Here is a 60,857-nt window from a genome sequence, read left to right as displayed (position 1 = left end):
CCTCTCCGTCCGTGGGTTCGAGCTCCGCGTCAGGCTCTGTGCTGACAGCTCGGGGCCTGGAGCCCGCTTCGGATTCTGTGTCTCCCTCTCTCTCTGCCCCCCCCCCACTTGTGCTCTGTCTCTGTCTCTCTCTCAAAAATAAACATTTAACAAAAAAAGTGATCTCTAAAGGGTGAAAAACTGGAATCAAAACCGTATTTAAGGCGCCGGGGAGGTGGGGGACTCAGACAATTGAGCATCTGCCTCTTGATTTCGGCTCAGGTCATAACCCCAGGGTCATGGGATCAAGGCCCTGGTCAGGCTCCACACGGAGTGAAGAGCCTGTTGGGGTTCTCGCTCTCTCCCTCTCGTCCTCTGCCCCCTCCCCCACTCACATGCCCTCTCTCTCAAAATAAAGATTTTAAATTTAAAAACAAGTAAGAAAACAAAGCTGCATTTACTTCGGTACCCCCTTCCCAGACCCAGTCTGCGAGGAGGCGCGTGAGCCGGCCCAGCAGCCTGGAACCCGGGCAGAGACGCGCCAGCACAGGGCAGGCAGCAGCTCCACCGAGGCCTGGATCTTCGTGTCTGTCCAACTATGAAGACGACACGCATCAGCCACAACAAGCCAAGACGACCGTCCCCGGGGCTCCCACCACGGTTGTGACGGCGACCGGTCCCGGGCCAGTGCCTGTGCCCCAAACCGCCGGCACACGGGGCGGGCACCGGGCACGGGGGCCCCGGGCACAGCGGACGAGGTCTGGAGTCCGTGAGCCCCAGAGACAGGAGCGTGAGGCTGCGGGTGCCCGGGTCCCTTCCCAGTGAGCTGGACTCCAGGCTGAGCGCGGCAGGCAGGGGTCGGGGCAGAGTGAGTGCGGAGGGCACTGGAGAACGAGCTGCAGGGCGACGGGGCCCCAGGTCCTCGGCCGAGGCCGAGTTCCGGCCAACGGGGACACGCGTGACGGAGCGTCAGCGCCCGTCAGGGGAGGAGATCCCAGGGCCGGCACCGTCTCAGCAGCAAGTTCAGGGCACGCGTGTGGAGGGAGCGTCCCGGCGACAGAGGGGTGGGCGAGAAGCACCCCCAGACGGCACAGGTGCAGGAAGACCGGAAGCAGGTGTTGAGGACGGCCAGATAACGAACGGAGAGGAGAAGCATTAATACAAAGGCGAGCAATCTCGGCAGAGAAACAGAAGCTAAATCAACATAAATTCCACTTCTCAGGTCCGGAACACCCGAAATGAAGAACTCACGGGGTGGGCCTGACCAGTACACAGGTGAACACAAACGAGCCAACTGAGGAAGAGGAAACCAGGCCGGTGACAAGTAAGCAGCCTGGGGACCCAGACGATCCCGAACGTCCCATCCCTCGTGTGGCTGGTGTGCCCGAAGGAGAAGGGAATACGAACGGGACAGAGAAATACTGAGATCGTGAACAAAACCTCCCCAGTTTGATGGAGAACTTAATGAAGGCACCAGGAGAGAGGGGGGGCACGGGGAGGACCCTGAGGAGGTGCTGACAACTGGCGGGCACAGCGCGGGTCCCGCAGCAAGGCTGACTGGTGGAACGAGGGCGCCGCTCAGAAGCCGGAGGCCGGGAGGGTGCACATGGGAGGCACCCGCACGGAGCCGCCACGGCCTCTCCCCCGATGACGACCCCAACCTCACACAGACAGAACGGGAGAAGCGGCCTTGGACCCACGAAGCACAGCAGGGTGGGCGGACCAGGACGGAGTCGGGCTCAGCCGGGACCCACTCACTCGCGGGCCCGGCTCCCTCCCGCTCCCCCAGCACCAGGTACGGCCCAGCAGGACTGCGGGCGGGGTGGGCAGGTCAGCAAATCCCCCAGGACAAACCCTCTTTCCAGGCAGAGGTCCAGGCAAAGTCGGCCACGGGCCAAGGAACGAGGGGAACCCTCTCCTCTCCTCTCCTTCCTCGTCCCACCCCACTCTGCCCCGGGGCGGCCCCCCTGCAGCCCCAGCAGCCCAGAACCCAGGAGAACACCCACATCTCTGGCCACGGGGACTAGGAGAAAGGGCTGCGGCTGCCCACGCTTGTGATGGAGCTGCTGTCTCCCTCGCCCCCTCCACTCCCTGGCCTGACGGCCGCTCCAGCAAGCTGGCCGCCCGGAACTTCGGATTGTGCCAGAAGGGCGCGGGGGGCCCCGTGGAGGGTGTGGGGATGGCAGAGAGGGCGCCGGAGCAGGGGGTCTGCTGGACCAGGCCCTGCCCCCCCACCCCGACGCCACACACAGAGCGGGCCTGAAGCACAGAAAATCTTGCGAGCCCTAACGTGGGATGCCAGCCACCCCCAGGCCCCTTCTGCCCCTGACACAGCCGGGCCGCACAGCCAAGGCCGTGGGACCCGGGCTGGCCCCGGAGCCAGTGCCCAGAGGCAGGGGGGACCAGGGCGCACCTGCGGGGCCCACTCCCCACCTTGGAGCACAGATCCCCAGACACCCTGACCGAACCAGAGTCAGCAAACACGACGCTCAGAACATCCTCATACGACTGAAACCTTCCTGCCAGCAGGACATGTAATGCTCCACGTTCTGGCCACTCAAGGGGACACGCTGAGCGGGGCCGAGAGAGATGTTCTCGCCACACACACACACACACACACACACACCTAATGCTAGAGTAAAAGAGAACACAACACGTGAAACAAAGATTTTACCCTGAGGACTCGATGGCTGAGTGGAGACCGCACAGAGGAGCGTCAGCGGACTCAAGACCGTCGGGATGAAGCAACCGTCCTGAAGGAGGAGAAGAGGCTTCCAGGCGACAGGCCTGGCGTCCACGCACAGGGGCCCCAGGCGGACAGAAAAGATCTGTGCAGAAACAACCGGTGAAGAAACGATGGCTGAACACTCCCCAAACTTGGCAAACACAGAAGCCTATGTACTGACACAGCCCAGCGGAACCTCAAGAGGACAAAGTCACCGAAAGCCACAACCAGAAACCTCATCCAACTCCTGAAAACCAAAGCAAGGAAGGCGGCCTGCAAGCGGTCGGCGGGCAGGGTGATTACACCGAGGGGGCAGCCGCCGGAGTCCGAGGGCGTCTCTCATCCAAAACCAGCTGAGTGCGGGCAGCGGGCTGCAGCACCGCGGTATGAAGGCGGGCAGCCCCAGTCCCGGAGGGAGACACCTTCAGGAAGAAAGGCAAACGAGCCCCGTCCCAGTCGACGAAGCACAGAGAATCTGCGCTGGCAGCTTGCTCCCATGCTGAAGGCGCTCGGCAGGCCCAGCACGGGGGGGGTCCAGCACAGCGACCCCGGCACAGGGACCCCAGCACGATGACCCCAGCACAAGGATCCCAGCACAGGGACCTTGGCACAGAGACCCCAGCATAGAGATCCCAGCACAGGGACCCCGGCACGGTGACTCCAGCACAGTGACCCCAGCATAGGGATCCCAGCAGAGGCGCCTTAGCACAAGGACCCCAGAGCAGGGACCCCCGACACAGTGACCCCAGCACAGGGACTCCAGCAGAGGGACCTTGGCACAGGGACCCTGGCAAGGCGACCGCAGCACAGGAACCTTGGCACAGGGACCCCAGCGCAGGGATCCCAGCAGAGGGACCTTAGCACAGGGACCCTGGCAAGGTGACCCCAGCACAGGGACCTCAGCACGGGGACCCCACTGGAGTGTTGGCCTTCGGACACACATGAAGAAAACAAATCACAAATATCTCAGTGAGTGTAATATGCTCCTTCCTCCCTCAGATTCTTTAAAATAATCACAGAAAGGGAAAGCCAGAGCATCCTCTGGGGTGGCCCGGCGGGCGCAGATGTGATAAATCCAAAGGCGGGAAAGGGTCCTGTGTGGCTGGAAGGGTTCTAGGTTTTACTTAAACTGGTAAAATAGAGACTCTATGTGGACTGTGAAAAATTTCTCTAATCCCTCCAGCAACCACTACAAGATTAATACAACACCCAATAAAACACTATTTATTTACTAATACAAATAAGTTACATTTAAAAAACAAATAAGCTAAATGGAATATTAATAATTATTCAAATAGTCCAAAAGAGAATAAGAAAGCCAGAACAAAGTAACAAACAGAAAGCAAAGAATAAAACAGTAGACCAAATCCAAATGTCTCAATAATTACGTTAAACATAATTACACTAGTTACAAGATGGAGATTGTCAGATTGCAAAAAAATAATGAAAACTGGTGCCCCACTGGCTCAGTCGGTGGAGCCTGTGACTCCTGATCTCAGGGCTGTGAGTTCGAGACCCACGTTGGGTATGGATTTTACTTAAAAAATACATCTTAAAAATTCAAAGAAAAAAGTGAAAGATTTTTAGTAGTTTTTAATGTTTATTTTCGAGAGAGAGAGAGAGAGACAGAGCGTGAGCAGGGGAGAGTCAGAGAGAGAGGGAGACACAGAATCGGAAGCAGGCTCCAGGCTCTGAGCTGTCAGCACAGAGCCTGACGCGGGGCTTGAACCCACGAACCATGAGATCATGACCTGAGCCGAAGTCGGACGCTCAACCGACTGAGCCCCCCAGGTGTCCCAAAACAAAAGAGTTTAAAAGACCCAAATTTACGCTATCTATAAGAAATCCACTTTAACTATAAGGCTATAGATGCTTTAAACGTTAAGGAGTTTTCCCCAAAGAGAGCAGAGCCGAGAGGGTTCACACCTGAGTCCTATAAACTCTCCAGGAACGGGTTGTCCTGCAGGAGCAAAGAACGAACGGTCCCTCCCCGAGGCCCGTGCCACTCCGATGCCAAAACTAAGACACGACAAGCCGGGAAGAGCCGAGTCCCCACTCACCGGCGCGGACGGACACAGCCACGCGACAGGACACGAGCCGGCCCACGTGGGCCGCGTGCTCCGGGGAGGACGCACCCCAACCACGCTGGACGGCCCCAGAAACAGGAGGACGGCTTGCACACAGAACACCCGCAGGTGTAGCCAACCCACTGGTAGGTTAAGTTAACCGGGAGGACGAGGGGCTGCGGGACGCGGGCGGGGGAGGCTGGCAGGACGGCACGCGTCACAGAGCCACGTCTCAGCCGCACCCCAGGAACGACCAGGAGCGGGGGTACCCGGGACTCGCCCGGGGGTGAGCGAGGCGGCTCCCTGTGGCTCCTGGGAGGGTGGGGTGAGGCAGCGAGGCTTGTGCTTTATGGGGCCACTTAGATTGCCTACAGCCCCCTCTGCACGTGTCCCCTCAGCCCCGGGCAGCCCCGGCCGCTCCCTGAGGGGCAGCAGCGTAAAGAACGCGGTGGCCACGCTCCCTGCAGCACTGGGACAGGGTCGTGCTGCGTGTCTGCTGTGACCCGACGCCAGATGCACGTAGCTACACAACCAGGTCTGCACGTGTGTGAGCGTGCAGCTGTGAGTGTGCACGCGAAGCCCCCTGGGCCTGGGGCCCACCTGTCACGCACAGCCCTGTCTCTGCCGGCCCCGCCCGCCTCATAGCCCACTGCCCCTCCCCCATCTGTTCCACAGCAGGGGGAGGGGGGGAGGGAGGGAGGGAGGGAGGGGCCGTGCCTGAGGCGGTTGAGCCGCACCCCCACCTCTGCCGCTGGAATCCGTGGCGCGCACACCTGCCCGTTGTGACAGCCAGCCGCGTCCGCGGGCCGTGTCCAGCGAGTGCCGGGGGCCAGGCTCCCCGATCACACCGAACGGGGGTTGTGCCTGTCAGTCTCTCGCCAGGAGCCCCGGGGAAGGTGGGCTGACTGCAGGGTCTCTGGCCGGGAGGCCGCTGGCTGTGACGCCCCGTCCTGCTCCCAGGGCGCGGCACGTCGACCCGGACCGAGCCCACCTCTAGTGGTTCTCCTGAGCCCGCCGGGTGCCGACAGACGGTCAGGACCCGTGCCACAGGTGGGGGGGCCGGCCCACCACAGAGACATGACCACCCCTGCCCCCTTGCTGGAGCCCGGAACACAGCTCCCCAGGCCCCCGGGGCCACAGCATCGCCACCCAGCCCCGCGGCCTCTGCAGGCAGGCTCGCGATGAGGAGACGCTAAGGGCGCGAGTCGTCAAGACCCAGCCCCGCCGGTCGCAGGGGTGGTGTTCTTGCCACAGGTGCATCCCAGCTGCCGCCACGGCAGCAAACAGAGCAGCACCACGGTCCGGCAGCGGGCGCCGGGTTCTGCTGCTCTGGGGTCCCAGATGGGCGGACCCCCGGCGGGACCCCCGGGCGGGCGCGGCCTCTGCCATCCCTCCGGGGACCGTGCTTCCTGGGAAGTGGCTGGGAACCAGCCCCCACAGCTCCAGGGGCTGCTTGCCGTGGAGGAGCGGTGGGTGAGCGCGTGTGCAGGAACGAGTCTTGATGGAGGTCTTGATGGCGACGGGGGCACGCTCGGGGAGGAGGTGCCCAGGGCCCAGCGGGCGGGAACTGGTCCAAGGGAGACACCCGGGAGAGTCCCCGAGTGGGCCGTGCCCCAGTCCATTCGCGCATTACCCGGGGTTTCAAGAGCCGTCAGCCTCTCGTGTCCAGCGCAATGGGTTCCAACAGCGGGTCCGCTGCCAGAAAGGTGAACCCGTGCACACGCACGCCACGGAAGGAACCTGTCAGCACTGCCTGCCTGCGGCAAGCAGGAGTCCAGGGACCACGGCGGGCACACACAGCTCACCACGGGGGCCGGAGGAGCAGGCCCCGAGCACCCGCCGCTGGAGCGTGGGAGACCCTTCCCCTCTGCCCCGCGCGGGCGAGCCCGTGCCGTCACCCTGGCAGCTTCCAGGGCCACGACCCCCAGCCGGCAGGGCCCAGGCCCTCTGAGACCCGCTGGCCCGGCTCCCGGCCTTGACAAGGCAGGCGGCCCCACAGCTGCGCGAACTGCCTGCCCACGGCGGGGCCGGCGCGACACAGGGGCTCAGCACCTCCCGACGCCAGCACGCAGGTCAGCGGCTACGGCAGCAGCAGCCGCCTCAAGAGAGACAGCACGGTCCCGCCATCTCCCACCAACTGAGACCCCCGCCCTCGCCAGGCCGTGGCCCGGCCTCTCCCAGCCCCAAGCACTGAGCCCCTTCTGAGCAGGACCCAATGCCCTGGGACTCCAGGGGAGAAGCCAGAACTACAGAGGCCCCCTCGTGTGCAGCTAAGGCAGGGGTTCCATGACCTGTGCATCCACTGGGCGGGGGGGCATGCGGGGCTGCTGCCCACGAGGGTCCCCAGGCCCCGCCCCCCTCACCGTGCCAGGAGACCCAACTCCACTGGGAATCTGTGTGTTTCGCGCCCTTCGTGGTTTAAACACCGGTTCCTTTCGCTTAGAGTGTCCCAGTGTGAGATGACACAGTTCAAGCGAAAGGGAAGGTAAGGGCACAAGAGCCTTGCCACACGTGTCCCACGTCCAGCGCGGCCACCTGCCGCAAGCACGCGCTTCCGCGGAGTCCCGGTGTTGACCCCGCCCCCTAGCCCAGCCCCAGACATCAGTATCTCCTGGTTCAGGTGAGGAGGCCCCGGGGGGGGCAGGTCAGTGAGGGCTCCCGGGCCCCCCCCTCGGAAGCAGGAGAAGCAGGGGCCACAGAAACTCCGAGTAGCTTAGCCAGAGGCAGCGGGGGCTGGCGGGCGGGAGGAGGTGGAGGCGAGGGCCCAGCACCCACCTGGGGTCCAGGAGACGAGGCTGGCTGGGTCGCACGGGGCGCTGCGGGCGGCCGCCACGGGACTCCCTCTCCGAGCTGAGGGTCGGCAGGACTCCACACCCAGTGGAGGACACAGCAGGGCTTCTGGCTGCCGGTGAGGCAGCTGGGAGGGCAGCACCAGAGCAGAAGCCGGCCAGTGACCAGCCTCCCAACAGGCCTCTGTGCCCTCACTCACCAGGTAAGTAACCAGATTCGAGGGCCAGCTCGACAGCGACAGTCACCGCAGGCTCGGGCCAGAGTCGCCTGCCTTCTGATGTCTGCAGAACTCGTGTGGTCTCAACATCACCCCGGCTTCTCCTCACCGCCCAGTGGCAGGAAGCACCGGGCTCCAGGGAGAGGCTGGGGAGAGCGTGTCCCCGCACACCCCCCATGTGTCCCAATTCCCCCGTGCACCCCCACGTGCCCCCAGTGCACGCCCCTGTGTCCCACGCACCCCCATGTTCCTGCACACCCCCACTCACCCCCACGTGCCCCCGCACATCCGCACACATCCCCCATGCCCCACGCACACCCCCGTGCCCCCGCCGCCAACCGCACACCCGGGCCCCTTAGGGAACCCAGAACTCCCGCAAAGGAGCACGGCAGGGGGAGGAGAGGAAGAAGGGCACGGGTCCCCAGAATAAAGGGGCGCCCCGAAGGGCTCCAGCTGCGGCCACGCCTCGCTGCGAGGCCTCTGGCACCGACCCGGGGCACAACCAGTTTCGGTTTTCTAGGATTACACAAAATTCTGTAGCGTTACATAAAAGTCCACAAGGAAAAATACGGTACGGGATAGGGGGAAAATATATAACTTTATTTTTAACAGAGTAATTAAACTCCACCACAAAGTAAGGACATGAGATTCTCTTTGTTTCCATTTAATAAATACAAGTGAATAAAAATATTTTGCTTGCAAAGAGATCGCCTCTCTCCCTTCTCCAGATTTCATGGAAACCCCGTGGCCACAGCGCCCGCACACCAGCCGTATCCACGGACCAGTCCTTCCCTCTCCATGGAGAGGGCCGCGTCTCATTTAATACGCCCGCAAATACTATTCAGGTACAACCCCTCTCCCTTCCTGATCCCCTTCCAAATACAAGTTCTCGTACTGAATTCCAAATCTGAAGTGGTTCCCTTCTGAGAAAGAAAGAATTTGCTTTCCTTACAGAGCCAGCATGGACGGAGCCCCGTCCACCAGTCTCGTGAACACCAAGCAACCCTGTGTCAGGTGTCGGTGAGACGGACTCCCGCCCGCTGGACACGCGACTGAGGAGAGAAGGATGAGAAGTAAAACCCACGGTATGTCCTGTAGACTGTCCCCCATCTCAAAAATAGAAATTCCTATTTAGACGTAACCTGTCTGACAGGCCAAATACTTGATTCTGCAACAGATCTGTTATTGCTTAGAACGGAGCCCCTGGTGCCAGGGCAGGGACATCACACCCCACACTGAGTGCCCCGCCCCCGCCCCCGGGCCCCGGTCAAGGTTGGGATAAGGCACGCCTCTGCGCTCACTAGGGGTGCACATTCCCTTCCAGCCCCAAGTGAAAAGAACGGTCTCAATAACGAACGTTCCTGCTGCGGCCACGACGTACAGAACGTCTCCCCATGTTTATGTGGAAAAGACAGACCCCTGTGCGTCCAGAAGACACTGACCAAAACGTCCAGTCTCGCGTGCTCCCGCCCTGTGATGCGCCAGTAAACCCGGCCATCGGTGTACCTCTTCGCTAAACGGGACCAGGAAGAAGCGGTCAGTCCTTACGACCAGCAGTAAACCTCTCTCGTACACACCCCGTTTTTCATTAATCCACATTTTTAAAAAGCATTTATTTCCTGAAAGCATTTCTAAGTGTGATAGTTTGTAATGCGCGACAAAGAGCTGTAACCAGACGACAAGGACAACACCCCCGAAGCACTAGAAAGCAGGGACGCAGACAGCCGTCCCCCTGGGGCACGCAGGGAGCAAGGCCAGAGCTGTCCCGCCCACCCTCTGCTGCTTCTTCAGAAGGACAACTGGTTCTGGCTGCCCCCTGCCCGGCAGACGGAAGGGAAGCCACTACCGACGGGGCGTGCGGGGCCCCGGCTGGGAGGGGCAGTGGCGAGGGCTCCGACCACCCACGCGAGTACGGGGAAACTGCGCCCGGCGTCATCATCCTACATAAATCACCAGTTCAGAAGAGAAGCCTGTTTGGAGCGGGAAAGGCAGGGAAAAACCAGACGCTGTGCTTCTGCAAGCTCGCCTTTTTGGGTACCGGCACAGGGTGCCACTGTCACCGCGCGTGTCCATGCGTGGGCCGGGGCCTCACAGCCCCAGGGACTTCTGCGCCAGCTGCCGGGCGACCCTGCAGAACTGCTCCCGGTCGTCCCGCCACATCTTGGAAGCATCCACGTTGGCGCCACTCTCGTCGTTGGGCTCTGAAAGAGACGGACAGGCGCGCCGTGTGAAAGGGCGCCAGAGGGCAAGGGCCCGGCGAGGTCTCCCGCTTCACTCGAGAACACCTGCGATCCTTCTGGAACCATGTCCCAGACACGAAGGACAGGTGCTGGTGTCTGTGAACCGCCAGGGAAGGAGATCAGCTCTCTGAAAGACGGACGGGAGCCTCCTCACCCGCGGGACAGGGAGGCCGGAGGCGGCGTGAGGTCAGGGACACCGCATGAAGACCCGCCCTCGTGACCCCTGCCTCCCGAGGGTCTCCGAGAGCCAGCCTGCGTTCTCAGTCCTGCTCTGGGAACACGGGGTCCCCACCGCGCAGTGAGCTCCAGACGACCCGCCGCCCGCCCCTCTGGCCTCACGGTCGGTGCTCTGCGTGGCCCACTCCTCCCCACCGCCGCCCACCCGGCTCCCGCCGAAGGACCCTGCGAGGCCGACGTCCGGCCGAGGGGGACGCCTGAGCCCGGCAGGCGCTCCAGACAAATCAGGACGCACACGAAGAGGCAGCGGGGCCTGTGGGGCAGGGGAATGGAATGCGCTGCATCAGAAAAGGCAGAAAAGGCAGCCCAGAGGCCGGCGCGGCCACCAGCACGACCCGAGCGGTTCCCTCGTGCCCCGGCCTGGCTTCCCTCTGCGGGCACGCCGCCTCCGTTCCGCCACCCACAATGACTTTCTTCCTCCCTTTACCCAGCAAGCCTTTCCCCACCGGGTCCTGTGCGTGAGGCCTCGTGCAGGGCACCAGGCGTGCGGAGAACACGGTGACACGGGCCCTCAGAGGGTACCACCTAGTGGGCCTACAGACCGCAAATGACCACGCGTGGTCTCAGACTCGGTGCTACCAGGTGGGCAACGGGAGAGGAGGGGGCAGAGGACCGGTGGTCCCGCAGGCCCCAAGGAAGGCGTGCGCTCAGAGGACCCCTGGCCGGGCCCGCTCCCCGCCCCGCATCTGCGACGCGGAAACCCCAGGGCCCGCACGGCCCACGGTGGACAGGGGGGGCCTCGGTCTCCTGAAGCGCGCCGGAGGGCGCCGAGCGGGGCAGGCCGTGGCCGCGCTGGCTGTGGGGACAGAGCTGGAGAAGAGGGAGGTCAGGACAGAGGACACGTGCTGTGAGAGAAGCGTGTGAGGAATACACCAAAACCTCCAAAGAAACGACGTCTGCGAGGGCGCAACTTACCGCGGACGGCCGGAGACGACGTCGCCTCTCGCCTGGTCGTTCACTCGGCGTGTGAACTGAGGCCGAGGCGCCTCCACCTTCAAACTGACGTCCGCGACTTTGCGGGGACCCAAGGGGCCCACCGAGGACCCCGCCGGCCTCCTCCTCCGGGCCACCCACGGCACCGTCGGCCCTCCCCCGACTCGCCTCCGTTCCCCTTCTTCCCGGTTTTCCGCATCGTTCCTCCCTACGTTTCTTTGAGGACTGCTCTCCTCCCGCCCGCCCTCTGTACCTCAACCCCCTTGTCCTGCTCACCACCCACTGTCTTCCCCAGACGTGACCCCGCACCCTCGCTCCCACTCCTGGCCTTGGCTGAGCGGCTCCCGAGGGGGGACGGCCACCAAGGATGGACACTTACGTCCCGGACTCTCCTCCCATTCCTGCCACCCTCCCCCCCCAGATTCCTGTCCCCAGAAACAGCATTCCTCTACCCAGGCACTCAGGTCAGAAACACAGGCGTCACCCTGCACGCCCGTGAGCCCGCGTCTCCCAGACGCACCCTGGCTCTTGGCCCTGCAGCTGCTCGAAGCCCTCGTCCTCTCGCCCGGGCCACGGGGACACCCGCCCAACGGGCACCCGGCTGCAGGGACGGTCGTTCTGAGGCACGGCTGGCGGTCTAACACCCGCACGGAGGCCTGGGCCCCAGGTGAGCACACACTTCCACAGGGCGCCCTGGCCCCTGCCCCCACTGAGCTCGAGCCGTAAGCGGTCCCGGCAGGGCCCCCTCGAGGCTCAGCTGCCCCCCTTCCCCGGTCACCTCCCACGTGCTCGCAACTCCTCCCACCCAGTCCCGTCGTGGGAGCTGGCCCCACAGTCCCTGCATCTGAGGAGCTGTCGGTGACTGGCAACCACTGCTGGGCCTGCAAAGTCCCCTCAGAAAGCAGGCCCTAAGGTGGGGCCCAGGGTGCACCGAGCTGGACCCCCCAGGGCCCGGCGTCTGCGACACAGCAGGCCGCCCGGTAAACACCCACCGCGTGAGCGCGGTGCCCGCGGATCGGGGCACGGTTAGTTCCGGTCAACACACGATACACACAACGGGAAGGCATCTTTGAGACCCGTAAGAACGACAGGCGTGCGACACGCGGACGAGCAGGTACAAAGAATTCGGCGAGGAAGTAGAAAACCGCACCCGTCCGTACACCGCGCACGGGAGACCGCGGCAGCCGCCGTGCCGTGTGGCCGTGGGCCTTACCTGCCAGCATGCTCACCACCGACAGCAGGATCTTCTCCACGCTCTGCACGGGGCTCCACCGCTCTGCGCTGCTCTCGTAGCCCATGGGGTCGTCGCCCGGCGCGTGGAGGATGGAGATACAGACTCTGCCGTCGGGGTAGACTGTGGGGTCAAAACACACCGGGTGAGCCCCACGGCGGAGAGCGGGCGAGGCGGACGCGGACGGCAAGCCGTGGGCACGGCTGGAGCAGAGCCGGGCCCCGGGCGCCACGCTCACGGCCACGAGGCCCCACTCAATCCCCAAGGACGAAAGGGAGGATTATCTGGCCGTGAGACGTTTCACCAAACGAACGCACGTAATCTCCAGAGCTGGTTCCAGAGCGACTTTCCTAACTCCGCCCCGAAAGCCCTGAGCGAGGCCGCAAAGACCTACGTCCACAGAGCCAGGATGAAGGCCGTGCCATCCAAGGAGGAAGGTGTCCCGACTTCTCCAGGGAACTCGCTCCAACAGAGAGACGGATGGCCGTCTGCGCCTCTGGAGGTCAGCTGTGTCCGACCTAACCCGCCCCAGCGCCATGAACCAGACGCCCACGGTCTGGGGAGGAACTGCGTCTCCGGCTCGCGGTTGTCTCCAGTCCCGCCGAGGGTGCCGCAGGCACCGTCACTCCTCCGGCACACAGGGCGGGTCCTGAGACGGCACAGCGCATACGCAGACACGGGGAGTCCAGTCGGGCACTCAACTGTCAAACTGCAAGGCCTTCCGGTTATAACGACACGAACAACAGACAGGTGAGGACGAATTTTAGTAATTCCCCTTTGCTCGTGAGCTCACAACCCCATGACCACTGAGACACCCGGGTGGGTCGGAGCGGTGCCTCCTGTGGCACCTCATTCCTTGCGCGTCCATCCATCCCCGTCCCGGCACTCTGCTCCCAGCTGCCTACGGTCGGTGCGTCTCGGACGGAGAGCGCGTGCGCAGCTGTTGGGGGCGTCAGGGGGCCCAGCGGCGGTGCCCACGCCCAGGGCCTGGGCGCCCAAGGCTCCGGACGGCATCCCTGCCGTGAGGTGTCCAATCTCAGCGGACCTCCTCCAGGTGGTGGCACCAAACGGTGACAGTGTGTCACAACACACGGTGACAGCACAAACCCAGAAACACGGAGGCGGCGGCGTCCCTGCCGCCTCCTCTCTCACCGGGCCCCCCCTGCAATCCCTCCCTCGTCTCGCCTGTGCTCGGCTCCGCACCGCTGGCCTCTCTTTCCCCAGGCCGCCGCGTCTGTGTCCCAGCCCTGCGGTCTGTCCTCTACACCACAGCCAGTGACCCTTCCAAGACCACACTGGCCACACAACTCCCTCCCTCACTCTGATTCCCTCAGTGGATCTCCACTCCTCCCACACAAGTATCAGAATCCTTCTTCCTGGCCAGAGGGCCTGAACCCGTTTGGCCCCTTCACTCCTTGCGCGGGGCCTTTGCACGAGTCAGACACACTTCCGCCTCTCACACGTCACTGGGTTAACTCCCACGGCTCTTCCTGCAGACGTGAGCCTGACCACCACCAGCCCGGGGCCCCTCCCTGGCCTCCTGGTGTGACTTCCTATTTACCCGTAGGACTCGTCCAACCGTGTTCACCTCTGCCCTCAGACTGGCAGCTCGTGATGGTCAAGGCCCCCACCTTCTATTATCCGTTCACCCCTGTATCCCAGCAAGTCTCAGTAGATGTACTCCATTATTCTTTCAAAGCATTTAGGGACTGGTCAATATTCACGTCATTGGCAAACCTAAATAGTTCTCAAAAATGATTTTCACAAGATAGAAATAACACCCATCCACTTAGAGGACAGCCAAAGTTTAAAACTACTTGAATTACCTGAACGTGACAACCCCTCAGCACAATATCAAACTGTCAGCTCACAGCCACATCTGCCTCTAACACCGCGTCACCAGCACGGTTCTAGAGTGTGCGTATCTTCGATATAATCGTATTACTTTTTAATTGCCCACAATCCTCTTTATAGTTCCGTTTTCTGGTTAATCGATTTGAAATTGCGGACTTCTTCAGTCGACTCCATCTACTGTCACGTATTTTTACTTCTGCATTACAGAACACCCTGAACACACGCCAAAGTCAACAGCAGCGTGACGGATGCCCACGTGCACGCGTCACCCGGCCTCAAAGCCCTGCCACCTCGTGGCCAGCCTTCGCAAAGGAAGGGGTAGTCCTGGGTACCTACCAGGCACGCAGAATTGCATTAACATGAGAGAGCACTTGAAAACGATCTCTCTGAGGAGGGAACTGATGACCCACATGTATCATCAGTGTAGTGAGAAGTTTCAAAGGAGCAGCAGGAAGCGCTTCCCCAGGCGGGCAATCCTGAGACCCCTCACTGAGGGGGGCGGGATCTGGGCAGAGCTCTCCCAAGAGGAGGTGCCCAGGCAGGTGCGGGCCAGAGGAGACCGTGCAAAGTGGACTCCTTTGTAAGCTGAGAGGTGTCAAAGGCTCAGAAAGTTCTAGAAATGCTCTCATGAGTTCAATTAGCCGTCAGCTATCTTATGTGCAGAGAAGCATAGGAAAAGGAATTCGTTTCATATAAAATATTTCTACAAAACGGTGTATCTTACTTACTTTTCTTCTCAACTGTTAAGATCACGATTTTGAGTCAAATCAATCACTTATAAAGAGGAATATTATCCGAATATGATCACTTAAAATACAACATATTTTCTTACTAATTCTCCAGGAATAAAAACCACAGCTATTGAAGAATTCCAATTCCTGCTACTAGACACTTTTCCAACTTAAGCCCAATGAATTTCTTTAGTGACTGTATTTTCCCCTCTTCTTAAAAAATGCGTTTATTTTAGAAAAAAGATTAACCAAAAACAAATAAAAAAGAGATCCCATTTTGGAAAGAGAATCACTTTCAACATTTTCGTGTTACATTTCCAGTTATACATATCTACATGTGAATTTTTTTCAAAAAAGTAAACTGTAGGGGCGCCCGGGTGGCTCAGTCGGTTAAGCGTCCGACTTTGGCTCAGGGTCACGATCTCACCATCCGTGAGTTCAAGCCCTGCATCGGGCTCTGTGCTAACAGCTCAGAGCCTGGAACCTGACTTGGATTCTGTGTCTCCCTCTCTCTCTGACCCTCCCCTGTTCATGCTCCGTCTCCCTCTGTCTCAAAAATAAATAAACGTTAAAAAAAAATTAAGAAAAAAAACAAGTAAACTGTAATAAGCCTGAGCAGTGACCTGCTTTTCTCATTCGGTATGGACCAAATACCATTCCATATCATTAAATATTATCCTAGAGCATCTAAAATCTCTCTATAGCGCTCTAACATACGGACTAACCAGGCATCTGTTGTTGCAAACCTAGTCTGCTCTGACCAGCCCCCACTGTCGAACACCACACCGTGCTGGAGGCCCGCAAAGCGCTCTGTGCACGCCCGCGCTCTCACGGGCCCACCGGAAGGAGCGGGCGGGTCAAATGGCACCCAGTGTTAGGTCCACATTTTGTTTTATCTCCGTTACCCTGCTTTTCGGTTGATGTCAATCCCACCATGACTAAGTGACGGAAGTTCAAAACATACACAGCATCTCCCATGTGGCACCATCGCTGAGGGCACCTGTCACACGCACACAACCCCGTGCCTCGCCCGGTGCCATCAAAGCCACTCCCCAGAGCACTTACTGTTGGGATGAAACATCTCGCAGGTAAATCTCATCTTTGGGGGACTTAATGGGTAATCCAGTGGGAAACTCAGGATGGCAGGAAATACACCAAACTCAAAACAGGTGTCTTCTGGGCCCCTAGAAGACAGAAACACAAGCGCAAATAGTTTTCTCAGCATCTCACTGCAGCGGCCAGCTGAGGAAGTTCCTAGTGTTTCACAAACGCACGTGGAAAGGTTAAGTAACAGCAATGAGCAAGTGAGCGACGAACCACGGGTGTCTACCCCCAAAACCAAGAGCACACTGGATACACGGTAGGTCAACTTGACAATAAATTATATTGAGAGTTTCTTCCTTTGTTTCTTAAAAACAAGTAAATGAATGAATGTGAATACATGACAGTGATGAACCAATACGTTTTTCTTTTTTTTTTTTTTTAATCTTTATTTATTTTTGAGACAGAGAGAGACAGAACGTGAGCAGGGGAGGGGCAGAGACAGAGAGGGAGACACAGAATCCGAAGCAGGCTCCAGGCTCCGAGCCGTCAGCAAAGAGCCCCACGTGGGGCTCAAACTCATAGACCACGAGACCATGACCTGAGCCAAAGTCGGACGCTAAACCGACTCAGCCACCCAGGTGCCCCGCCGATATGTTCTCCTGAGTGGAAAATGACGCTCACTGTCCCGCCCCAACCTGGCTGGAGTCCCAGGTACCAGCACAGAGACCACGCTGCAGGCACAGGTTCTGCGCTCACGAAGGTAAGGGCGGGGCAGCAGACAGAGCCTCTCTAGAGCCGGGATCGGAGGAGAGGGCTCCGGGCAAAGCTGCAAAACCCAAGGACCTTGAAAACTGCCTGTATGTTTGCCGTCATTTCACCTTCAAGTAAGGATATGGATTATGCCCGTTAGAGAAAGACTATCATATTAAATGATAGGGGTTAAGAGTTTTTTTTTACTTCGAAGGCTATTTTTACTTTTCTTATTTTTTTTAAGTTTGATTTATTTGAGACAGAAACAGAGCACATGAGCGGGGGAGGAGCAGAGAGAGAGAGAATCCCAAGCAGGCTCTATGCTGTCAGCACAGAGCCCGACGTGGGGCTCGAACCCACGGCAGTGAGATCATGACCTGAGCCAAAACCAAGAGTCGGACGCTTAACCGACTGAGCCCCCCAGGCGCCCTCAAGTGTGCCTTAGAAGCAGGGTTTCTGTAACCTTCAAGGACCGGATGAAAAGCACACAGGTGATCCCCGACAGGCCCACGCGCACAGCCAGGTGTGTGCACACGCACGGCCAGCCCTGACCCGCGGGCCTGCACCGGGTGCCTGTCACGCGGCCCGCGCCACACGGTCACCGGCACGCCTGTCTGCCTGGCTTTACGGCCTCGTCACGTGGAAAATGGCAGAAATGGAATAAACCACTCCTAAGCCCCGTCAGATTTTAAAACCGTATGTGTAAATTAACACTATTTCCTGGCCCGTGTGCACGACAGGGCAGCGGAGAGGCAGAGCCCCAGCTCAAGACAGAAAGACTCCCCCTTACAAACCGCCCCTAGGGAACACGCGTTAGAGCGGCTGACAGGTTACCTAAGCCTCGAAAATAAGACGCCGAACATGTGTGGCGACAGCCGGCCGCGCGTGAGCTGCTGGGCCCGACTGAGTGCCTGTCTAAGCCACGACCTGTAATACGAGCTCTACGACGCCAACCCGGGCGTGGAGACCGGGCCCTAGTCGCTGCAGGAGGCGCGACACGGCAGACACGCTGCGTTTCGAGATGAATGCGAGACGTGGCGCGGGAGACGATAATTGAAATACGCTTATTCCAAGACAACCTTCATTTTTTTAAAATCGTTTTTTCAAAGCACAAATTTTAAGTCAATAATACTATTTCGATTCAGTAAAATAAACTTGCAAATATCGTGAACAATATTTCTCTCCACAATTGACGGGAAAAGACAAAGAATCCCCGAAGAAGCCGCACAGGGGGCTTCTCTACCATTTGGTGAGGACACTCAGAGCTTCCACTGGCACCACCGCAGTGGATGCCAGGATTGCGTCCCAGGGGAAGGAGGGCCGGGCTGCGGCAAAACAGTCAAAACAAGAACAAGGTTTGACCTGTTAAAGGGGGGAGGGGGGCAACTGGGTGGTGCAGTGGGTGAAGTGTCTGATCTCAGCTCAGGTCACGATCTCACGGTTTGTGAGTTCAAGCCCCACATCAGGCTCTGCACTGTGAGTGCAGAGCCTGCTTGGGATTCTCTCTCTCTCTCTCTCTCTCTCTCTCTCTCTGCTCTTCACCCAACGGCATGCACACACATGCTCTATCTCAAAATAAGTAAAACGTAAAAAAAAAGAACATGGTAAAAAGCGTTTTTTGGAGTCCATTTTTTTCAACTTAAGAGACCGACCATGATTCTGAAAACTGCGTCCTTGCTACTTTTTGGAGAAACCGGGGGGAAACGGGAGGAGGGGGTCATGACAGCGCCCAGAGCCCTGGCGTCAAAGCAGGACAGGTGAAGCCACATGAAGAGGGTCGAGTGTGGGGCCGGGCCGGTGTCCGTCCAGGGCAGGGCCTGCAGGCGGCACGGGGAGCCACCGCCGCCACCGCCTGGCTGCCGGACGAGGCGGTCCCAGGCCACCCCGTGCGCCCTGAACAGACGTCCTGGAGGCCCCTTCCTCTGCACGCGGGCCTGGCACAGACCGAGGAGGAGACCACCACGCACGTCTTCTGGTAGAGGAGCCCCAGGCAGCCGATGAGCACCCCCTTTCATTGTCCCCAGGCCCCCGACGGAAGGTGCCCGGAAGCGCGGCGCTCACGCTCCCCCCCCCCCCCCCCCCCCCCCGGGAGGCAAAGCTGGGAGGCTCGACGAGCGGATGGCAGAGCTGAGGTCTGGGGTAGAAGGCAGTTTGAACGGCTAACCCGGGAGGCTGGGCGGACGCTCCCCTAGAAAGGAACCCCGTCCTCGTCGGGAACGCCTGCCCACGCGCCTCGGTACTTCTGGCACGTCCGAGTCAGAAGAGGGAACGACGTCTGGGTGGCGTTTTGGAATGAACCGAACGGAATTCGCTCGGGGCTGCGTTTCTCACGATAGGGCTTTCTTCAACATTAAAAGAGCCCAGTGGGTCGTCCGTGGCCTCAGGAGCGCGACCAAACATTTCCTGAAGCGCTCCCACATCTCAAGCATCAAAGCGGTTTTCAAAAGTCCCCGGTCGGCTACTGGTTCAAAACCAGGGCTTCCTCCTCCAGGCCGCCCCGCTGCCTGGGCCAAGCAGGCAGGGGGCCCGCGTGTGCAGGGGCGTGCCTGCCGACTCCAGAAAACGCCACCGGGCTGACTCCCGAAACGACACCCAGACAGAGCCGGTGCGCTCTCTGGACAAATCCTGGCGCCCCCCCTCTCTCTCGCTGAAGGCCTCGTCTCACAAATCCTCAGGTGAGGAAAAGGAAAGTACAAGACGAAAGGAAACAGATTTACCTAAAGCAAACGGAACTCTTCAAAGGCTGCCAACTGCTGGCCACCAATTAATTAAAATAATGGCTACGCCGTTCCCGAAGGAAGTACTTTCACTTTCTGAGACCAGAATCAGAGCAGAGCGTGACGCGCGCGCTCTGCTCCGGAAAGGACACTGCACGTCCGACAGCTCGCTCTGATTTGCTGGCCTGGGTGAATTACATACCCAGCAAGTACTGAGGGGGCAACTGCCTGACCCGCCCCGCGCCCAGGGCCACGTGGCACCAGCAATCACGCACCGTCGAAAACGCTGTTACTTGCAGAGTCCGTGAAAACTGGAGAGATGCTCCTTTAGTCTCGGACACTAAATTAAAACGAAAACCGTCGTTCCTTACTTTCCACTTCAAAGCGTGTCCGGATAACAACACATGCTGCGGGCAGCACGCTGAAGGCACAGGGAGACCAGCGGGCTCGGCAGTGCAACCCAGGTGTGTCCGGGTGTGAGTGAGCCAGCCGTGTGCCCACAGGGCGTGTTCCAGGACGGCGGCCTGCACGTCACTCGGCTGTGGCAGGTGCTGAAGAAGCTGCCTGTTCTCCTTTCCAAGTCCGTCACGGCACAAGGACAATACATACGACACACGTATGACAAGGCTCTAAGTAATGGAGACTGTAAACCACTCGTTAGCACTTGGACTTGAACTGGATTACTAAGGGACGATTATTCCCCAAAGTCACAACCACCTGAGGCCCAAGAGGGAAAGGTACACTGCTTCAGAGACACCCTCCATTGGCAAGGGATGGGTCCCCGTGGCCCTCAGGCTGCTGAACGTGCACAGGGCACCCAGCAGGCGGGCCAGGAGGGGCGCCACGTCCCTCCTGCCCTCACGCTCGGCAGTCGGCCCCCCCCCCCCCCCCCACTCACCCGGGCAGGAGGCTGGCCACGCACCCGTGCGGGGCGCTCTTGAAGGCCGAGCTCCCGGCCTGTATTTCCGGCCACTGGGCTTCAAGCCAGGCAAGTGCGGGAGGAGCGCCAGCCACAGGAAGGCCCCCCGCCGCGGCAAAGTGAGCAGGACAGACAGCAGGTGCCCTAGGAAGCGCAACCTGCAGGGAGCGCCCTGGGGAAAGGAGAAGGTGGGCTCGGCCGCCCAGAAGCAGGCGCCCAGGGGGGTCTCTGGGATCGACCCAGATGGCGGGTTTGTTGCGTTTTTGTTTGTTTTTTTTTCTTGTGCTCTGTGCTGCCCACTAATTCCCAGGTACAAAACCAACGGTGAGAAGCGCAGGAAGGACGGGGACAGGACAGGTGGCCTCCGCCTTGGGAAACCATGGCAGTTGCAAACTCGGGTTCTCTCCCATATAGTCTTCTCGGATTCAATCTGTCCAGAAGGAGGCTGCAGTCATACCCTGGGTTTGGTGTATTTTGTTCTGTTTTGCGATATGGACGTCTCTGAAAACTTGTAATCAGATATGCTTGAACTATATTAAAAGCACACTAAATAAGTCCATCATTACAAGAATTTCATAGTCAATTCTGACACACAACTTTTACAAAATGAACGGACTTTAACTAGAGAAACATATTTTGGAAAACAGTCAAATACGTGAGGTATAGAAAACTCCGCTCCCTCCGGAATCGCCTCCCCAAGGCAGACACAGGTAAGTGTGGGTTCTCCAAGCCTGTCTCCATGTGCATAAACCCACATACCTTCATCCACAAAGTTCGGTTTTTCAAATTAAAAATGTATCATTGCACTGCTGAGAGGAATTCTCAAAGACCTCACTAAATGGAGAGACATGCCACATGCCCGGATGAGAACGCTCAAGACTGTCAAAGTCCTCATCCACACAATCCCTATCAAAATGCCAGCTGGCTTCCCTGCGGAAATTGAGAAGCCGATCTTAAAATTCAGATGGAATTGCAAGGGACCCGGGAACAGGCAAAACAATCTTGAAAAAGAAGAACAAAATCAGAGGACTTGCACTTTCCAATCCCCAAACTTACCGGGAAGCTACAAGAACAGAGACTGCGCGGTAGCAGTCCAAGGACGGGCCCAGCTCGAGGGAACAGAACTCAGAGCCGAAACATCCACCCCTACATTTACGGTCATGTTTGACCTAGGCGCCACGGCAATTCAATGCAGAAAGGGTTTCCTTTTCAACAAACGGCATCAAGGCAATCGGAGAGCCGAACGCAAATGAATGACTTTGGACTCCTACCTGACGCCATATCCAAAATCAGCCCAAGATGTGTAACAAGAGATGAAGAAGGGAGTCATATAATAATTACAGTGTCTACCCATCAGGAAGAGCTAACAATTATAAATGTCTATGTGCCGAATACGGGAGCCCCCAAATATATAAAACAATTACTCACAAACATAAGCAACCTTATTGATAAGAATGTGGTAATTGCAGGGGACTTTAACACTCCACTTACAGAAACGGATAGATCATCTAGACACACGGTCAATACAGAAACAAGGGCCCTGAATGATACATTGGATCAGATGGGACTTGACAGATATATTTAGAACTCTGCATCCCAAAGCAACAGAATATACTTTCTTCTCGAGTGCACATGGAACATTCTCCAAGACAGATCACATACTGGGTCACAAAACAGCCCTTCATAAGTATACAAGAATTGAAATCATACCATGCATACTTTCAGACCACAATGCGATGAAGCTTGAAATCAACCACAGGAAAAAGTCTGGAAAACCTCCAAAAGCATGGAGGTTAAAGAACACCCTACTAAAGAATGAGTGGGTCAACCAGGCAATTAGAGAAGAAATTTAAAAAATATATGGAAACAAATGAAAATGAAAATACAACAATCCAAATGCTTTGGGATGCAGCGAAGGCAGTCCTGAGAGGAAAATACATTGCAATCCAGGCCTGTCTCAAGAAACAAGACAAATCCCAAATACAAAATCTAACAGCACACCTAAAGGAAATAGAAGCAGAACAGCGAAGACAGCCTAAACCCAGCAGAAGAAGAGAAATAATAAAGATCAGAGCAGAAATAAACAATATAGAATCTAAAAAAACTGTAGAGCAGATCAATGAAACCAAGAGTTGGTTTTTTGAAAAAGTAAACAAAATTGATAAACCTCTAGCCAGGCTTCTCAAAAAGAAAAGGGAGATGACACAAATCGATAAAATCATGAATGAAAATGGAATTATTACAACCAATCCCTCAGAGATACAAGCAATTATCAGGGAATACTATGAAAAATTATATGCCAACAAACTGGACAACCTGGAAGAAATGGACAAATTCCTAAACACCCACACGCTTCCAAAACTCAATCAGGAGGAAATAGAAAGCTTGAACAGACCCATAACCAGCGAAGAAATTGAATCAGTTATCAAAAATCTCCCAACAAATAAGAGTCCAGGACCAGATGGCTTGCCAGGGGAGCTCTACCAGACGTTTAAAGCAGAGTTAATACCTATCCTTCTCAAGCTATTCTAAAAAATAGAAAGGGAAGGAAAACTTCCAGACTCATTCTATGAAGCCAGTATTACTTTGATTCCTAAACCAGACAGAGACCCATTACAAAAAGAGAACTACAGGCCAATACCCTGATGAATATGGATGCAAAAATTCTCAATAAGATACTAGCAAATCGAATTCTACAGCATATAAAAAGAATTATTCACCATGATCAAGTGGGATTCATTCCTGGGATGCAGGGCTGGTTCAACATTCGCAAATCAATCAACGTGATACATCACATTAATAAAAGAAAAGATAAGAACCATACGATCCTGTCAATCGATGCAGAAAAGGCATTTGACGAAATTCAGCAACCTTTCTTAATAAAAACCCTCGAGAAAGTCGGGATCGAAGGAACATACTTAAAGATCATAAAAGCCATTTATGAAAAGCCCACAGCTAACATCATCCTCAATGAGGAAAAACAGAGTTTTTTCCCTGAGATCAGGAACACGACAGGGATGCCCACTCTCACTGCTATTGTTTAACATAGTGCTGGAAGTTCTAGCATCAGCAATCAGACAACAAAAGGAAATCAAAGGCATCAAAATTGGCAAAGATGAAGTCAAGCTTTCACTTTTTGCAGATGACATATTATACATGGAAAATCCGACAGACTCCACCAAAAGTCTGCTAGAACTGATACATGAATTCAGCAAAGTCTCAGTATACAAAATCAATGTACAGAAATCAGTTGCATTCTTATACACTAACAATGAAGCAACAGAAAGACAAATAAAGAAACTGATCCCATTCACAATTGCACCAAGAAGCATAAAATACCTAGGAATAAATCTAACCAAAGATGTAAAAGATCTGTATGCTGAAAACTATAGAAAACTTATGAAGGAAATTGAAGAAGATATAAAGAAATGGAAAAACATTCCGTGCTCATGGACTGGAAGAATAAATATTGTCAAAATGTCAATACTACCCAAAGCTATCTACACATTCAATGCAATCCCAATCAAAATTGCACCAGCATTCTTCTCGAAACTAGAACAAGCAATCCTAAAATTCATATGGAACCACAAAAGGCCCCGAATAGCCAAAGTAATTTTGAAGAAGAAGACCAAAGCAGGAGGCATCACAATCCCAGACTTTAGCCTCTACTACAAAGCTGTCATCATCAAGACAGCATGGTATTGGCACAAAAACAGACACATAGACCAATAGAATAGAATAGAAAAGAAACCCCAGAACTAGACCCACAAACGTATGGCCAACTAATCTTTGACAAAGCAGGAAAGAACATCCAATGGAAAAAAGACAGTCTCTTTAACAAATGGTTATTGAAAAAAAAATCAGCCCAAGATGGATCAAAATTTAAAAGGTCAATAGAAGAACCACAAATACAAAACGGAAACCCTTTTAACCTTGGGTAATGCAACACCAAAAGCGTGACCCACAAGAGAAAAACATTGAGGCTGCACTTCATCAAAATTAAAACCTTTGAGCTTCAAGAGGCTCCATTAAGACGACGACCAGGAAAGCTGCAGACTGGAAGAAAACGTGAAAATCACGGGTCTGATAAAGGCCTTGCATCCAAAATATACAAAGAACTCTTGGGACTCAAAAAGACGGCAATCCACATGATCTCACGGTTTGTGGGTTCAAGCCCCACATGAGGATCTGCACTGACAGCTCAGAGCCTGCTTCAGATTCTCTGTCTCCCTCTCTCTCTCTGCCCCTGCCTGTTCTCTCTCTCTCAAACATAAATATTTTTATAATGATAAAATTAAATTAAGAAAAAGAAGACAAGCCAATTAAAAATGGGCAAAACTTCTCAAGTTCACCAAAGATACATGAACGGCTAATAAGCCCATGAAGAGATGCTCAACACCATTAGTCCTTAGAAAACGCAGGTCAAGTCCAGGGTGAGGTGTGGCCTCACGCCCAGGGCAGCTACAGCCACACGGCAGGCGTGGGTGAGGGAGCGCTCATCCGTGCTGGTGGCAACGTAAAACTCTGACCTACTCTGGAAGACGGCCTGGCAGTTTCTGGAGACATTAAAACATCAGCTTCCTCTGTGTCACAGCACCTCCACTCCTGTGGACCCAGCGATGCACAGACAGCGACAACGGGGTCCACGCCGTACGCGAGGGACCGCAGCAGCACTGGTCACAACGGCCAAAGGCCCCTCGCCTGGCGGGTGGGGAAGAAGGTGCGGCCCATCCCCCCAGAGGCCGGGGTCAGTGGCAAAGACGAAGGCGTGCCACCCGCAGCAAGGGGACAGAATCGCAAATGCACAGGAGGGTGAGAGAAGCCGGACACACAAGACTGGCTGCTTTATAATTCCATCTGCAGGAGAAGTCCGGGGACGGCCCATCTCGAGGGTCAAAAAGAAGAGAGGCTGCCTACGGCTCAGGGTGGGAATGGGGACTGACGGGGGGGGGGGGGGGGCACGAAGACCTTTCAGGAAATGCTGTAAAACTGTTGTGGGAGTGGCCTCAAAACTATAAAATCACCAGAATCTTCAACTTGTACACCTAATACAGGCAAAACTTGTTTCTCGACCTCAGCACCGGCATCTTGGGCCCGACGGGCCTGTGCTGTCTGCGCGGCGAGGTGCTCCGCGGCTCCCCCCAGACACTGGCAGTGGACTCCCCTAGTCCCCCAGCTGTGACAACCCCAACTATCTCCAGATGCTACTGAGCGTCCCGGGGGCAGGAAATCATCCCCACGGACGGCACTGGTCTAGGCCCGCTGTTCCCTAATCTGTTCTGTCCACCCAATGACACACGATGGACGCCTTTCTGGGCCAGCATGGAGATTCTGCCCGAACCTCGTCGGTGTTACACGGCATTCCGACGCTGGGTGGTACGGATGCTTCATAAACTATGTTGGACACTGTTGTTTCCATTTCCTAATTACTGCAGCGCATGCAGAAATAAACCTCACGCAGAGATCTTCAGAACACCGTCTGCGGAAGAGACCCCCAAGGCTGGGGCTGCCGGGTCAGACCGCTCGCGACGCGAATCACGAGCAGTGTCCCCCACGTCCGTTCATCTGAGGGCAGCAGCCCCAGCCCCCTTCTTGGCCGTTCGGCTCAGCCAAAAGCCATCGGGGTTGCCTTCTGCTTTCAATCAGAGAAGCGGCGGGGGCAATTTCACCGTTTGGCTCTCCCGCTCCCATCCTACACCCTCCCTCCCGTTCTCTCGGGGGGAGATCTGGGGTCACCAAGGATGCACCCGCGTCCTCAGACGGGAACCCTAACAGAACGGGCACCCCGTGCTTGTGGCCCGAGCTCCTCAAGAGTGGTTTTCCCCACCGCACAACTGACAAGAGACGGAAGCCCGGCAGAGCAGCAGGGCGGCAAAGCCGGAGGCACCCTGCCTCCCAGAAAACGGGGCAGGTTACGGGTTTAGAAACGCCGGCGCACAAAGAAACTCTGCAGACAATCAAAGAATAAAAAGAAAGCAGAGCAGAGCTATCACTGAGGAGCGGAATCCAGCCAGCTGTCTGCCAAAAAGCAGGGTGAGACCAATCGCCGGGAGGACAGTTAATTCCTTAATAGATGTCTTAAGTACATTGGTAAACGGCCTCTTGTTTGTAAAAGGGTCTGGAACAGGACCAAGACCCACAGGCTCAGCAGACCCTGGAGCAGGGGAATCCCACACGAAGGCAAAAGCCCCATTCAAACACAAAAGCGCTCCAGCTGAGAAAGCTTCATCACCTCCTTTCAAACCGAGGCCTGACAGGGAGCATTCTGTTCCAGGCGTGGGGCGCGAGGACTCTGGATCCGTAGACACTGCAACGCGGTCACCCCAGTGAGGCCAGGGAACATCCGTCGCCACACAAAGCCACCCATCTTTTTCTTGCGACAACTCGCAAGAGTTACCGTCTTGAAGACTCTCCGACACGCACCACGAGGTCGGTGACGGCAGCACGTCCGGGACACGCCTGCAGCCGGGACGCGGTACCTTCTGTCCGCCTCTGCCCATCTCACGCACCCCAGTCTCCTCCATCCATTCATCCACCGATGGACACCAACTCAGGCCGCTTCCGTGTCTCGGGTGTCGCACGTAACGCTGCGGTACACACGGGGGTTACAGACGTCCTTTTGAATGGGGGTTTCCTTCTCTTGGATAAAGCCCCAGAAGCAGAACTGCCGGGTGGAAGGGTGGCTCTCGTTTTCACTTTCTGAGGAACCTCCGTTCGGTCTTCCACGGCGGCTGCCCCGGTGTGCGTTCCCACCAGCAACGCACGAGGGCTCCTCCTTCACACCCTCACCGACACTTCGGATTTCTTGTCTTTTTGGTGACAGCCATTCTATTCTGACCGGTGTGAGGCGGAATCTCGCTGAGGTTTTGATTTGCTTTCCCCTGGTGACGAGTGACGCTGAGCATCTTTCCATGGACCCGTCGGCCGTCCGGAGGCCTTGCTTAGAAAAATGTCTGTTCAGATCCTCTGCCCACCGTTTAATCAGACTGTTTCTCTTTTTGCTTTTGAGGTGTACGAGGCGCGTCTATAGTTTGCATATTAGCCCTAAGCAGACAGGTGACCTGCAAACAGGCTCCCTCTTCCTTCTGTCGGTGGTTTCCTTTGCTGAGCAGAGGCTTCCTCGTTTGACACAATCCTACTTGCTTACTTTTTGCTTTTGCTGCCTTTGCATCTAACTGCTAACAGGGGTTTTCAAAATATTCGTTTTACAGTGTTGATCTAAAGTTAGTAACGGTTATGCTAACAGGTTTTAACAAACACCTTGTTAGAAACCATTCCGAGGGCCTGACGTGTCCCTTAAAGGGCTTCTAAAGAAGTCTGCTGATGTGCAGAGGCCGGTGTCGTGTAAGACGGGGGGCCCACTGACAGGAACCCGTGCACCTGTGTCCACGTTAGCACAGAGACGACACACATGACATGGTACGTGAAAAAATGGCAGTGACAAATCACGTTCATATGATGTAATCTCCTGTCTCCTTAAAAATCAAAGGACCTACAGCCGACACAGCAGATAATGCCATGTCCCATTGGACGCGGGACGCTGCTGACCAGGAGACGCCCCGTCCCGTTTAGAATTGCTTTAGGGGACAAAAGCTACAACACCCTTTTACGTACCCAGATAGGCTGTAAAGATGTCCCCACGCCAGAAACATTTAAACACAGGAAAAACTGGGTACCACAGGCCCAAGCGATCAGGGTATTACAAATTATCAGGGAATGTTAGGCGTGCTGTATTTCCTCTGGACAATGTTTACTGATCATTTTTAAATATCCTGCTTATCAGAAAAGCCTCCTCTTCTCATCCATTTCCATATTATCTCACATCCAGACAACACTTGCCAGCAATGTGGTTCTCGAACACGGGAAGCAGTAAGAACTCGCGTGGCGGACGCACCGGGAATGCGCAGACAGCGCGAGGACGTGTGCAGCCACAGCCCCGGTCCCTCCCCTGAAAGCACGTCTCAACCCCCCAGAACCCAGCCTCGACACGTGCTGGCCACCTGAGAGGTCTCATCGTACCGAAGAGAAACCTGAGAGACTGAGGATAAATCCCAACTTCCTAACTTTTACTTAACCACGTTTATTTGAAAATACAGTAAATCTAGGAATGGTCAAAAATGTACATCTGAAGTGGACAGAAGGCAATCTAAGGGCCTGGCTCACAGGGCCCTGGAACACTCTAGAATAGGGGGTCCATTTGCGGCTCTAAGCAACATCACCAGGTGAAAGATCACGAGATCCAGTCAGGATCTTTCTAGAACAGGGCCAGGAGTCACACTGCTCTCCTTAGAACAAAGCCACGCCTTGGGGTCAGGGACAATGGAAGGCCATGCAACGCACAGGAAGAAAGCAGTAGCAGAGGAGGGGCTGAATGGAGACAGAGCAGGAGGAAGAGGAAAGCGCAGGTGCACGGGGGGCAGGGCCGGAGGCTCACCTGCACCCAAGGGACCTTCCCCTCCCCACCCCGGGGGCCTTTCCCCCTTCAAAGCTGCAGGCTTTGGGGCACCTGGGTGGCTCAGCTAAGCATCTGACTTCAGCTCAGGTTATGATCTCACAATTCATGGGTTCGAGCCCCGCGTCAGGCTCTGTGCTGACAGCTCGGACCTGGAGCCTGCTTCGGATTCTGTCTCTGTCTCTGTCTCTCTGCTCCTCCCCAGCTGGTGCTCTGTCTGTCTCTCTCTCGCTCTCTCAAAAAATGAATACATGTTTAAAAACAAACAAACAAAAAAAACCCCGTGGGCTCCTAGGGACTTCCCGAAGTCAAAGCCACTGATACCGTTTGAGGCTAACCCAGCACTGCCACTCAACATTCAAAACTTATTATTTTAAAACTCTGCAAATATAAAGTATGACAAAACTTTTTTATGGACTCTCAGGAAACATTTTCATTTCTCGGGATATACGTCTCTGCTGTTTTCTACTCAGACCAGCAGATTAAAAAAGAGCTCAATTTAACAGGTGCATGAAGTCTTTTCTTCGAACGGAGACTTCTGAGCACAGCCCTGCTGCTAGCTGGATTCTGGGCTCTGATGTCCAATAACGTCTTGGAAACTAACAGCACATATAACTAACTTACATGATCAGCGCCTCCCACTCAAAGAAATTCTCTTCATTCATGGGACCTGCAAAAAACAAAAAAAATTTTCCACAATTAACTTAGAAGGCCACTTTGGCAATTAGAAGTAAATTACAAAGAAGCTAACTTTAGTGCCTTACCCGCCACAATTCCTTCCGGAGGATTCAGCGTCAGTTCTACAAAATGAAAAAGCAACAGCATTATGAAACAGAATGAGTATCAGGCTGGCATTCTAACCAAACAACAACTGTGGAGTATATACATTAACAGATTAAAACCCCGTTTGTCAAAAGTGAACGCCTATTCCCGTTACGTTTCCGACAACGACTATGTACGTGGCTCTTTATGGCAGCAAAACGTAGAATTTTGGAGCTATAAACCCTTTCATCTGACAAATGAAGAAACCGAAGGGGTCAATTATCTTTCAAAAATACCCCTGTCGGTTGTTTCGATTCAACCTCACACGTCAAGCCCAGCGTCCAGTTTTCCGACCGGATGGTGCTTCCTGGCGCTGTGAGCGGCGGCACGGGCCCTTCTGAGCGTGAGCAACGAGGGACTGACCGGCGCTCGTGAACCAGGACTCGGAGCACGCACGGCACAGCTGTCGGTCCCCGGCGCCACTCTACTCAATCTGTGAGCCCCCGACGTGGCACCCCACGGAGCGTCAGGCCCGAGCGCCGAGAACGAAAGTAGGAAGAAGCAAGCAGGCGGCACTTGGGCAACCGCCGAAGACCAGTGGCCGCTGAGAGACTGAGGCCCAGCCCCGCCACCGAGAAACGCCGTCCCAAGTCCTGGCCTCCTCGTCCTCTGTGTGGAAGGCTCCAGAGTGAACCCAAACCCGCACACAGACGCGGACGAGTGACGAGAGAAGAACGGTCCTGGGCAAGAAGGGTGGCCACCCGGGAGCAGGGAATCGGGCCAGAGATGCACTTCCTGTCGGGCCCAGGCGCCCAAGACATCGCTGATGTGGCAAGAAACAGACAGACAGACAAAACCAAAACCTGGTTCTCTGAAGGGCCATAAAATTGCCAAACCCTTGCCAAATAACTACAAGCCGTAAGGTTCCGAAAAGTGGAAGTAAAACCATCGTTACTCACAGATGCCACGTCACATACGCCCAAAGTCCAAAAGAATCAGAAGATACACTAGAAGAAGTGAGTTTGCCAACACTGCTGATTACGAGGTCCAGACATGTGACTGAATGTGTTTCTATGTATGAGCAAACTAGAACAATCTTAAAAAGACGTCAACTCTACTAGGAAACACATACAGGTAAGTTTTTAAAAGCTGTGCAGACCTGTAGCATGCGAGAACGCCACGGCTCTGAAGGCCTTCCCAAGCAGAGACTCGAGCAAGTTCATGGATGGAAGCCTCAAAATTACAGTTCTCAATCCTCCTCAAACTGCACCTACAGATTCCGTGCAGCCTCAGCCAACATCCCAACAGGTCTTCTTGCCCGAATGCAAACAAGATAACTCTAAAAGATACACAAACATGCAAACAACTGAGAACAGCCCAGACTTCTTGAAAAAGAGTTAAGTTGAGGGGCGCCTGGGTGGCTCAGTCAGTTGAGCGTCCGACTTCGGCTCAGGTCATGATCTCAGAGTCCGTGGGTTCGAGCCCCGTGTCGGCCTCTGTGCTGACGGCTCAGAGCCTGGAGCCTGTTCGGATTCTGTGTCTCCCTCGCTCTCTGCCCCTCCCCCACACCCATTCTGTCTGTCTCGCTCTCTCTCTCTCTCAAAAATAAACATTAAAAAAAATATTTTAAGTAGCACATTTAATTGTGTGCAAATTTTATCTCAATAAAGCTGACTCCCCCCAAAATTAATTTCAGTTGTTTTATGAAATATAAAACAATAAATAATTTAGACCAACTACAAAGGTAAAGCCAAAGAGCACCAACCATCAAAGGAAAAGATGGGTGAAATTAAGAACGCTGAAACTAAGAGCCTCTGCTATCAAGACACCTTTAAGAGAACGAAAAGGGAAGCCCCAGAGAGGACGGTATTTGCTACAGACATAACCAGCAAAGAGCTAGTATCGAAACTTCTCAGAATCAATAAAAATACATAAACCACCCAAAAGAAAATCAAGCACAAGACTTGAAGACACGTCACAAAATGAAGGAACATGTCACAAGGTGCTCAACTCATTAACTGTGGGGAACTAAGGCCACAACGGGATGACAGTGCCCCCAGCGGAGCAGCCCAGGAGCCCGAGCGTCCAGATGGGACAGAAGGCCGCCTCCCCCCAGCCGAGGAGCCACAGACACACCCTGTGGGCACGAATGTAAACTGGGACCGCCAGGTGGGAAAGGAGGCCGCCGGGAGTCACCGGGAGTCGCCGGGAGCCCGCGACCCTCTCCGGAGGACGAGCACACAGAAACGCGCGCACGTGTGCACCGGGAGTTAACCTGTCACCTGACCACAAGTGCTGCAGACCCAGGTACCAACCAGCTGGCCGCATGCGCAGCAGCCTCTAGCCCCCTGCCACCGCCCTATGGATCAGTCTCCAGAGGAAGACGGGGACGAAATGTCACTGGATGGAAGTAAGGGTCTGACACTGTTAACAGCTCACACTCTCCCTAAAGAGACAGAGACCACACTTCCCCCCGTGGGTAACAGCTTAAGCGAGAGAGGCCGAGAGAAGGGCCACGGTGAATCTACACCTTGTAAACACAGGACACTCTAACTAAATACTTCACCGGTGTCATCAAAATATTGCTCTAACCGCTGGCCTGGAAGCGTGTCACGTCTCTGTTTTGCCACGTAATTTGATGTCCTGGAAAGTGCCCAGTTACAATTCTAATCGCGGAATCGCTCATCCAAATGGTATTTACTTACATTTGCCCTCTGGTCCTATCTGAAGCTTTGAGGGGCTGCACGAAGCCCCGGGGCAGTGGTGTCCACACTCCCCTCGGCCAGCTGGACTAGAAGGCGCCAGCCGCTACCCACGCGGCTGCCAGGCCCCACTCCTCCGGCCAGCGCAGACGCAGTGGTGAAGGAGAGACAAGGCCCCTCCTTCCACGGGCTTCCCTTCCGTTCCAGTGAAGGAAGACAGCCAGTAAGTAAAGAAACACACATGAAAAGACATACTGAAGAATGTAGTGAGGGAGGTGGTAAAGTGATACAAAGACACACGCCCACCTGAGGCAAGAAAGGCCTCAGGGTGAAGGTGATGCCGGAGGGGGGCTCCTTTCTTTCCAACTGAGACAGAATTGACTTACACTGTCATATTAGTCTCAGGTGCGCAACACAGGGAGCCGATATTCGTATATATTCCGCAATGAGCAAAGTCCGGCAAGTTAACAGCCATCCACACACAATCACAAATTTCTCTTTTGATGAGACCTTTTAACATCTAGCCCCTTACCGACTTTCAAATACACAACACGGCACTGTTAACTCTCATCGCCAGGCCGTACGTGACATCCCCTGGACTTAGTTTATAACTGGAAGTCTGTATTCTGACCCCTTCACCCATGTCGTCCACCTGCTAAGCCCCCATGGCTACACCAACCTGTACTCTCCTTCTGTGAGTTGTTTTTAAGATTCCACACATGCGTGAGATCATTTGGTATTGGTCTTTCTCTGTCTTATCCCACTTGGCGTAATGCTCCCAAGGTCCACCCATGTTGTCACAAATGACACGATTTCATTTTTATGGCTGAGAAATATTCCATTGTGTCTTTGCTGTATGTTTACAGCAGCATCACTCGTAACAGCCAAAAAAAATGAAAACACCCAAATATCTAGCAATAGAAGAGGTCAAGAAACTGTGGTGAATTCATACAGTGGAACAAAAGTGAAAATAAATGACACACAGCTACACGCAACACAGTTATGCAAAAGAAACCAGGCCCGTACCACACACGACACATAATACACTATACATATGCGTACACAGCCAGATATATATACACAACACAGGGTGCTTGGGTGGCTGAGTCAGTTAAGGGCCCAACTCCTGGTTTCAGCTCAGGTCATGATCTCACAGCTCTTGAGATCAAGCCCCGCAGCGGGCTCTGTGCTGACAGCACGGAGCCTGCTTAAAGTTCTCTCTCTCTCTCTCTCTCTCTCTCTCTCTCTCTCCCCCTCCCTCCCTCCCTCTGCTCCTCCCCTGCTCTCACACTGTCAACGATAAACAAACAAATTTTCGAAAAGGAAAAAGAAGAGACAACATGTAACTACATTTATAGATGGATTACATCCATTAAAAAACAGGCACTCTAAACGACAATGTTTAAGAATGCATGCTTCGGTGGAAACACAGAGCAAAGCAGTGACTACCCCATGAAGACAGAGCTGCTCTGGTGGAGTGGGGGCCCCGCACAGTGGGGTTCTGGCGGGCTGGCAGCCTTCCTGCTCATCTGGGTGGTGATGCTCTCTCTGAGAAGCTCACCGAGCTGAACCTGAACCCTATGCCGGCTGTATTTCAGGCTAATAAACAGTTTTAAGCCATTACTGTGACAGTCCAGGCAGGGAAGGTGACAGCTTGAGTCAGAGTGGTGACTCTGGGGGTCTGTCCCGCAGACAGGGACAAAATGGGTGTGACATGTGAGGACCGGTCCCAGGTCCCCAGCCCAAACAACCAAGCGAACAGCACTATTACCGGGACGGGAGGGGAAGGAGCAGGTCTGAGGGGAAAGCAAGAATTCTCATTTAAACACATTAAGGTGGAGACTAGAAAACAGACCAGCGGAGAGATCTCAGACGAGTCTGAAGCTCAAGGGAGAGTGGACACTAGCAGGAGAAACTTGGGGGCTGTGTGCACAGGGACAGGTGGGGCCGCGGGGACCCGGTGGCAGTTGCTGGAGTTTTCCCAGGGGACACTGGGAAATTCGGGTGCCGCCATCGGGTGTCCACGGTGACTGGGGAATGCTACTGCCACTTAGGGGGAAGGGGCCATAAGAACGTGCACATGAGGACAACTATTTCATTCGAAGCACCAGTAACACCTGCTAAGAAACCCTGAGCAGGAAACAAGAACGGGCACAGGGAGAGCCCCGTCTGTTGCCAAGGGCACCAGAGCCCAGCACGCGGGAGGAAGAGGAAGGGGCAGCGAGGGCCCCAAGGCGAGGCCAGTGCCGCGGGACAAACGGCGAGGCAGCCAGCACTGTGAGGAGGCAGGAGTCAAGTGCAACTGAGGTCAAGTGCCAGGAAGGCTGAGCCCCTCGGGCGCAGTAATACACACTCTGACCGTCTCAGTCCCCCTTCGGGCGTCTGCGTGACAGCCGACTGGGAGAGGGAAGCCCAGAACCCAGCTCACCAGGAGCTACACACCCAGTCATCTGAAATCCAGGCCAATCACCTTCGCATACATCGGACAAATTAAAACAGAGGAGTGTTAAACTGCTGGGGGTGGGGGACTCATCCTCCAGGGATCTGGTGGGGGGGCTCACTCCAAAAAGGGCTGCTTCATTCTTCATCTGTGGACCCACCCCTGGAGCCTCCCTCCCGCGCCCTCCTTCCAGGGCCTTCCGGGGAGGGGCAGCCGGCGGGCTGCAGTCCCAGCCACATCCTTATTCGACAGCGGCACCTAGTGGTCAGGGAAGTTACAGTAACACGGGGGACGTTTCTGCGACACTCGTTTTATTTCCAAAATACACACCTGCACCGACAGCTTGGTGTCTACTCATAAAAACAGCTTCAAAAAGAAAAACAAAATCCTAGTATCAGAGAAATGTGCAAAAACGATGCCACTGACCCCTTGAGAATATTAATTCGTTAAAAACATATTTTTAATAGTGGCTTAAAAAGTAGCCGCCACAGGCTCTGGACTGACAGTACGGAGCCTGCTTGGGATTCTCTCCCTGTCCCTGTCCCTGTCCCTCTCTCTCTGCCCTTCCCCTACTCGCGCTGTCTCTGTCTCTCTCAAACTAAGTAAATAAACTTAAAAAAAAAAACTGGTAAGATACAATCATGTTTTTCTTCCACAATTTTTAAAACAAGGCAAGCCATGGTTTAAGGGAAAATATTTACAAAATATCCAACAAAAGACTTGTAGCTACAGTATATGAAGAACTCCTACAACTTAATAAGAAAACAATACACATGATTAAAAATCAGCAAAAGACTCAAGACACTTATGATGGCATATAAACACACAAAACGACACTCAATGTCATCGGTCACAAGGGAGACACAAATCAAAGCCACAAGGAGAACATGGCAGTGCAATGAGACCCTCGGCGCCCCTCCTCCCACGAACATGGAGTCTACAGCTACAAACGGAACAATCTGCTCCCCAAAACACACTAAGGCTGGCTGGGTCGTAACTGCACATCAAGCAAATGAGAAGAAAACCACACTGAAGTGGCCAACAGAAGCTGGAACACAATCTCATCATGACCCCCCGCATAGTATCTCACAACCAGGAGGAAACTCAAAACCCAGAGCTGCTTCTTGAGGAGTAAAGGGTTTGAACAGCAGCACCCCAACTTTTAAGACGAACGCTTGCATAAACGAGCCTCCAAATCATCCAGCTTTGAAATCCTATGGGACTCGCATCCCAAGACCCCCAAGACGGGAGCCATGTGAGAAACCTCCTTTCAAGGGCTAGGGGCGGGGACTGGCCCTCCCCAGGGCCCAGCTCCGAGGCAGCCCGTGGACCACGCCCAGACTCACGGAGGTGCACCTGCTGGCATCAGACTGGCCACCGGGGCGCAGGCGTCTGATTTTTCACACTCATCAGGAGGCTGGCGGAACACTGTTTCTGTGGACAGAGACTGGGGGGGTCATCTTTGCCTCTCCCTCCGCTGTGCTCCCGGGCACCAGCATCCACCTGAAGGCAGCCTTTACGCGTATCTAGTGCCCTGATTTCTGTGGCTGTCACCTAGGGGACACCTCTTGATCGCTTGGCTCTGGAGGCCAGGGAAACCGGAGCTGCTGGTCCCATGAACCTGTAACAATCAGAGTCACACAGGGAGGAGCTCAAACCGATCTGGTGCCCCAAATTTTGCGACGGCTTCCAGGGGACCTCTCTACATCGCCTGGCTCTGGCGGCCACCGGACTCGTGCTGTGGGTCCCACAGGACTCCAACTAACAGAGAAGCAGTTCTTAAACAGCTACCACCCCCGGGGAAAGCAAGAGGCCGGTCTTTCTGTGCAGGAGGGCCATCAGCTGACCATGAGGACTGCAGCCAGCGGGGTGTGCTTCTGATTAGGTGTGCATCCTGGGACCAACCTGATCCCTTCCAGAGACCTCAGCGGGCAGCCACTGTCTTCGCGTTCACCTTCTGCCGAAATCCAGAGTGTGATGTCTCCCAGAAGGGAGTTTTACACACAGCCGGCACCCTGCTTTTTACAGCTGCCACCGGGGGGAGATGTCCCTTGATCGTCTGGTGCTGGTGGCCAGGGGACCTTGCATCCCTGGGTCTGATGGGTCTACCACAGTCGGAGAAACGGTTTTTGGCAGGCTGCCATCCCCAGGGCACTGCACAGAGGGCAGGCTGAGGCACACTCCCCCATCCTTCCGTGAAGGAGGCCTCTCTGCGTGTCCTGGAGCTGAGAGGTAGTCTTCAGGTCTGGCACACATTCCACGGTCCACAGAGCTGCTCTCTACGAAAATACGGCTATGGCACCACCTTGGCACTCTCCCTCTGCCCTGCACCAGCTCAGCTCACTGGCATCGCCCAGAAAAGAACTTACACACTCATCCGGAGTCCCGATTTTTGTGACAGCCATACTGGGGACACCTGCAGAGTGCCTAGCTCTGGTGACCAGTGGGGCTTATGCTTAAGGCCCCACAGGACTGTACGTATTTGCACACCTTGAAAAGCTGCTGCCGGTGGGCCTGGCTTCCAGTCACCCTGAATCTGCGTGCTGAGACCCTCCGCTCTGGGACAATGACAAGTCTTGGCACACCCTCCACTGAGGGAGGTATTAAAAACACAACAGGTGCTGGGACAGCACGAAGGTTTGAGTGACAACCGAAAGCTGGGACGGGACTGAATGACGAGGTTCATCTCCTACACGAGGCCACTCCTTCCAGACTGGGAGAGGGGGGTATTCCCAGTTGGTATAGAGACCAACTCGGAGAGTCCAGCGAAATGGACAAACAGGAATATGCTCCCAGGAAAGAACAAGATAAAACCTCAGGAAAAAGCATCTCAGTGAAACGGAGACAGTTTACCGATAAGGAGTTCAAAATGATGGTCACGAAGACGCTCACCAAACAGGACAAAAACCGATGGACACCAAACCTCAACAAAGAGATGGGAAATATAAGAACGTACCAAAGAGAAATCGCAGAGTGAACAACAGAACGGCTGAACTGAAATACAGACCAGATGAAGCAGAAGAAAGGATCAGCCACTCGAGGTCAGTGGAACTCAGTCAATGAGAGCAGCAAAAAGAATGAAAAAAAGTGAAGACAGTTAGGAGCTCATAAGACATCAAGTAGACTAATATTTGGATCATGGGGCTTCCAGAGGAGGAGAGAGAAAGGGTCAGAAATCTCCTTGAAGAAGTAATGGCTGAAACTTCCCTAATCTGGGGAAGGAAACAGGCATCTAGATCCAAGAAACCCAGAGAGTTTCAAGGAAGAAGAACCCAGAGAGACCCACACCAAGACACCTTATAATTACCTACCAAAAAGTAAAAGCCAGGAGAGAACCTTAAAAGCAGCAAGATGAAAACCACTTGTTATGTACATGTACGTGATGCTACGTCTATCGGCAGACTTTTCGGCAGAAACTTTTCAGGCCAGAGGCAGAGGCACGATCCATTCAAAGCACTGAAAGGAAAATCTCCAACCAAGAATACTCTCCCCGGCAAAGTTACGACTCAGAAGTGAAGGAGAGGTAAAGGGCTCTCCAGAGAAACAAAAACTAAAGGGGTTCATCACCACTAACCCGGCCTTGTTACAGGGAATTCTTTAAGCTGAAAAGAAAGGGTGCTCACGAGAACACATGTGCAAGAATAAATCTCACTGGAAAGGTAAGTGTATAGTAAAAGTACTGGGTTAATCACTTACAAAGTTAGCATGAAGGTTAAAAAAAAGTAAGTAGTAAAAATAACTGTAAGTACAAAAACTAGTTAAAGGACACACACATTAAAAAAATGTAAAGTGTCAGGGCGCCTGGGTGGCTCAGTCGGTTAAGCGTCCGACTTCGGCTCAGGTCACGATCTCACTGTCTGTGAGTTCAAGCCCCGCGTCAGGCTCTGTGCTGACAGCTCAGAGCCTGGAGCCTGTTTCAGATTCTGTGTCTCCCTCTCTCTCTGCCCCTCCCCCACTCATGCTCGCTCGCTCTCGCTCTCTCTCTCTGTCAAAAATAACTAAAACATTAAAAAAAAATTTTTTAATGTAAAGTGTGAATCAAAAACATCAAATATGGGGTGAAGGGAGAATAACAGTATTGAGCTTTAGAATGGGATCAAACTTATTATCAACTGAAAATAGACTGTACAGAAGTTGTTTGTTATATGTGAGCCACGTGGTAGCCACAAAGCAAAAACCTGTAGCAAATGCACAAAAAATAAAGAAAAGGAACATAAGCATACCACCAAAGTCATCAAACCACAAAGAGAAGAGAAAAGAAGAAAGGAACAGGGAGAAACTACAGAAACAGTCAGAAAACAACAAAAATGGCAACAGGCACGTGCCTGTCAGGAATTAAGTGTAAATGCGCTCAGTTCTCCAACCAAAAGACACAGAGAGCTGAATAGATTAAAATATAGGACCCATCTATATGTTGCCTATAAGAAACTCACTTCAAATTTAAGGACACACACTGAAAGTGAAGGGATTGAAAAAAAGAAAGAAAGAAAAGAAAAAAAGCTGTTCCGTGCAAATGGAAACCAAAAGGAATCTGGAGCAGCTATACTTGTATCAGAGAAAATAGACTTCAAACAAAGAGACAAAAGAAAGGCATTACACAATGCTAAAGGAGCCGTTCCCACAGTAAGATACATTTGTAAATATTTACACACCCAACACAGGAGCGCCTAAATACGCAAAGCAAATGTTAACAGACCTAAAGGGAGAAACAGCAACTCAACAGTAGGGGACATTAATATCCCACTTACATACAAAAATATAAGAAAGCACTGGCCTTAAATGACACATTAGACCAGATGAACCAGAACATTCCATACAAAAGCAGAATACATATTCTTCACAAGTGCAAGTGGAATGTTCTCCAAGACAAATCACCTGTTAGGACACAAAATAAGTCTTAATAAATTTAAAAGGACTGAAATCATATAAAGCATCTTTTCTGATAACGGTATGAAACTAGAAATTACTTACATGAAGAAAACTGGAATATTCACAAATACGTGGAGATTAAACAACATGCTACTGAATAACCAATAAGTCAAAGAAGAAATCAAGAGAAATAAAAAAATACCTTATGATCCCCCCCCAAAAAAGGAAATGTAACGTACCAAAATTTATAGATGCAGCAAAAGCAGTTCTAAGAGAGGAGTTCATAGTGATAAATGCCTCTGTCAAGAAGCAGGAAAAATCTCAACTAAACCTTATTTTACAACTCAAGAAACTAGAAAAAAGAAAAAACAAAGCCCAGAGTTAGTAGAAGGAAAGAAATAACAAACATTAGAGCAGAAATAAATGAAACAGACTGAAGAGACAATAGAAACGATCAGTGAAGCTAAGGGCTGTTCTTTGAAAAGATAATGGTGCTAAACGTTTAGCCAGACTCGCCAAGACAGAGACAAGACAAGAAGGGAAACATCAGAAATGATGGGGTGCCTGGATGGCTCAGTCAGTTAGGTGGCCAACTCTTGACACCTGCTCAGGTCTTGATCTCAGGGTCATGAGTTCAAGCCCTGCACCGGGCTCCATGCCTAGCACGGAGCATACTTAAAAAAAAAGGAAAGAAAGAAAGAAATGACAAAAGAGACGTTACAACTGACACCACAGAAACACAAAGGACCATAAGAAACTACTATGGACCATTGTGTGCCAACAAATTGGACAACCTAGAAGAAATGGATAAACAAACACATAACCTACCAAGAGTGAATCATGATGAAATAGAAAATCTGAACTGATTACTAGTAAGGAGATTGAATCAATAATCAGAAACCTCCCAAGAAACAAAAGTCCAAGACCAGATGGCTTCACTGGTGAATTCTACCAAATGTTCAAAACAGGATTAACTAATACCAGTTCTTTTCAAAGTCTTCCAAAAAAGAGAGAGAAAAGAAAGGAAAGGAAAAGAAGAAAGAAAGAAAATGGGAGGGGAGGAAGGGAACATTTTATGAAACTAGGATCACCACAATACCAAAACCACAAGATTGCCACAAGAAAGTCACAGGCCAATATCCCTGGTAAACACAGATGTGAAAATCCTCAGCAAAATATTAGCAACTGAATTTAACAATATATTAAATGGATCCTACACCATGATCAAGTGGGATTTATTCCAGGAATTCAAGAACAGTTCAGTATCTGCAAATCAATGTAATCCACCACATTAACAAAATGAAGGATAAAAACCATATGATCATCTCAATCGATGCAGAAAGGCATTTGACAAAATTCAATGTCCACGTATGATAAAAACTCTCCACAAAGTAAGTACAGACAGAACATACTTCAACATAATAAAGGCCATAGATGAAAAACCAACAGCCAACACCATACTCGATAGTGAAACGCTGAAAGGCTTTCCTCTAAGACCAGGAACAAGACAAGAAAACCCATCCTCACCACTGTTATTCCACATTGTATTTGAAACCCTTGCCTGAGCCCTTAGGCAAAAAAAAAATAAAATAAAATAAAAAGTATCCGAATTGGAAAGAAAAGAAGCAAAACTGTCACTATCTGAGGCCGACAAGATATTATCCATTAAAAAACCCTAAAGACGGCATCAGAAAATAGTTAAAATCAATAAAGTTGAGCGGTACAAAACCAATACGTATAAATCTGGTGCATCTCTAAAATTTTTTTTTTTAACGTTTATTTATTTTTGAGAAGAGAGAGACAGAGCATGAGTGGGGGAGGAGAGAGAAAGAGGGAGACACAGAATCTGAAACGGGTTCCAGGCTCCGAGTTGTCAGCACAGAGCCCAACGCGGGGCTCGAACTCACAGACCGCGAGATCATGACCTGAGCCGAAGTCTGATGCTTAACGGAGTGAGCCACCCAGGTGCCCCAAAATCTGTTGCATTTCTATACACTAATAGTGAACTATCAGAAAGAGAAAGTAAAATTTAAAAAAAATCCCTTTTATAATTGCATTAAAAAGATAGAACACCTAGGAATATATTTAACCAAGGAGTGTGACTGACCTGTATGTTGAAAATGACAAGACATTAATGAAAGACTGAAGACACAAATGGAAAGATACTCCATGCTCATGGAACGGAAGAATTAATACTATTAAAATGTCCATACTACACAAAGCAATGTATAGATTCAATACGATCCGTATCAAAATTCCAATGACATTTTTCAAAAAATAGAACACTCCGAAAATTTGCATGGAACCATAAAATACCCAGGGTAGCCAAATGTGAGAAAGAACAAAGCTGGAGAATCAGGTTCATTGATTTCAAACTATAATACAATGCTGCAGTAGTTAGAACAGTGTAGAAATGGCCTAGAAACAGACACATGGATTACAGAAACAAAACAGCCCAGAAATAAATCCACACATATACGGTCAAATCAACTTACAACAAAGCAGCTGATATGCGATGGGGCAAACACAGGTAGGTACATTGGTTCTTTTCAGACGTAATGCTATTGCACATTTAACGGATTACAGTACAGTGTAAACATACTTTCATATATGTACTGGAAAACCGAAAAAAATCGGTTATATACGATAAGAAAATATATATATATATATCAAAATATATGTATTATACGTACCTAAAATATATACACGTTAAAAAAAATAAGCTCACAGATACAAAGAACAGGCTAATGGTTGCCAGAGGCAAGGCAGCGGGAGGGTGGGAGAAAGGAGTGAACTGTGATGGTTTGTTTGTTTTTTAGTGTAAATAAACTTAAGGTAAAAACTGAATTTGAAAAACAAGGACAAAAAATGGCAGAATTAAGATGTTTTAAAATAAAAACTACAATGAGATACCATACCACTCTAGAACAAGCTAAATATGTAAAAACCCAGCATACGAAGTGTGGACAGGGGAGGAGAATCAGTGGAAGTCCTTAATACACTGCTAGCAGAAATGTAAAGTGGTACAACCAGTCAGAAAAATAGCTTGGCTGCTCCTTTAAAAGTTAAACACAGGGGTGCCTGGGTGGCTCAGTCCGCTGAGCGTCCGACTTCAGTTCAGGTCATGATCTCACAGTCCATGAGTTCGAGCCCTGCATCAGGCTCTGTACTGACAGCTCAGAGCCTGGAGCCTGCCTCGGATTCTGTCTCTCTCTCTCTCTCTCTCTCTCTCTCTCTCTCTCTCTCTCTCTCTGCCCCTCCCCCACTCATGCTCTCTCTCTGTCTCAGAAATAAACAAACATTTTAAAAAATTTAAAAAAAAAGTTAAACACTGGGTGGCTCAGTCGGTTAAGCGTCCAGCTCTCAATTTCAGCTCACGTTGTGGTGTCACGGTTCCTGAGATGGAGGGGTCTGTGCTGTAGAGCCTGCTTGAGATCCTCTCTCTCCCTCTCTCTCCCTGCCTCTTCCCTAGTTTGTGCTCTCTCTCTCAAAACAAACACACTTAAAAAAAAAAAAAAAAGTGAGTCATCAAGGGTGAATCTAAGGTTTGAGCCCCAAAACTTGGAAGAACACGACTGCCACCAACAGAGACACGGGGACTGTGGGAGCAGCAATGGTGCAGGAGGAGCAGGAGGTCAGTTTTACACGAGCAAGTTTGAGGTTCTTATTCAACACTGAACTAGGCTGAATAATGTCCCCCAGAATCTCCAAAGGTGACTCTGTTTGGAAATGGGGGCTTTGCAGATGGACTGCAGTTAAAATGGGTCACATGGGATAGGGGTGGGTCCTAAAGCTATGACGGGCACCTCCAGAAGAGGGACGACGGGCAGAGATGTGAGTTCCGCCGCCACGAGCCAAGGAACAGCCAAAACTGCCGGCAACTACCGGAAGCTCCAGGAGGCCAAGAGGGACTCCTCCCCAGAGCTTGCAGAGCGTGGCCCGGCCAGCACTGAGTCGGGACGCCAGGCCTCCGGAACAGCGACAGAGCAGACTTCTGTCGGCCACTTAGCCTTCTTAAGGAAACCCCCAGAACCCAATACCTGTCTGTTTTTGAACCTTCCCGGGAAGGCTGGGTGATGGGTGACGACAGAACGTCAAGCAAAGACACCCGTTTAAAATATCTGGGTTCTTTTTCTGGTTCTCCTTTTTCCTGGCTGTAAGGAGCTAGGCCAATCGTTTTGCCTCTGTTACTCAACCGCCTACACAATTTGGAAAACCAGGGGCTGTACAGAATCATATCCAAGGTTCCGCCCCCTCGAAATTTCTGCAGGCCTGTGACTATTCCCAAATACGATAAAGTATGCCTGAACCCTATCCCAATCCACTGAAACCCCATTTCACAGAAAGGTCGTTCCTGTAAAGTCCACCTTTACAATGAATGAGTCACCTTACGGTGTGGTAAGCCAAACCGGATGCTAATTCACACAAGATGAGAATCACTAAATGGAATTTACGATGCTTCCAAGATACAGCAACCACAGAACCCCCTCAGTAACATACTGTATTCATCTTCTATCGCTGATGGGACAAATCACCACAAACCCAACGGCTTAAAACGACACCCACCGATGACCTCACGGTTTCCGTGTGTCAGAAGGGGCAGGTGGTTCTACTCTCACAGGGCAGCGGTCAAGGCAGGGCACTGCCCAGATCCACTCAGGTTGGCGGCAGAATCCAGTTCCCTGCAGCCGTGGGACGGAGGCTCCCGGTCCTCACTGCTGTCGGCCAGCGACGGGTCTCACGTTCTCGGGCCACCCACGCCCCTCTGTTCCTGGCCACTCCAGAGCCAGCCACGGCAGGTGGAGTCCTTCTCGTGCTCTGCACGTCTCAGACGCCCCCTCCTGCCTCTCCTCTCCCGCCTCTTCTGTTCCGGGGCCTCGTGTGGTTAACGGGTTGTACCCCAGTAATCCAGGATGATCTCCCTACCTGCACGACGGCGGTTTAGTAACCTGCGACACCTGCGGGGGGGCCTTCACAGCAGCGCCCAGATTAGCGTCCGACGGGATCACCAGGGGCCGGCGAGCTCAGGAGACCTCCTCAGGGCTCTGCCTTCCCACGGACTCCGAGAAGTCACATCAACACATAAAAATGCATACGATACCCTTCTGTGATACGGCTTTGGAAGTCAAGTGTTATTTGTGTTTTATTACTGCACAATGACAACATGGTTGAAATAACGGATGAAGTTTCTGCAAGTACAGTAAAGGGAAGAGTAACCTTTGCTACCGCCAGTATCCTTAGGAAATACAAGTTCAACAATGCAGAGACTGGATTGAAGCAGCAGCCTGAACTTAATTCCCCTTGCAGGCTTAACAGATTCCTTCCCTAAACACACAAGAAAATAACCTTTTCTCGAAGTCTAGAAACAGGGCTAAACAGCCTAAGACAGACACCGAAGCACGGACGGGGAAGGCAGGAATGACAGGTGTTCCCACACATATGACCCCCGGCCAGGTCTCCCGTGAGGACACAGGCAACAGTGCCCCACTCCCACCCAACCCTCCGTTCATACTCTGCCCCCAAGTCTCTCAAAGACACTCCCACTGTAGGGGACACCGGCAGCGAGCAGTGTTTAAACATTTCTTTAATGAACCCACACGTGAATCACGCTGGTGTGCTCCCGCCGAACACGGACCCTCCGCGTGCAGGGCCACCAACCCGGTTACGGGACTGAGCTCCGTGCATTTTTACCAAGTATTTTTATCACAGTCATTATTTTGGTTTACTTTCAACTTTCTTCTGAAGTACTCTCAATGTCACCCTAACAACACCAGCTACCAAAATCAGAGTTATCTATCAAGTATCCTGAAAAGCATTAACCTTCCCAGAGGACCGAAGTGCAGAGGTCAAGGCCTGGGCCGGAGAGCTAACAAGCAGCAGCTGAACCGGGACTGCGGCTGCAGAGACCCTCTCTTACCCACAAGCGGGCGACCACCCTGTCTCCACCAGCAGCTCACGACACCTGCCACACATCCGTTTCACCCATGACCTCTCCTGGCAACTCTCTCAACGGGGCTGTAAAAAGGCAGAACACGGAATGTTCTTCGTCTTTCGTCTGTTTCTCCCTTTGCTTTCCCCAAACATCAGAACCTTTCCCTGGCGAGGAAAGCACCAAGGAGGCTCTCTGGCCACCACCTAGGAAGCGTGACAGGTGGCACTACTCAACAACTGTTCCGTTATTCAAGAGAAAGCCAAATCTGACCTTTCACCCCACATGCATCACAATGCGCTTTTTCTCCATACGCTTTTGGTTTCAGCTTCTCAGTAGGCAACTCCGGTTTTCCTGCAAGGCTGGAATGAGGGAGTCCTCTAAATTACTACAGGAGCCAAAGACAAAAACAAAGGCTGCGTGGAACTGTTTACGCGTTTCTAAACTCGTGGAGTAGTGATGCTGACTGTCCTTTTTCAAGCGTTCCCTTTACGAGTTCGTGTATGAAGTCAAGAGCAGGCAGTGGGCGCAGCGGAGGAAGGGGACTGCAGACCGTTAGGGCTCACGGTTTCCCAGGACCAAACTCCCGTCCCCGCGCCTACGCGGGAACAAGCGGGCATGACTCAGTGCTTTCGGCGTCCGCGGCTCCCACATCTCCACCAACTCAGGCCGCCACACACGGCCGTGCGCGCCCTGGGCCTCCCCGAGCAGGGACTCTACCGCCGGGTGGGAGCCCGGGGAAGGGAGGAGGGGGGCGCAGGGCCCGGGGTCGGCAGAGGGGGGGCGCGGGCTCGAGGAACGCGCGGGACCCGGGGCGGACGGACGGGGGGGCGGGGGGGGGGGAAGGAGCGGGTCCCCAGACTGGAGGCGCGGCCCCCGCACTCACGTTTGTACTCGGCCATCAGCCTCTTGAGCGCCGTCCCCGCCATCGTCCCGGCAACAGCTGTGCTGCGCGACCTCCCCTCCCAAGCGCCGGCCTCTCCCGCCCACCGCCGGGCTGCTTCCGGGTCGACGCCGGGACGCGGAAACCCTTCCGGGACGCGGCGTGCGCGTGCGCGGTGGCGCCGCCGCCACGGGGAGCGGCGCAGGCGCGGCGGCCGGGACGGCCTGATCGCAGGGTTCCGAGGTTCCTACCCAACGCCAGGGCCTCGGCCCCTCTGTAGGTTAACGTCGCTCCCGGCAATCCAGATTCCTGGAGGGCCTGGGTCTTCCGGGAGATCCCGGAGCCGCGGACTCCCAGAGCGGGTTACATCCTACCGATGGTGCCCCGGGAAGGTCTGATTAAAGGATCGGGACCAGGGATGGAGATGGAGAACTGGAATGAGGGAGGGGTAGACGGAGGACGGCGGCCTGGGGGACTTGACGAGGGACAGCACGGGGACAGGACGTTCATGAAGACGGAGGGTGGCGCCTGGGGGACTTGACGGGGACAGCACGTCCATGGAGACGGAGGACGGCAGCCTGGGGGACGTGGCGGGGGACAGCACGGGAACAGGACGTCCATGGAGATGGAGGGTGGCGCCTGGGGGACAGGACGGGGACAAAGTATGGAGACGGAGGGTGGCAGCCTCCATCATGCCTCCATCACTCGGTGGGAACCGAGGGCAGGGCAGGTAGACTGCTGCCTGAGCAGATTTCATTCCAGGTGTGTATTCTTTAAAGAGAACGGAGATAAAAATTGAAGATCCTACCCATCCGTTAAAGTACACATTGTGGGGGGCGCCGGGGTGGCTCAGTTGGTTAAGAGTGGGACTCGAGTTCGGCTCAGATCACGATCTCATGGTTCATGAGTTCAAACTCCACCTCGACATCCAGAATCTGCACTGATAGCGCAGATCCTGCTTAGGATACTCTGCTCCTCCCCTGCTCGCACTCTCCCTCTCTCTCAAAATAAACTTAAAAAAAAAATACATCTGTGGCACAGGACCATTTCAGAGTGACTTTCAGGCCCAATGCAGTGAAAGCAAGAAGATCCACGAAGAAGGCATTTGATGCCCCCCCTGACTTCTTTCAGACAGGCCTTAGGTTGGAAGGAGACTGGCGCCAGGGTGGTTTTCTTCTGCATCAGCATGGCCCCACAGGAACCCCTCTGCGAAGAGAGGAGCTCCAGGAAGGCCAGAGAGGGAAAAGTAGCAACTCCTGCTCTACCCACCTGCCCACGTGCCAACCAGCGTGGCCCTGAGGCAGCGGCGCCCTAGCTGGGATGGGCTGGAGTGGCTTTCTCCAGCCACCCCTTCCAGCTCCTTGCTTCTCAGGCTTCTGCACGATTGTGTAACATGGGGATAAACAGCCCTTTTTTTCAGGTCCTGGTGGTTCTATTCCCAGATGACCCACTGTGATTTGGCAATCTACCTATGTTTCTTAGAACCCCACTGCCTGGCTTCAAAGAAAGTAAACACATTTACTCCTTTATGGCTCTCCCATGCAAAGACATGTACACCTTTTAAAAAACAAGTTTTCATCTCCACATTTACATCCTACCTATTATTCTATAGAATTTGCCATATAATGCCCTATATAATCTATTAGCATAATATAAAATTTATTTATTGTTATTATCTGTCTCCTGTAAATAGGGAGTTTACACGTTCCGTGAGGACAAGGAGTTTCTGTCTGATTTGTTCGTGGATGCAGCTTTGGACCTGGGCATGGCATTATTTACCGAATTGAATGAAATTAAACAATGCAAACAAACCTCCCAAGTACGCATATTTTAGAGTAAGGGTATACAAGATATCGTAAGTAAGTAGGCTGTTCACTGCACAAGGGAAAGTAGCCTTGTATTCGAACACCAAAAACTTGAGAAGCCCAGACCAACGTCCCTATTCATCTGCCCCCAAAATCTACCCTGTCTTTACACACGACACCCCAGAGAGGAAAAGTGTCATGCCGCTGGTTCAGCTGCAGACTGGGAGAGCTCATGAGGAATGAGGGGGTGCCCCCCTCGGCAGGAGAATGCCGGGACTGGCGTGGGTTTAGCTGCAAGGATGCGGTTGGCAGCCATCGGGTGAATACTTACTTTTGGATAACCGGCCTTCAAGTGTACATGCCTCGCTGCACGGTCCGTACAGGTACGGAATTGTGACCTAGGCCCCAATGGCCAAACGCAGTATTGAAGACAAGCCAAGAGACAGAATACCAAACTATATTTACTGTTTACAGTAGCAAAGGACAACAAATAATGTACAAATTGGGGAATAAACACAACAGAGCCAGCAGACGTCCCACCCATGCCCAAACAGCAAAACACAAAGGAAATGCGAACATCTTCAGCAAGATTTCAGGCAAGCAAGAGAGGACGGTCATGGTCACACTCCGGGACTAGAACAAGGCAGCAGTGGGTCCATACAGAACGACAGGAGGAAAACTATCAGGGCTTAACTGGTACAGATCCCAAAACATCTCACAGAACTGCAATCACGTACTAAAGCATAAACCCCGTAGCTGTTTGCAAAGCAGCACAGACCAAGTCCAGGAGGGCAACGCGGGGTCACCTTTCCATGGGCTTCACTGGTAACACACTTGGAAGCAGGTCTTTTACACAAAAACGTTAAGTGCAATACTGAATCTTGCTTTTTAATATATAGACCATAATTATTCGTCCGAAGCAAATGCGAGGAGAAATCTGAGGCCACGGCACTATTACCAAGTGAGAAATGTGGGGGTTACTTTCGTCTCTATTCAGGGGAGAAGGGTTTTTGCTGCATTGACCTTTGCCTGTGCCGTGGCACCGGGCACCAGGCAGTGGGTGGCGATGGCTCCTGGACCCCAGACCCCGACCACAGGGCCACTCGAGGAGCGGGGCACCCAGCGCCATGTTACTGAAGGACCTGGTTATCCTTCGTTTTACCTTTTAAAAACACATTCCAGTATTTTCCCTTCAACTTTACCATATTCTAAAATGCAACACTTAGCATTTTAAAAACCTGTGCCTATACGAAATAGTGAAAGTTTGTCTCCATCGCCAAATTGCCCCCAAAACCTGTCCAACGGAAGCATCCCCACTGTGGTGCTGGGAGTTCTCAGCTGGAATATGCGGGGGCGGGGGGGGGGGGGCGCTCAATACCTGGGGTAAAATCCCCATCTAGACGAAAACTGAACCTGCAGACCACAGTTTGGGCCAATGTTCTGGGGTGGGGGGGGGGACGAAAATGAAAGCAAAAACAAACCAAAAGAAACCTCGCAACTCATCTTACGCAAAGACAAGTGTGACTGGCCGGGTGTCAGCGGTGGCCCCCTGCAGACAGAGTTCTGAATTGCCCTCGCAAAATGTCAGAGAGGAAAGTAATTTTGGTGACTGTCCTCGGGTCTCTGCAGACTCCTTTGTGACTGGCATGGCCACTTGTTCACTATTCAACAGCAGACGCAAGGCCGAAGACACGGTGGGGACGGTCCTTGTAGAGGCGGCGCCCTTAGCGACAGCGGCTGTCCCGCGAGCCTCCCGTCTGCTGCTGGAACACGTCGATGGTGTCCTCGTCCTCCATCTCCAGCTGGCGGGGGGCGGCGTGACGGGCACGGGGAGAGAGCGACAGCGATTACTTTCCTCACTGTCACAGAACGGACCTGTCTTCCTCACCCTGGAGGACGCCGTCCCCAAACCCGTCCTCGTGTGTACCGTGCAGGGAAAAGATGCTGGTTTTGGATCTCCAAGAAGCCCTGTCCACCCCCAAGCCTCCCCTGACGGAACTTACAAAAGAACGTGCAAAGCTAAGGACGCTGATGGAAAAAGTAAGACTCTGGGGCACCTGGCTGGCTCAGTCCATACAGCAGGAGACTCGCTCTCAGCTGTAAGTTCCAGCTCCATGTTGGGTGCCCAGGTTACTTAAAAAAATAAATAAAACCTTTGAAAGAAAGAAAAACTGCGTCTCATTTAAACAATAAACGAGTGTCTAAAATTTTTACTGAGGGCCGCCTGGGCAGCTCAGTCAGTCGAACGTCCGACTCTTGGTTTCAGCTCAGGTCGTGATCCCGGGGTCACGGGACCGAGCCCCGTGTCAGGCTCTGTGCCAAGAGCGTGGAGCCTGCTTAAGATTCTCTCTCCCCTCTCTGGCAAAAAATGAAATAAATACAACTTTTACTGAACATGACGCAAAATCATTTTCCCATCAGACACCTCTAACGAGCGGTGCGGAGTCCTGGGGACCAGCAGGACCACATACCTCATGACAGGCGCAGCGGGGTCATGGCCGTGAGCTCCAAAGCAGGCTGAATCTAAACCGCACAAGTGGAGCACCGCTGGCTGCCCCACTCTGCCCCTTCCCTCTCCCTCTAGACCAGGGCAGGGAAGCCGCAAACGTTTCCCGCCTGCTGCTGCTTTCCCCCACAGGGCGCACACGACCACCTCGCCTCGTCCGCCCTTCTCTGAACACAAGGAAGCCTCTGCCAATTGAAACAGGCTGTTTGGCTGGAAGCAGTAACGTTTCCCAGAAACACAGAGAAGGAGCGCTGGGGCCGGCGGGGAGCGCCTCCGGCCCTGACCCCAGTGCCAGCCGCGTGACACCCGGGGGCGGGCAGAGACACAGCCTCTCGCTGCGCGGTCCCCGCACGCGAACCAGTCCCACGATTCCCACGACTCCGCAAAGGGGAGAAAACGGGCACCCTCGCCACTTTGCAGAAGGTGGGGACTCCGCGAGGGTCAGTGGCTCTCGAGCCCAAGGCCGTCCTGCCGACCTCAAGGCCGAAGCCCTCCTCACCGCAGCGTGATGCACCGTGACGGGACGGGGGTGTGGGGGCTACGCGGAGGAGAAACCGTGTGGCTGATAATGACGGCTGTGCCTGTCCTCGGCACCCATGCCCCGCGTGCATAAATATGGAAAGGACACGAGAATCAGGACGGTCACTGAGCTGCAAGTTCAGCGTCCAGACGGGGGGTGGGTGGAAACCACATCCGGGAGGGGTGCCAGGAGGGTCTGCGTGACCCTCGTCCGTGACCCGGACGCAGCCGCTCAGCACCCGGTCCTCCTGCCCCATCCCCCGGTGTGGAGGATGCTATGTGACCAAGTGCACGTTTCTCATTTCAAAAACTTCAGAACATTCAGAATTTAAAAATGAAATAACCTAGGGGCGCCTGGGTGGCTCAGTTAAGCATCCAACCTCAGCTCAGGTCATGATCTCACGGTTTGTAGGTTCGAGCCCCAGGTAGGGCTCTGTGCGGACCGCTCGGAGCCTGGAGCCTGCTTCGGATTCTGTGTCTCCCTCTCTCTGCCCCTCCCCCACTCGCGCTCGGTCTCTCTCTCGCTCTCTCTCAGAAATGGACGTTACCAAAAAAGTTAACTAACCTAATAATTAAAACCATTAAGAAATGAAGAGTATTCTGCATGAGCACCCATCAGCAGCTTTCAAGCCCTTCCCAACAGGAGCGGGTCGAGCGCGGCGGGAAGGAGGCAGAAAGCGCGCGCACACACGGAGCTTTCGTACCTGCGCAGGGGTGTCTGTTTCATTAATCGGCTGCCCGTCAAACCTGAATCTAATCTGTCTCATTGACAAGCCCTGAAAAGAAAAACCAATTATCATTAGATAGTTCCAGATAACACATTAATTCCAAAAAATAAGACATTTATCTCAAAACACCTGAATTCTGAACATAGAGGTTTTTGATCCACTTGATTATAAAAGCTTGCCAGTGGGCCTACAATCTCTTTCACGTGATGCCCCAGCAGGGATAATTCCAGAAACCACTGCTCTGACACTCTCCAGCTGCTGCAAGTGCCCGGCCCCACCCACCCCCTCATTTCCCTCGAGGAGCCAGCACAATCCTTCACTGTTGGAGAGGGGCTCCTTGAAAACTTTGAGAGGGGCACCTGGGGGGGGCTCTGTCAGCTAAGCCCCCGACTTCGGCTCAGGTCATGATCTCGAAGCTCGTGGGTCAGAGCCCCGCGTCGGGCTCTGTGCTCACAGCTCGGAGCCTGGAGCCTGCTTCGGATTCTGTGTCTCCCTCTCTCTCTGCCCCTCCCCCGCTCATGCTCTCTGTCTCTCAAAAACGAATAAACGTTTTAAAAAAAATGTTTTTTTAAACTCCTCCAAGAGAAGCCGTCAGGTAAGGACGAGGCCTGTGGTCAAGGGCCGCGTGCGGGTGGGAAGCAGTCCTGACCCCCGGGCCCGGGGTGGCTGCAGCAGAGCATTTCTGTCCAGGGAGCAGCACAGGCAGACTTTCTGCGTCCCCAGGGCACGGCGAACATGGTCGATGAGAAAAAGCACCTCCTCTTAAAAAGCAATTCTGACTTCGCTTGAACACAACAGGCAGCATGAAAACATGCATCTCTGCTCCCCCTGAACCTCCTGGGAAGACATAAAACAACGAAGGACAAAGAAAACAGGAGAGGAGACGGGCCAGCAGGCAGACGACGTGGCTGCTGGCTGGGGGCTGCGGGGCTGTGGACACGAGACCCCAAGGTCAGGGTGGCGGTGGGGGCAAGACAGGGAGCCCCCGGAGGCCTGGGGACCTGCACACGGGCACCCGGAGGCAGAGATGTAGCACGCAGCTGATTTTGGATGACTGCCTCAAAGTTCCTATTGGACCCCCATATCGGGGCCCCCCAAGCCCCAAGCGGCTGGCACGTCCCAAGGGCAAAGGTCTACTTCTGGAGAGGTTAACGCCGAGCCCTGGACTCAGGATGCGAGGCACGAGTGACGGCAGCCCCATTTCGCCCATCCGGCTGCACCCCCAGGGCACAGGCAGGAGCCCGGGGGGGCCCCTTCTGGGAGATCTGCCTCACAGGTTGCGACGCCTGGGAGCCCCCCCACAAAACCACCAGTCCTGGCCGGCCACCCCGTGGCGGCGAGTGGGTCAGCAGCTGTCTGGGCTGCATTCTTAAATATGAGCGGTTCACCAGGACTTGGGGGGCCGTGTGAAGACAGGCTCAGGCACGTGAGACACGCAGCCAGCAAGGAAGGAAAGCACCAGACCCAGGGGAAGGGAGGGGCCGGAGGTCACACACACTAGAAATCCTCCGGGAGGCAGAAAACGAGCATTACTGACTACTGGGGAAAGAAACCCTCAGAGAACAGGGAGGAATGAAGACCATTTGGAAATTAGACGTCATGACAGAAGCAGGTCTGTCCACATAAGGTGGGAACAGAAAATCGAGAGGAGCTTCCAGAAAGAAAACCGTCAGGAACGCTAAAGCCCGGTCAGTGCCAGGTGGGCAGCGATGATCTCGAGGGACAGCTCCAGAAGAGGTGACTCCAACATGCGTGGGCGTTCCGAACACAGGGGACAGGACGGCAGAGGCCAGTCACGGAAGAACCAATGTAAGTCGTGTTTCCTGAACTGAAAAGTTTCTATGTGGAAAGTACCGGAGGGGCGCCTGGCTGGCTCAGTTGGTGGCACGGTGGAGCATGTGACCCCTGATCTCAGGGTCGTGAGTTCAAGCCCCACGTTGGGCGTAGAAATTACTTTAGAAAAAAGAAAGTAGAAAGTACCGAGAAAGTGAAGAGGACGATCGTGCTCTCAAAGCACATGAGAGCAAGGTGTCCAGACAGGAGAAGGAGGTCCCAAAAGCTCTCAGAGAAAAGCAAAGTGCATTCAAAGGACAGAGGATCAGAATGTCCCCGAACTCGCCGCACCAACATTAGAAGAACGCGATGTGATAACTCCAAAAAAAGAAAATGACTTTTCTAGAAATTCAACCTAGAAATCTACGTGCAGCCAAATAGTGAAGTGTGAAGGTTCATGAAAAGCAAATCATTTTCAGAACAGAGTCTCAAAGACGCTACCCTTGATAACCCTTTCGAGTAAGATGCTGGGAGACAGGATGAAGATTCATCCAGAAGACACACAGGATGCAGGCAAAAGAAGCCTCCAGATGGATTCCAGGGTGGCTCCACGATGACAGCTGTGCCACCGGTGTGGCCCGGGCAGGAAGGGGCAGGAGGGCGGCCGGACGCCAAAGATGCACCCGCAGTGCCCAAGGCCAGGTACTGTGGAGGTACGGCACTTGTGGAGACCGTGGCTGACACGTTACTGACGGACACCCAGAAAATCACACATGACCACCACCTGACCAACAGAAACCCGACATGGACAGGAGCCGGGCTCCGGGGCAGCACCTCCTGGGCCTCGGCAGAACCCGGCACATTCCAGGGCAATCTACTGGAAGGACAGGGGCAGGGACGTGAACAGACAGCAGGGTCAGAGAGCTAGGACTTTCCACCCTTCTTGGGGGAAAATGATCTCTAAGGCCAAAAACATGAAGAAACAGAAACAGAAACCTATTTACCAAGAAAGAGCGAAAGAAACAGTTGAAGGGGCTGGGAGTGACTGCCTCTGAGGAGCAAGTCTGAAAAGAAGGGAGAAAAAGAGGACGGCACGTAGGATTTTTATAGTGTTTTTTAGAACAAGCCCAAGGCGTCATCAGAGCCAAGACGGGAACCAACCAACCACCAGCATTTGCAAAGCATTCGGAGCAAGGCCGCCTCCCACCGAAGGGAGCAGAGGCCGGGCGGGCCACGCGCCACGGCGATGCCACAGCGATGCCGCCACGTAGGTCCTCGGGTGGCGCAGAGCCCCGGGGCGAAGGGAGTCCCCGAGCGAGAACGAGGACACGGGACACGGTGGCGGGAAGCACAAGCGCTGTGTGAGCCCCAAGTCTATAGAGACGCTGCTGACCCGGAGGACAGCTACAGCGACCGGCCCGCCACCGCGGGGTGGGGGGTGGGGGGCGGGTGCCGGCCAATCGCTCCGCTGCGCACACGGCCGAGCAAAGGGAGGGAATCAAGCACTTTCTGCAAACTGCAGTGAGGAGGGCGGCGGGCACACACACGTGTTCTGGCTGCCGGAGAACCACACACGCGCTCACTGCTCTGCAGCTGAACGTGACCCCAGCTGCATCAGGAGGACCCGCCAGACTCCGGAGGAAGGGCGGGCGGTGTGACAGGTGCGCACGAGGAAGAGCTGATGGCGGTGACCGACAGGGGCACCGGATAACTGCCCCCGAGGAAGACCATGCGCACGCAACACGCAGGGCACCCACACGCGACGCACACGCACTGCACACACCCGCGTGCACACACAGGACACACGCGCTGCACACACATACACGGCCTGGCCCTCGGCAGGGCTGCACGCACCTGCCTCTCGCAGTACGCCTTCATCAGCTTGCTCAGCGGCGTGTGTCTCTTGATTTTGAACTGGACGACGGAGCCATCCTGCCCGGCCACTTTCAGGTTGATGTGGTCGTTCTCGGTCTTCACCCCCTCCTGCAAAGACACGCAAAACCGGGTCTCAGGACCACATCTCCAAATAGCCGCCGTTTTCACACGCGAGTCTGGGGGTAACTGCTGGGGTGTAGGTCTTTAAAACGAACAGAATTCTAGGGGCGCCTGGGTGGCTCAGTCGGTTAATCGTCCGACTTCAGCTCAGGTCACGATCTCGCGGATTGTGAGCTCGAGCCCTGAGTCAGGCTCTGTGCTGACAGCTCGGAGCCTGGAGCCTGCTTCAGGTGTCTCCCCCTGTCGCTCTGCCCCTCCCCTGCTCACGCTCCGTCTCTCAAAAATAAGTAAATGTTAAAAAAAGTTTTTTAATAAATAAATGAAACTGAACTCTTAAAGTTCTGCGATCTAGAACCACTCCTATGACAGTTTCATTTTTACACACAATTCACTTTTGTATTTGTTAAGCATCTGAGAGGAAACAGTGCAAATCTAAAAAATTTTCAGATTCTAAATTCAAAGGAAAAAATCTGCTTAATAAGTCTAGAAAAAAAATTCCATCTTTGTTATAAGATTACTCTTAAACCACATACTCACAGGTTGTACAGACTTATACAGACTGGGAAGACAAGACAACGAAGGTTCACGACTAAGGAGAACCCTGAGCAGCAGGCTCTTGGGGGTGCCTGGGTCCCCGAGCCACTGCCCAGAGCCATGGAGGGCGGCCACGGCAGGTGCTGTGGGCACAGGGCCACCTCACTTATCTGGCACTGCCGGGGAAGACAGGAGTCGTTTATTTTGAACAAAATGACGAAGCTGGCCTGAGCCCTTTCAGAAATAAAGTTTAATGTCAACTGTCACACACCCCCACCTTTCTCTGGCACGTCCTGTGGGGCGGATCCGACCCACGAGGGCTGAGGGCAGGGGGCAGGGCTCATCTGTACTGCCTCTGCCTCCACGGCCGTTCCTATCCCTCCCTCGGTGCCGAGGCACGCGGGTTGCTGGGGACACGGAGGGCTCCGGGAGAGCAGCGGCCCCAGGACACAGGTGGACCGGCTGGTGGCCTCCTTCTCCGGAACATGGACTCCGCTGTGGGCAAGCAGGCAGTGCAAGCGGGGTGTCCAAGGTGGGAGCTGGGGCGCTCCCGTGAGCATCCCCCTCTCCCCAGAGACGAAGGATGCATTTGTTGAGTCCTTTTTTTTTTTTTTTTCAAATAAAGCTTTTATTTTGGAATTTACAGAAGAGGTGCAGAACTGGGCTCCCGCCGCACACCCCCCTCGCCGGCTCCCTCTCACCTCAGCACCCCACACGCCACACCCATCTGGCACCTGAGAAGCCAGCACTGGCGTGCGTCTCTAGGAACGGGACGCCAAGCTTTCCTGGCATTTTCCCAATGTCCCCACTAAGGTCCTTTCCTGTTCTGGGATCCAGTCCGGGGTGCCGCATTCATACCCGCTTAGAGAGAGGATTTTTTTTTCCAATTTGTCTTGTGTTAGAATACGCGTAACATAAAATCTACTTCTTAACCACTTTAGGTCGGTATGAAATACACTCCTGATGTCCTTCAACCTTCACCGCACCCATCTCCGGAACCCTTTTCGTCCCGTGGAACTGAGGACCCTTGGGTTGCTTCCACATTGTAGCTATTACGAAGGACGCTGCAGTGAACGTGGGTGAACAAGGATGGCTCGGAGTCCTGCTTTCAGGGTTTTGGGGCCCACACCCTGAAGCGGGATCGCAGGGGCATGCGGTAATTCCATTTTTAATTTTTTTAGAAACACCCATGGTGTTTCTCCAGTGACCACCCCGTTTTACATTCCCACCATCAGGGCACAAGCGTCCCAACAGCGGCACGGTCTCACCAGTGACGCGTGTTTCTGTTTTCTTATAGCGGCCACCCCGCGGGTGTGAGGCGTGTCTCACTGGGGTTTTGATTTGCGTTTCCCTGTTAGCAACACTGAGCGTACGTCACGTGCTTTTTGGCCATTTGCAGATCTTCTTTGGGGAAATGTCTATTCAAGAGTTTGGTCCGTTTTTGAGTAAGGTTCTTTTTTGGCGCTGTTTTTAAGGGTGATCTACATATTCTGGATATTAACCCATTATCAGATGATCTGCAAATATTTTCTCCCACTCTGTGGGGTGCTTCTGACTCTACGGATGGGGTCTCTTGATGCACACAATTTTTAATTTTCAAATAGTGCGATTTGCCTATTTTTTTCTTCTGTTGCTGTGCCTGTGCTATCACATCCAGAAGTCACTGCCAAGTCCAATGTCAGGAAGCTTTTGTCCTAGGTCTTCTCCTGAGAGTTTTGTTTCAGGTCTTACATTTGGGTTCTCGATCTATTTCAAGTTGCTTTTTTGTGCATGGTGTGAGGTAAGAATCCAACTTCATTCTTCTGCGTGTGGATAGAGAATGCATTTGCTTTTTTAACGAAAAGATATCGACGTGTCAAAACAAACAGACACAGCGCCCAGGACGCAAACAAGCCAGGCGGTGGCTGCAAGTCCAGGTGGAGGAACGTGGCAGGAGGGGCTCAGGGAGGGTGCTAGGGGCACCAGCTCCCTCGGGGGCTGTGGGGGCAGGGAAGGTCACCAGCCCGTCTCCCTGCTAATGAAGGAACACTAAACCAATGGCCTGTCCCGGACCCCTAGCGAGTTCCTAGCAAACAGGAGTGAAAGAAAAAGAAACAATGACCTCAAATCACTAAGGTCAACCCTCTGCCTCAACCAGAGGGGGCTGTTTTCCCAACTGACCCACAAGGTTTTATCCCAGCACCATGATGGCTTGGGAGCGTGCCTCCTGCCCTCTCCAGGCTCACAGGGCACAGCCCCGCCTCAGTTCAGAAGTAGTGAAAACAGGGGCACCTGGCGGACTCAGTCAGCTGAGCATCCGACTCTTGATTTCGGCTCAGGTCACCATCTCATGGTTCATGGGTTTGAGCCCCATGTCCGGCTCTGTGCTGACAGTGCGGAGCCGGCTTGGGGTTCTCTCTCTCCCTCTCTCTCTGCCCCTCCCCTGCATGCTCTCTCTCAAAATAAATAAGTAAACATCTTTTCTTTAAAGTAGTAGTTAAACCAAGTTCACTCAACTGAACTGAAACATAGAAGGCGACCACCTAACGGTAAAGTTTAAGTACAGCAAAGACACCGAGTGCCGCACGTATTTACGCGTCAGTCAGAGGAAGCCCCAGAGAACCGTAAAGGCGTTTATATTTGCCTCACTGAAGACAATTCGCCCAAGATGGGAAACCGGTATAAAGGCTGAGCTGGTAAAAAGCAAAGGCTCCGACCACATCTGGAACGAGGAGGCTGTGCGGGAGTGTGACCTCTTCTCAAGTCACAGCGAGGACGGTGCAAACTTCCACCAAGGCCTGACGGGGGGCTCCGGGAGGGTCCACCCAACCCCAGCTCTGCCTCCTGTGTGTACGGAGGCTGGGCTCCGGTCTCTGTGCAGAGGGGGTGCCATCTCCAGTGCCAAACAGGCTGATGTCGGAGGCCACCTATATGCAAAGCATTCAGCTCAGCTGATCTTCCACTTGGGCAAAAAAAAATAGACCCCAACAGTGCAGACAAAAAATACACACACACACACACACACAATAAGAGCAGGTAACATAACGTCGGATCCTCCTAAGAACTGACTGCCAACGCACCGAAGTGAGGGGCCAACACCAGGGAGCCCAAAAAGGATGGGGAGCACACCGCAGAGGGCGCGACGGGAAGGGGAGAGCACACGTCAGAGGGTGTGATGAGGAGGAGGACAGGACAGCGACCCCGACGCGGTAGGTAAGGGGGAGGTGCACAGTAGAGAACGCGACGGGGAGGGTCGAGGGCACACCGGAGGAGGTGATGGAGAGGTGGGCGGGCACACACTCCGAGGACGTCGATGAATAAGGGAGGGCACACACTGGAGGGCGCAGCAGGACGCGGCTGGGGCGGGCTCGCCGCGGGTACCCAGCGTGCGCCCTCTCCGCGCCCTACGAAGACATAAGGGGGATCGTCCAGACCCCGCAGGGCGGAGGCGCGGACCGCGGGGGGCCGAAAGGGCAGCAGCCGGGAAAGGTCTCAGCGAGAAAGGTCCTGGGAAAGCACGGCCCCGGAGAGACAGGGTAGTGGGGCAAAGGTCAAGGCTAGGGGTAGGTCCCGGGTAGGGTCGCAGATGGGAGCAGAGGGAGGGTGAATCCGGAGGTGGCTCAGGGGTCCCGGCGGGGAGTGTCCGGTCAGGGGCCGCGCCCCCGCCGCTGTGTCCAAGGTCCGCCCGAGCGAGGCTCCGGGAACTGCAAGGCGCCCACGAGCCGAGGGGCGGGACACGGACCGTCAAGGCGGACCCTGGGTGGGGCGAGGAGGGCCTCGGGGCGGGGCCGGGCCGGGGCGGGGCCAGGGCGGAGCCTGGATGGGGCGGAGCAGCAGCAGGGCGGGGCCTGGGCGGGGCGGAGCCGGGTAGGAGGGGGAGGGGAGCGGCGCGGCGTGCGGGGGGAGGGGCAGGAGGCCCAGGACGCGGGGAAACCCCGCAGACACCGCCTCCCCTTCCCCCTCCATCCCGAGGTTGCGGAGGGTGCCGGGCGCGGACCGGGGCGGGGGGCGGCGGGGACGGCGCGAGCGCGGGGCCGACCCAGGGGTCCCGGCCCCGCGCCCGCCGGCCCTTACCTTGGGCTTTTCCTCGGACATGGCTGCGCGCGGCGGCGGGAGGCGGCGGCGGGGAAGCAGGCAGCGCCGGAGCGGGCGAGTCACGCTCTCGGCCCGCCGCTCTCCCGCCGCAACTGCTCGCGGGGCCGCGCTTTGCCCCCCAAATCCCTGCGTGCCGGTTGGCCGGCGCGGGGGTCACGTGGAGGCGCGCGTGCACGAGGCGCGTGCCCCGAGGCGTCGGGCGCGCGCTCGGCCGGGCCGAGGTTCCTGGTGGTTGGAAATGCGTCACGGAGCGGCCCCGCGCCATCCGGCCGTTCCGACAGCGGGACCGCACGGGGCACCGAGGAGCCCGGGGGCGCACGGGAAAGGCGGGCGCGCCCAGGATACTGAGGGGCCCTGGGGCGCACAGGAAGGGGAGGGCGAGCGCAAGACCGGGAGGCTGGGGGGGAGGCTCCAGGGGCGCACAGGGAAGGGGGACGCCCAGGACACGCAGGG

The 60,857-nt window shown here is 54.1% G+C and overlaps 2 protein-coding genes across 4 annotated transcripts; both read right to left on the bottom strand.

Annotated features, from left to right (window-relative positions):
- Nucleotides 1–8,356: 8,356 nt before the first annotated feature.
- Nucleotides 8,357–46,597, bottom strand: UBE2G2 (ubiquitin conjugating enzyme E2 G2). 3 transcript variants are annotated; one of them, XM_027041438.2, is made up of 6 exons: nucleotides 46,474–46,597; nucleotides 29,650–29,685; nucleotides 29,510–29,555; nucleotides 16,069–16,187; nucleotides 12,401–12,541; nucleotides 8,357–9,978 (listed from the first exon to the last, which is right to left on the bottom strand). In XM_027041438.2, exons 1-6 carry the CDS (start codon nucleotides 46,514–46,516, stop codon nucleotides 9,866–9,868), a joined length of 498 nt encoding a protein of 165 aa, XP_026897239.1. In that variant the 5' UTR covers nucleotides 46,517–46,597; the 3' UTR covers nucleotides 8,357–9,865. The 3 variants fall into 3 exon arrangements, with proteins under 3 accessions (XP_026897239.1, XP_026897240.1, XP_026897242.1); XM_027041439.2 differs by lacking the exon at nucleotides 46,474–46,597 and adding an exon at nucleotides 45,576–45,594; XM_027041441.2 differs by lacking the exons at nucleotides 29,510–29,555; nucleotides 29,650–29,685 and having other exon boundaries at nucleotides 46,474–46,492.
- Nucleotides 46,598–48,716: 2,119 nt separating this feature from the next.
- Nucleotides 48,717–60,553, bottom strand: SUMO3 (small ubiquitin like modifier 3). Its single transcript, XM_027041443.2, has 4 exons — nucleotides 60,384–60,553; nucleotides 55,656–55,784; nucleotides 52,005–52,076; nucleotides 48,717–50,077 (listed from the first exon to the last, which is right to left on the bottom strand). Exons 1-4 carry the CDS (start codon nucleotides 60,402–60,404, stop codon nucleotides 50,000–50,002), a joined length of 300 nt encoding a protein of 99 aa, XP_026897244.1. The 5' UTR covers nucleotides 60,405–60,553; the 3' UTR covers nucleotides 48,717–49,999.
- Nucleotides 60,554–60,857: the final 304 nt, after the last annotated feature.

Source organism: Acinonyx jubatus, chromosome C2 (genome assembly GCF_027475565.1).
Source record: "Acinonyx jubatus isolate Ajub_Pintada_27869175 chromosome C2, VMU_Ajub_asm_v1.0, whole genome shotgun sequence".
In the NCBI taxonomy this organism is placed as follows: Eukaryota; Metazoa; Chordata; class Mammalia; order Carnivora; family Felidae; genus Acinonyx; species Acinonyx jubatus.
Note: the sequence above shows the minus strand (reverse complement) of the source record. Positions and strands in the feature narration are given on the sequence as shown.

Excerpts from the sequence above, each read along its gene's own strand:
- UBE2G2 (XM_027041438.2), bottom strand. The coding sequence starts at position 46,516 with ATGGCGGGGACGGCGCTCAAGAGGCTGATGGCCGAGTACAAAC. Across the intron at positions 29,686-46,473 it reads GCTGATGGCCGAGTACAAAC|AACTGACGCTGAATCCTCCG; the intron begins GTGAGTGCGGGG and ends TTCATTTTGTAG. Across the intron at positions 9,979-12,400 it reads GGTGGTGAGCATGCTGGCAG|AGCCCAACGACGAGAGTGGC; the intron begins GTAAGGCCCACG and ends CGTCTCTTTCAG.
- SUMO3 (XM_027041443.2), bottom strand. The coding sequence starts at position 60,404 with ATGTCCGAGGAAAAGCCCAAG. Across the intron at positions 55,785-60,383 it reads TGTCCGAGGAAAAGCCCAAG|GAGGGGGTGAAGACCGAGAA; the intron begins GTAAGGGCCGGC and ends GTGTCTTTGCAG. Across the intron at positions 52,077-55,655 it reads AGGCGTACTGCGAGAGGCAG|GGCTTGTCAATGAGACAGAT; the intron begins GTGCGTGCAGCC and ends TTTTCTTTTCAG.